Source organism: Dendrobium catenatum, unplaced genomic scaffold (assembly GCF_001605985.2).
Source record: "Dendrobium catenatum unplaced genomic scaffold, ASM160598v2 fragScaff_scaffold_1344, whole genome shotgun sequence".
Taxonomy (NCBI): Eukaryota; Viridiplantae; Streptophyta; class Magnoliopsida; order Asparagales; family Orchidaceae; genus Dendrobium; species Dendrobium catenatum.
This window is the reverse complement of record NW_021319806.1, coordinates 1004489-1067378: the sequence shown is the minus strand read 5'-3', so window position 1 is coordinate 1067378 and position 62890 is coordinate 1004489. Positions and strand designations below refer to the sequence as shown.

General features: G+C 34.6%; 1 protein-coding gene and 1 long non-coding RNA gene across 3 annotated transcripts; one reads left to right on the top strand and one right to left on the bottom strand.

Annotated features, from left to right (window-relative positions):
* Nucleotides 1-13238: 13238 nt before the first annotated feature.
* On the bottom strand, nt 13239-45185 carry LOC110095490 (ribosomal RNA small subunit methyltransferase I). Of its 2 annotated transcripts, none has more exons than XM_028699591.1 (7): nt 44936-45185; nt 29472-29539; nt 25428-25524; nt 25193-25321; nt 17213-17321; nt 16971-17115; nt 13239-13349 (listed from the first exon to the last, which is right to left on the bottom strand). In XM_028699591.1, the coding sequence occupies exons 1-7, from the start codon at nt 45128-45130 to the stop codon at nt 13298-13300; spliced, it is 795 nt and encodes a 264-aa protein (XP_028555424.1). In that variant the 5' UTR covers nt 45131-45185; the 3' UTR covers nt 13239-13297. The 2 variants fall into 2 exon arrangements, with proteins under 2 accessions (XP_028555424.1, XP_028555425.1); XM_028699592.1 differs by lacking the exon at nt 44936-45185 and adding an exon at nt 37307-37443.
* A 7563-nt stretch (nt 45186-52748) lies between these two features.
* Nucleotides 52749-57079, top strand: LOC114580847. Its single transcript, XR_003702445.1, has 3 exons — nt 52749-53238; nt 56287-56398; nt 56493-57079. It is a non-coding gene; the product is annotated as an uncharacterized LOC114580847 (long non-coding RNA).
* Nucleotides 57080-62890: the final 5811 nt, after the last annotated feature.

The window sequence follows — 62890 nt, the reverse complement described above, 5'->3', positions numbered from 1 at the left end:
CTGAGGTATATACGATGGACGGCGAAAGAAGGGCGGACGGCTGGACACCTGGACGCCTGGACCGGCTGGACGGAGAATGCGGGCAGCGGGCTAGCGGCATATTTCGTGTGTACATGCTCCGCTGCTCGAGTCTCGACTGCTCATCCTATTTGGAAGATTTGAGGAATCAAAAGGTATTTGATTCTGCTCCTCCACGCCTCCACTGCTTCTTATTATTTCTTTGGAAGATTTGAGGAATCAAAATGATGCAGGACTACTTACGTGACATGCTTATGACTTCATTTTAGGCATTTCACAACTCTTAGATTAGAATACATCCAGGAAACAATTACTTAGCAATTCTCAACGAAGATTTCAAACCAATAAGGAAATGATTTGCTTAAGTGAGATTACATGCTCTGAACTTTGAAACTTTCAAAATAAATAAGAAAATCACACAACGCAAACAGTAGGCTTCAAATTAAATCCCTAATCTAACAACGAGACGTAGGATGCATAGAAGATTATACTCAATTCCTACAAATGACTAAGCTTAGCAAGAGCAATTTGAAGGAGCTTTCGTGATTACAATCTAACCAATTGAGAATTTAGATTTAGAAGAAGTTGAAGCAAGTGATAAGGAGAACCTTTGCTAAGGAAACGCGTAGATCTTCCACTCGATGCCTTCAACGTCTTCGTCCATGACTTCCGTCGAATCAATAGGATACGTCTCTTGAATAGTCACGAAGTGAAAGAAGTTTCTCTTGAATATGGGTTGGGGGATCTACTTCCAGGTGTAGATCTCAAAACCTAAAATTGTACTCATATTTTTTTCTCCAGAAATCTGAGAAAATTCTCAGATTTTTGATGCAAGAGCAGGTGCTTGGAAGAGGAGAACTCAAGGCATCCGATGTCTTGGTCTAAGGAGAGGAAAAGAGCTGTTTGGTGAGAGGGGATTTGAGAGGGAGGGGAGATACGGGTGACAGAGGGGAAGGCCGGCGGGATTGAGGAGTTGGGTTTTTGATTTCCTAAAACCAAGCTCTAGTTTTAGGAAAGAAATTAGGGACTAGTTATTAGGGAGGTTACGGCTAAGAGGGGATTGAGGATTTGGAAATTATTTCCTAAAGTTAGAATGGAGTTTAGGAAATAATTTGAAAAGGGTTTAATGAGGGAGAGCTATGGGGCCGGCGACATGCATGGTGAGGGATGGAGTAATGAGAGTAATTAAGGATTCCTAATTTAAATTCATAAGATTGGAAAGAGTTAATTCTATCCTTTCTCAATTAAAATTTAATTAGTCATGATTTCGAAAAGTTTCCTAAAATAGAATTAGTGAATTAGGAAAGTTTTTGAAATTCAAATTAATTAAATTTGAATTTTTATTTCTTCCCAAATTTGACCAATCATGAATTAGGAAATTTCAAAGGGAGTATGGAGGGAGGTGGCCGACGGGTTTTGGAGTGGTGGCTGGCGGTTGTGTGGGGGGAAAAGGTTTGGTAGAGGGGATGGAGAAATTGGTGGAGGTTGGATGTGATGGAAACGAATAAAGGAGGGTGGTGAGGGAAGATGAAAACACAAAGATAAAATCACGAACCCGGCCGTCTCCAAGGTTGGTGGGTGATACGACTTCCCTTTCCTAGGGATTTCTCCAAAGTTCTCCAAGAACTCTCAAGGCTCTCAAAACACAAGTGTAGGAAGAAATCTCAATAATAATTCATTAACCATAATAGAATAAAGTGGGGCTTTAAATAGCCTCCTACAACATGACTCGAAATAAAAGACACAAACGCCCTTTGGGCTTACATACGACAACTCCCATAAGAGGGGTACTACGGGAAAGAAAACACATAAGCAACTAAATAAAATAAAAAAATACAACGACTCTAAATGCCACATAGGCAAATAACAAGCTACATGAAAATAAAATACATCAACGACTCAAAAATATAAAGACTCGATCGTGGCCGTAGATCGTCGGCCGCGTCTCTGATAAACTCTCCATGATGATCTGATGTCCCCATCACAAAAAGTATTTGATTCTGATTATTTCATAATCAAACCTTCAAACGAGATCTCCTTTACTGCATTACAAGCAGTTTCTGATTGAGGGTGAACTTGATTGTTTCTTATTTTTAACTCGTCCATTTGAATGTTCTTCGAGTTCCATTTATCATTAAAATATAAGTTGTAATATGCTGATAAAGCACTTTTTTCCTTTAGCTGATTTTATATCATCAATGATTTTTGTTGTAGATTTTTTCGTTTCCTTATAGTATTTTTTATATCACTCTAGGCTGAGCTGAAAATGCTGCGTGAAGCTGCACAGTGACGACGTTTGCAAGGTTAGGTACTTATTGCTTTATATTAAATATAAGGAATATCCTTTCTTCGTTACCCGCCCTGTTTTTAATATTTTTTAAAAGAAAATTGATTAGTATTTTTAATGAAATTAGTATCTTAAAGTGGTAGATAAGGCAGTGTTAAGTATGGATTTACTGTAAGTCTGTAACAATTGTGTTATGAGGTTTTGGTTGTTCGGATGTTTGAGGTTCTAAAGAGAAAGCTTGAGCTAGATTTGATTCCACATATCAATCTTCAAAAAGAAATGATGAGCGCAATTTCAAGAGAGCCAATTTGAGATATTTAGGATGAGTCAGACTGTTTGATGATACTTCATTGATTTTTACTATGTTGATTTAGAGAGGTTACAACTTACAAGTCTTACAACTCAATTTCTTTCTAATGCTTTAACTTGTGATGGAAACTGATTTTAAAAAAAAATTTGCATTCAGGAACTCTTCTAAAATTTTTAAACCATCATTGCCGGTCCCAAGCCGGTATGAAAAAGGTTGAGGTTTTTTTTTTTACATCAATAATTTGTGCCCCCACATGAAAAAAATCCTGGCTCCGCCCATGGGCCTATGGGCCCATAGAGTGACGACTCTATAGAAAATCAATGGATTCCTTGGGTTGGTGCTTAGCTTCCCGATGATGGGTATTTGACAAACTGACAATAATTACATACATATGAATGTTTAGTCATATAATTTGACATGAATTGAAATTAGGAAATGATTGATAAGCTATTTTGAGGCATGATAATACCTGCTCAATTTGCATTTATAAGCATTGAAATGATTTGACATTAAAAATAGTTTGACATATATACTTATAGAACTATTATATTAGAATTTGTTGTAGGAAACACGGCAAGTGTCTTTGTTATTTTGATATAGTGACTATATGTTGTTACTCCCACCTTTTGGTTTTTCATACTGCATGCCCAATTCCTTTACGTTTATGCTTTGATAGATAGGAGTTGTTGAGTTTGATTTATCAAATCCACCCATTGTCTCTTTTTATAGCAAGTACTATCGGCGTATTTAGCAGGCCGTAATTTTACGAGCAAATTTATTAACAATAGTCTATATTTAGTATTTTATATTTTATAGCATATTATTATATTTTTTTTTTGTGGGTTGGGTAATTTTTTTCTTGATATTTATTCTATTTATATTTCTTTTGCTTGTATCAGTACTATATTTTGGTGTACTGTTATTTGAATTCCTATTAATAAAATGAATATTTAGTATTCTTTTTCATTATTTACTCAGATATAATTGATTATATTATTGGGTTATGCACTTTTATCATTTTGTGAGTACAAAATAGATATTCTATCCTTCATTGAGTCTCTTGTTGGCGAGGTGTGCCACCTTCCAAACCCGGGGTGTTACACAATCAATCATCACTCATTTCAATAATAAATTGCTTAATGAGTCTGAAATACTAAACTAGATTGAGAGGCCACATATCGCTTGAATTGTCACAAAGGGAGAAGGCATAAACTTACCACATATGAGGCAAAAAATCCGTTGATGAGTACGCACACACATAAAACCTTTATAAATAACAATAATAAAAAAAGGAAATTAAAAGTTTATTATTATTATTATTATTATTATTATTATGGAAAATAAAATTAATTAATTAATTATACATATATTTTAAAAAGCCCATACCTTCCCTCCTCTTCATCTTTCTTTTCTCCCTCATTATTGAATCTCACATGAATGCTCCCCATCGATCGTTCCTCCTATTGATTCAAATATATAGATAAAATAAAATTTCATATATTAAAACTTAATTCCACTCCTTATCATCTTTCTTTTCTCACTTTGAATACACACATGAACACTCCCACACCGCAGATGTGATCGCAATCGAAGCTCGGAATGGAGGTCGCAACCTGGTCGCTGTCAGGTAAGCCGTGGGAGGCACGTTCGGGCAAGAGGTGTCACAAACAAGCGTCGGAGTGCGGTTCAAACAGGATCACGGGTCGTTTGCATGCACAAGATCGAACCGACGAGTTGTTCAAGGCTTCGTTCGAGTATATAAGAGCGGAAAGAGGAGAGCCAACAACTCAATCGCAAGACAAACCAAAGCGAGCATAAGAAAGCATAACTTCATTTATTTCGTTTTCTTATTATTTATATGAACTGCATAAACAGTTGCTTCGACTATGATGTGAACGACGTGGGCAACGTGGTTCAGTTATCCTTTTGTTTTCTCTTTTTTTTTTTAATTCGAACATTAGGAACAAGTTGTATAAAAGTGCATAGAAGTGTTAGATGACTTCATAAGAAGACCATAGTTATTTGTTTTGCTATTGTCAACCACCTCCAAAACGATGAATCCATGCTAGAGTTACTCTGACCTAATTTTAGTGGCCTCATGGTCAACCACACCATCATCATTTTAGTGAGATATTCGAGCATGCCTAAATCAATGCATGTCGAGATCTCTCTATGGCCATTCCCTCTCTTGACCAATCCTCTTCCCAACTGCTTGCCCTCAACTCCACCCTTCACTGAACCATCCTTTGTTGGCGTAAAATCTTTGAAATTTCTATCCCAACTATGTATCATTCGACATCACTAGTCGCATTGCACACCACATTATCACCTCCAATTCCAAGTTGTGGAGAAATTATTGGGAAAAAAAATGTTCGGAAAAATATAAAAAAAGCCTCATTTGTTTTTTTTTCAAAGCAACAATCAAATAACAAAAAAATTGAGTTTAAAAACCTATTTTGCTATCATTCTAAATATATAAAAAATATCACAAAATAGTGCATTAAAAATACTAACAATGACATATAACTCATTAAAAAAAGAGAGATGATACAAAAATTAAAGACATACAAATCATATAATTATGAAATATGACAAGCCTATATAGACGGAAAACTACTTTAAAGAAAATTATTTCAAATTATTAAAAATGTAAGTTTTGATGAATCATGCACTTTTAAAATTGACCAGATAAAATGAGTCTTGTATAGTACTTTCCTAAATGTCTAAAGCTATGTATAAAATCTCATGCAATATTTTTGGTAAATTGCAGCTTAGTTCATCTATAATTTCTCGCTTAAGACCTTTATAATGTTAGCTAAGAAAGAGTAAACCTTGCATGGTGTGGGCTCCAAATATTCAAACTTGACTCTTTTAAGAATTTGGGTTGCATATACAATATTACCAGAGATTTCATTATCTATTTGTGAAGACTTTAAGATCTTGTTTGATGTTTCTCATATATGCAAACCACTATGGTTATTAACCCCTCTCAATGATAATAAGATGGTTTTCAAGTTGGGTCACTAGGTGCTTAAGCACGAGGTCACCTACGAACTTGGACGTGGGATTTGTCAATGATAGTTGCAAAAGAGGGCTTTATGTCACCAACAAGCGAAAGAACAGAGAGGAAAAATGAGAGAGGGTGTTGGGAGGGAGAAAAGTGAAAGTGTTCTGATGACACTACAAAGTTTGTTAGGGATGTTAAGCCTTTATGAACTAGTCCCAAGGCTAACCAAGAGGAGGGGTGAATTGGATATTAAAACTTCTTTAACTAAAAACACAATCACATCCAAAACCAAGATTCACCACAGAAATCAAAGTGGAGAAATTAAATGCGGAAGCAATAAAAGAAAGAACACACCAGATTTATAGTGGTTCGGTCAAACCTTGACCTACGTCCACTCCTCTAGAAGAACGAAGCTTCAATAGCTGCCAAAGACACATACTAAGTGTCTTGTCAAAGTTTAAATAGAAGAGCTCTAAACAAGCTCATTAATTGCAACTTGCCGACTTTATCGTCCAGGACGATCTGAATATCGTCTTATACGATCAGTGCAAAATAAGCTCAATCAGCCAGGACGATTTTGGACGATCAAAAGGTTTTTGTTCATATCGTCCAGGACGATAGTATATCGTCCGTAGCACATATCATGCAGAGCATCGCCCTGAATAGAAGCTGTCTGATATGTGATCGTTCAGGAACAACTAAGGTTTTTGAACTGATCGTCCCGACCGATCCTGTGATCATCCAGGATAATGTGATCGTATCAATCAAGCCTTGATTGCTTTCCTTAATTATCAAATTAATTTAGGCATAATTGTATTGTATCGTCCAGGACGATGTCCTGGATGATATCCAAAAATAAATAATAACTAAATAGATATGGCGGCTGACTCTTTCTAAATTGAGCCTACATCCTGGCCGATATAAAGATCATCCAGGTCGATGTGCTTAAAGAAGGCTGTCTTAACCAGGATGCCCTAATTAGGGTTTCAGCTGATCGTCTAGGCTGATTAATGGATCGTCCCAGAGGATGTGACAAAAAAAACAGAGAACTCTAAACTAAAAATAAGTGAGCAATGTTACAAGCAAGCATACACCCTTACAGAACAAAAAATACAATAATGAAAATTACAAATAGAACATGTTCTGCCAAAACTTGAGCCTTGTAAGGTGGATTGTAATCCTGAAATGTTAGTAAACACAAATACATTGCAAATACATGTAGACAACAGAAAGTGAGCCATAATATTTGTTATCATCAAAAACATAAACTCATAAGCTCGAGTTGCAACAATCACCCCATTTTAATTGATGACAAATATTACTTGTTGAATTTGCAAAATTGAAAACATTTTCTCCTAATCTGCCTCTCACTAGAATAAAAATTTAAAAATAGGGGAAGACAAAAAAATTTATTGTTTTTATTTATTTATTTTTTAAAAAAGTTACAATAAGATACAAATACAACAGTAAGTTCTCCCACTTTGACATTATCAAAAAAAGAAGAGGCACAAATAAATAAAATGAACCCTGATAAAAAAGACTTTAAAAATGAGAAAATTACCTCTTGATTTCATTCAAAAACTTAGTAAAGAATGGATTGACAACACATAATCCAGAAAAGGTTAGAAATTCAGAAATCGTTAATCCAAGCTCAAGTTCTTTAAAGGCTAAAAAACTTTTTAATCCAATATCTAAATCAATGAACAAATTAGAAAAAGAAACACTAATTTTTTCAAAACTCATTTCATAAAACATATCAAATAGAAGATTAATGCAAAAATTGGTAAATCAGGAATCATAATTTTCAAGCTCTAGCATCGAAAATATTATGAATTTTCTTAAGCTTTAAGAAGTACAAAAAAGGTAAGCATTATTTTTTGTGGGCTCATTTTATACCTCTTGTTAGGTTTTTGGAGCACTTTGCGCATCTTTTAATTTTTGATACACTTTGTGTATATTTTTCAATTTTTGCGTCATTGCTCATCTTTTGATTTGGCATCATTGACCACTTTTTTTTTAATATACTGCCTTTCTGAAATTTTAAAAATAAAAGTAAAATCATTCTATTGATAAAATGAACTACTTGATTAAAAAAATTATGAGGTAGATTCAACAACTTACAAAATACCCCTATGCGATAAAAAAAATGTATGGAGATGAAAAAGATCAGTTTCAAAATCTAATTTATAATATGATAAAGATTTTGAATCAAAAGTAAAATAACATCTTTAAGAAAAGATATAGAGAGACAAATTCATGAGTTTCCTTTCTTTAACTGTTTTTAGAGAAGTTGATCACAACTTACATAAGAATTCAAGCAAAACAGGAGGTAAGTTTTTTATTTTTAAAAAAGTGAACGTGCGTGTTGATCAGAGAGAACTTCACAAAAAGTAAAAACAAATTAAAAATTTACCGAAAAAAAAAGAAAGAAAAAAATAATGAAAAATAAATCCAAAGAAAAAATACAGAAAATACACAAAAACGAACAAAACATGCATACATAGAAAAATAAACACACATTAATGGTTTAAACATCATCTTGCTTCTAGTATGATGATTCAGAAGCTAGGTCTGCACAGGAGATTTTTTACTTTTTATTATTTGTCATTTTTACAATTTGCTTAGCTTTACCCTTTTCTTTGCAGGAAGAGTTCTCAAATTAGGGTACTGATTTTTTCTATATGTTCAGATTTTCTACATCCAAAACAATAACGTCAGAAGTAATCTTAACATTCTTATCATTTTTATATTTATTCCACTTTTGTTTATGCTTATGTTTTAGTGAGATTTCCAATTTTCTTGATAAGTCATCGCTTTTGTCATCAACTAAGCCACTTTTCTCCGAGTCTTCAACGTTTAGTACTATCATTTCACCTACATCCAAAAGTCTTTGACCCAAACTTTGCTTGTAGGCAATGAGTGAGCCAATCAAATTATCAATAGAATATTCATTCAAATTTTTTTATTCATAAATAGAAACAACTTTGGCATCAAATTTGTCAAGTAAACAACGTAGAATTTTATTGACTTCTTCAAAGTTTGAAAATCTTTACCTAAAACATGTAATGATGTCACAATTTGAAAAAATCTTATATACATGTCTAAGATCGTCTCATAAAGTTTAATGCAAAAAAAATCATAATCATAAATTAAAATATTTAATCTTGATTACTTGACTTCACTAGTGCCTTCGTATATAATAGTGTATAATTTATCCCAAATTTCTTTGCCAGTAGAGCACTTTGATACAAATATAAAATCATCAGAATTTAAAGCACAAAAAAACAGTTTAATGATTTAGCCAAATACATTGCAAATACAGGTAGACAATAGAAAATGAGCCATAATATTTGTTATCATCATAAACATAAATTTTGTTGACTTAAAAATATTTAGAACAAAAAAAATCAAAGCAGCAACCGCCTTTGCCGGTCCCACTTCGCCAAAAAACGCACCTCTTCGGAGACACCGACAATTCAAAACAATAAAAGGATGAAATTCAGAGAAAAAAAAACTTACGCTTATTTCATTCGACTTCGTTGCTTCACATAGGCGTCTAGGGTTCGCAGTTCATCTTCCCTCTTTGTCGTTGTTGTTCGGCTTCAGTTCGCAGGAGGGGAAGGATCACATGAGCCGATCCTTTGACTCCTTATTGTCGTTCGACTTCACCCACATCCAACGCCACCGAGCCTGACGACCCAACCTCCGCCCGTCTCCGCCTCCCACGCCCGACCCGCCTCTGACGCTGTCGATCCCTTCGCCGTTCAACTTCACCCCTTTGACACCTTGTCGGTGTGAAATGTAAATGACCTTTTTTAAGCAAATGTCGAAGACCCCGGCCATCGTACCTTAGGTCCGACTGTGATGGTTTGAAATCGAAGACCTGCGCCGTTGATTTTTATTCCGGGCAGATGGTTTTGAATCTGAAGACCTCGTGTCGTCGACCTTAGGTCCGACCGAGATGGTTTTTAAATTTGAAGACCCTACGCAGTCGATCTTAGATCCTGGTGGGATTGTTTAAATTCGAAGGTCATACGTCGTTGACCTTAGGTCTGGGTAGGAAGAAATTCCGGCAAAGGCCGTCCCGATTTCTCCCTCGATGGGGAGGAGACACCGGGAGGCTGCCAAAATTTTCTCAAAAATTTTGGACTTAGCAAACTTTGGAAAACACGATCTATAAAAAATTTTAAAATTGAAGAGCAATTAAATTTTGAATATTAATTAATCAGTTGATTAATAAAAAATTTATTAATTGACTCATATTAATTAATCAAAATTATTCAAAATTAATTAAAATTAATTGATTAATTAAATTATATAAAATGCAAGAGTTATTTAAAATATAAAATTATTTCAAATTTGAGAGTAATTTAAAATTTTTATTAAAATTCAGGAGCGTTTTAATTGACTAATTAGAATAACTATAAAATAAAAAAAAATACATTGAATAAAATGGAGAAGGGGGGGAAGAATGTTGTCCACTGTTTGACATTTACGGGCTCTCAAACTCTCCAAAATCCTTTCCAAATAATAACTCTCAATCAAATTGTACAACCTCTCCAAACAACTCAGAAATCTTCAAACTCCTTTGCATGTTCTTCAAAGCTCCCCTGTACAAGTTCCTACAACTATCTTGTCGGCTCTATCTTCTATAATTGTAAAACCCAATCCCCAAACAAAAAATTAAAACTAAAATCAACATCTAACCACCTCAGTCTACTCGGGATCCCTGAGAGGAGGCAACCCATGGCTGCTAACCAGATTCCCTGGACACTACAGTCAATGATTATTAGTGTTTGTAGATTGAAACTATGGTATACCCGGGACGACGGAACCATGGGATCTTGATCGGGTTTACCTCCATTTCACCCACAATTGAGACTAAAATTACCTAAAATTTATTCATCAATAATCGAGAATTCTCTCTTACATAGTGAGAGGGGTAATTAACTATGAGTGCTTGCATTCATAGGAAGTAAGGACCCCAGATCTTTAAACCCTGACATTACCCTCAGGGGAAATCTGGTTAACTTCAATCTGATTTAAGGGAAATGAAATCCTACAGCTATAAAGCAGGATTCATGCATTCGTGTCATTTTTCTTGAGCCCACAAACTTAAAAGCTCGAGTTGCAACAAAAAGGGGGTCACTGCATAAGATTAGTAAATCAACGATGGCAAGTGGGAAAAGGGTGAGGGGGGGAGAGAGAAGAATTCGAGAGAAGGGGCAGCATGCATTTTTTTTTTTTCTTTTTTTGGCTTAGAAGAAGGGGGTCACAACATGTGGCACAAACAAATAGGGAGAATGGGAGACAAGCAAAGGTTTTCGTGTGGGTATGCAAGAGTAGAGACAAACAATTGATGGCTGAGAGAGATGAGTTTGGAACCTTATGCAATGTCGCATGTAAAGGATGTTGGATTTTAGAGAAGTTGTGACTTTATTTATTATATTAAAATTTAAAAGAGTAAAATCAAAATGTGTGTTGATATTCTCATACATCTCAAATTTTGTGTTGTAGCTTCACACATGGGTAAATTTTCAAAACTTTTTTTTTGTGACAAATCAGATAATATAAATGATAAAATCAGATAATATAAGTATCATTTCTAAGAAATTTTGACATTTTAGATGTATCGATGAATTTTGCTTTGCAAAACCGGCAATGGTTAGATGCTTTTGCTTGCGGTTGAAGCATCTCAAACCAAATTTACATGATGCCGTGTTCATTCACCATTTTCATTATGTTCAATCAAATCGACCAATGGAATATATATGAAGTCAACACATATACTCATATACCTTATATATCTTATTTATAATGATCATATTGATCATACAGTTGATTCTCATATTACCAAATGATTAGAACTATTGCTCTTTAGGCTTAATTTTCGTATCAACTCATAATGATTTAGTAGCAACAATTTTCCAATATAATTGAGCATGTTTTATTAGTTTTTATATTGCACATTCAACCATTTGAGAATCAAACAAAAAACTATCCTTCTAAGGAAACCTTCCAAATTATCAATATAATTTAGATTTTATTTTAATAACATGTTTCTCATCCAATGTAGGAATACAATTAGGAATACAATTTTGAACTCATGATAATTATGTAGTAATTGGCTCAACCCATAACCTACTCGGTTCCATTTTAATTGCATCATTACATAAATCTCGTTTATTGGCCCAATTAATTTTTATAGTGTTTAGTTGGCATGATGCAACCATAAGTTCATATTTCAATTTGATTTGGGATGATAAGGGTTACTATTTCCTAATACAACTATTTATATATAACGCATGGGACATTAGGCTTTAATAATCAAAGCCCACTAAAAATGAAAAAACTAGCTTTCTCTAGACGCAAACCAATAAATAAGAGAATTATAATCAAAATGATAAAACAATGATTGAATACATCTGATGAAATCAATGAGAAATTTAAACTACGTAAAATTGACGAACAATTGTAATTTCTTGACCGCAATTAGAATCCTAGTTACATCAAATTTTGAACAAAATTGAAACATTAGCAGGTGATAACAAGATAAATAGACGAATTCAAATAAATGTAAAGAATTCACCAAATTATAAAAATACACGGGCACAAGGAGATGGCTTTCCATGCATTTAGGCAATCACATTTATATGACGCTCAAAGGGATCACAAATCTAATTTTTATATGCAAGATTGTAACTAGAATAAAAAATTTGTATTGAATCAAAGCACTTTATTTGCATGCCTAATACTATCTATTTATTGATTCCTCATCCCAAGAATAGTCAATATGGTTGGCACATGATCAGCCAAATTTTACTTCAAATAACCTTAAAACTTCAATTTTGATTTTTGGATGCAAGAAAATTTATAACAGCCAACAATAATAAGCCTGTAATTTCATCAATCGGCAAAAGCCTACCCGCTATTAGCCTTAGGAACTTATCCCGTGAAATGAAGTACATAACCCAAACATACCCGAGAAATCAAGTGCATAACCCAAACCACACGATGCAATGCTATAGTAAATGAAGATCTAAATTGTGTTTAAACAGAAAACCTGCCTTAGCATAACTGGAATCCTATGAAGCAACTGCATGTAAACCAATAGCTACAGTCCTGCATTAATGGCCCTTGATTATACTTATCAATTGTAGTTGACAAATATTCACATGGCAGTCCATAAGTATATCCTAGCAATTTCAACATTTCATCTTCTTACAAAAACTCCAGCAGTTTTTCTTCCTGCTGTGAAATGACGGATGGAGATGCAATATTGTATTAACCAAAAACAGTCCAGCAACAAATCATCGCATATTGTGCTAGCAAGAAATAAAAATAAAAAAGAAAGAAAGAAGAAAATGTAAGAATTGGAACAACTGCTCTATGAAATGCACTTACGATCTATGAATTGAAGCCAAAAAAAATGAATCTCAATGTCAACTAAACATTGAGTCAGAACTAGTTACTATAAGTTCATTTCAATCACATGCATACCAACAATAAAGTATCAATGCTGCTGCAGGTAAAGATAGAACATCATAAGTTATAATTAATGTTGCAAAAACAGATAAATTCCAACTACAATTAAATATAACCGTATAAAGCACCATGGCAAAGCCAAAAATGACAAAAAAAACACCCACAAAATCTAATATTAAGTGCAATTATGTTATATTACCTCTTCATGGAGCTTTGTCATCTCCCTAGCAATGACACATGACCTGAAAAATATTCAGAAAATGGAAACTATAGTCAGTAACTATACAAGCATTTCTCTATCAAATTAAGCTTCGATGCATCAGATTCATGGAAGAATTACAAAACAAAACAAATTGATGCAGTTGGAGGGAGGGTATGCTACCCATATATGAACAATGAAATATAGCACAAGGTAAAGAGAAAATGATAATATTTCTAATAACAATGACGCAAAAAGATATACATATAATACTTCTAGGAAACTCCCAAAAAGCCTCTAATAGGAGGAAGCCACCAAATTTCAAATTTCGTTGCATACAAGAAAATCCTTACAACTTCAACCCAACATCAATTTCTAAAACAACTAACTCCTTATTTATAAACACTAAAATATACATTACTACAATGTTTCAAGGAAGTGAAAGGAAGGTCCAAATTTTTCATGTTTTGATTGTATAAATTGATTGATACATTACTTAACTCAAAAGAACCATGACTGTAAAGAATCAAAAACTGCCTTCCTAGCATTTGAGCTTTAATGAGGGGGAGATAGATAGGAATATGTAAAATTAGGCAATATTAATATCAAAAGAGAGTGGCTCTATAATATTGCTTCCATGATGATTAATTTCTTCCACAATTGTAATTACAGAAAATGATAACACATTCTTTTCATAAGAAAAACATTTCTTTTTATATTTACATAACAAAATTGAAACAGAATTCTTGCTAAATTCAAATGATGATCATGATAATAATCAACTTCTATGTAGTTAGAATGCACAAGTATAGCCGAACTTCATGGTGATGGTGGTCTCATTAGATCGACTTGTACCTGCGCAAGCGGAAATTAATGTGGTCGCTCACCGTTATTCCGACATGTTTTCACGAGGAAGGCATTCAAGGCGAGCTAGAAGCGCAGCATTGCAGGCGCTACCACCTACTTGGTCATTGGGGCCTCTTGAAAAGCCAATGCCTCCTACTCTTTGGTAGTTTCCACATTAGTTTTGAAATTCGTTGCCAGCTCTCCCGCTATTGCAAGCTTGGTGGCAAGAGCCTTTGTCATCACAGGGGGGAGAGCCCTTGCGGTTAATAATGAAGCATCAACAACAAAGAAGTCCTTATTCAAAAAACTTAAATTAACTTCAAGAAGCTCGTTGTGGAGGATCATGATCTTAGTATACAAGCCAGGTTCCCACTGTGTCTACACCAATGCCTCAAACTCTCTCTTAGCATGACAAAGTAACTTGCTCGAGGAGAGGCACACTATGGGCTCATTAATGGAGCTTGACCACACAAAAAAAAAATTTCTTGTCAAAGGATTGCAAGTAGTTCTTCTTACCTTCCTTTCAGATAGTAATTAACTCAGCCCCAGCAGAGGTTGTCGGGAGCTCAGTTACCTCCTCAGTTGTTGTCGCCTCAACTGGTCACCAAAGAGGAATTCACCACACCCTCCTCAATGTCAAGGAGACATCTTAAGAACTCAACAAGAGTACTGCTCTCCTCGGATTTGCTCCTGCATCATCATTAATGGTGGATTCTGAGGGGTCCATAGCTTTGGTCGGCAACAATGGGTCGCCTTCACAGCACGCTGCTCTAACTTTACCTTCTTCGACTGGGGAGACCCCTAGACTGTTTGGGGACCCGCCTTAACATTCTTCGCCTTACTCGTCAAAGGGACTGGAGGCTTATCAGCCCTTTCTCCATTGGAAATGCTTCCCTATATCAATATGCGATCTCATTATCTAATAATATACAAATATAAAAATTTATATTTAAATTAATATTTATAATTTTGACTTTATATCTAACATTTCATTAAATTACTTTTTATTAGTCTTTTTATTTATATATTAATTTTCAAATATTAAAACTAGCTCATATAATCCTCTAATGTAGATGTTTTTAATACTTCATCCCTACTCCAATGTCGATATATTTAATCCAGATATATAAAGACCTTACTATCAAAATTTTGAATGATGAATTGTTCGAAATTTCTCTAACTCAATATTTGATCTTCTCGTGTACAGCTGAAATTTGAGTTTAAAAATCTGAAATTTCATATTTCAATTGTCTGATCTTTCCTCCAACACTTCTATCTTTTTTTACTGCCATAGGTACCCAGATCTAAGCTCCAACTAGCAAAAAATAGCAATTTGATGTGAATTTGGCCCTCAAATAGCAAAAATCAACAAGAACAGAGAAAAAAAATGCAGCCGAAATCAGCGAGGAAAACCTTTATTACTGCCCAAGAAATCAATCTGATGCCAATTTGATAGGAAATGGATGCAAATTTTGAGAAAACCGTGGCTGAAATTCAATTTCAGCAACCAAAAAATTTGCAAAAAAGAGATAAACACACCAACGACCTTTTTATTGAAATAGCTATGAAAGAAAGATGGGATACAATCTATGATACACTGACAATTTCCCTCAAAGAGCCATGCAATATCCAACACGTATCTGATATGACACGCATCTGACACGCCTCCGACACACATGTCAATCACCCCAAACATGCGTCCGATTAAAAAAAAATATTAAACACAAATTGAACACACGTATCTGACATGCATGTATTAAATATTTTATGAAATTTTTTTATAAATAATTTCTTGTATTTAATTTTTTAATTTATTTAAAATATAAACTAAATTTCTTATTTCATATCCACAACACTAGATCAATCGTCCGCACTCAAACCAAAGTCGGGCATCAACTTTGCTTTCACAACAATGTCTAATGTCATCTCAACATCGACATTTAACGTTGTTACAGCATCGACATATCTCAATATCAAAGTCTGACACTGTCTTGACATTGATGCTCGACGCTAGCAATTTCTACACCCACAACTTGATAGCTCGTATTTGTCCGACGTCAACTTAACATTGACGATCAACGCCCTCTCAACATCGAAGAAAAACGAACACTTGATATTGATGCCCGATACTTAATGCATAGCATCGACGTCCGACTCTCAACAGCATTGTCGTCTCCTCTCACGATGCTTGATATACGACATCGACACCCGACTCTCAAGATCCTAATAGTAGTCATTTAAGCACAAATTCTAATTAAATGACTTATTATTTCTAAATTACTTTTAACATTATACTTATTCAATTTTTATATACTATTTTTTTAAAAATAAAAATTATAATGTTCTGTCCAGCCCATTTATGTGTCCTATTTTTTTAATAGATGGCATGTCTCATGTTTGTGTCGTGTCATGTCCGTGTCGCCATGTTTGTGTCTGTGCATCATAGGATACAATTAGATCTTTAATTGGAGAGGAAGATCCGGCTCTCCCAAATTCCTAGCTGTTGGCTAGAGCCATCTCAACCTAAGAAACTCTTAATTCAGCCAAAACAACACATATAAACTGAACCCTAGAGTTAAACAATCTACTTAAAGCATACAAAACATAGCAAATCTCATAACAACCCTCTCAATTTGAATATCCCTCCTAGCCGGAAGGGACCAGTCCAACACTTTATTCTACAGACTACTTTCGCTGCTAAAGAAGGCTTTAAAATTCTGGTAACCAGATTCTATAAACAGAATAAAAACATCAACCATACTACACTGAATATGTAAGAAAACAGTCCAAGAAATCATGATTCAAATACTATAGATACCTTGATTCACCAAAGATCAAAGAAGTTTCAGTGAGGAATTGCAAAAGCTTGTGAGGAGGAACAAAAAATATTTGTGTGACCGCTTGATTGGCAGCATTCAGAAGTCTTGATCTTCTTGATCCAGCGTGCTTAGGTAGAAATCCAACTATCCGATGTGAACAATGCAAACTATGATTATTACAAAAAGTCCTCCAGAAAATTGTATGGGTTCTTATTTAATCAAAACAATCAAACTGAGTTACCAAATGTGAATTCGTTAGTTGGAAGTCCACAAGTAGAAAGAGCAGTAACCAGTGCTGATGGCCCAGGTATAGGAATAACAGCAATGTTCTCACGAGTGCATAACTTTACCTTTAAGAAAATACAAGCATTGTTAAGCAGATGCAACATATCTGGCAACGCATGCATGTACTACTAGGTACATGACATTGAGAAAACATAAAGCAGGAACCCGATGAAGTTGAATAATACATCTGTTTCCGTCTGTCAACTTTGATGAGCCAAGATGATCAAGTCTGCTAAATGATTAGGTAGAAAACAAGCGCATATCAATTAGTCTCATGGATGGCGGAAGAGTCAGTTAATGAGGCTTTAGAACTAAGCAGCTCAGGTTTCAGAAGAGTCCAAAGATAAGGTTCTATTGGCATAGTTCATCTTCTCAGTGAATAGAGCCTTCATCTTCTCCTATTTTAGTTCAGTATAAAATAGAAAAACGAGATATATTTCATACTCTAATAGAACAACCTCTAAAGCCCATGGAAAGCTCGAGAGAAATAGCCCCAAGAATGTAAGAAAACCAACCTTTCTTCCCATATTGATCTATGATCATTTTATACAATCCAGTTAAAAACCTTATAAACCAAGATTTGAAATTTCCGCAACAAACCAGTTACTCTACCAATCAGATCTAGTAAAAAGGAACAGAACATTAAAAAGATCTACCCAGATTCCTGGTATCCTGGAAACTATTCATCATACCCATTCCAATTGTTCATGCTCATGATATTTTACTCTTCTTCTGAAAACCCATGTTAACTATTGGAATCTTATTGGTAATTCAGTATTTATTTGGTTGCTACCAGGATCGGAGGATATTAAATATTTATATGGGAAAAGTCAGAGAATGTTAAAGCCCAAGCAGAACTACAATTAACCTCAACCGAGACAAAATTCAAATCCTAGTGCCGCAAAAGAGAAGAGGGAGAGAAATCTCCCCCTCAACTCAATATTCATCGCATAATCACCATATTGTTTTGATTTTGGAAACAACCAAATAAAACCAAAATGTAACAATTATTACCCAGAAATTTTGGACTCACAACCTGAATTTAATTTTAATTGCAAGTAACATATTCTTTGTCTTTACTGTAAGGTGTCAAAACGGATTTTCGGTTCAGGTTCGGGTCGAACCCGCCTTTTTTTTAACCAACTCAAACCCGACCCAATTAGTGTTTCGGTTGAATTTTCTTAACCTGAACCCGACCCGGTCGGATTTCGGGTCAACCCGAAATGACCCAACAACCCGATTTTTTTTTTTTATTGTTCTTAAAAAATGAATGGTTTTGTGCATAAAAAAATCCAAATTTAAGTAGAATTTACAATTTAAAAATAATATTAGAGAAAATTCAAAATTTAAATTTAACATTGATCAATTTTTCTTATCTCAAATTCAGCAATAGCAAACTTGTAAATTCTAAGAGTCTAAGACACAGATACTATTTTACAATGCAATAAAAAACAATTACAATGCCTCTAATCAACTTATACAATATGAATAGTAAAGAAGAATACATGAGCACATGAATAACAGCATAAAGAAAAGTAGGAAACAACTAACAAGCTGGCAACAAGGAAAACAACCTTTTAAATAACCCTTACAAATACAAAATCCTAAAAATTCGAAAGAAAAATTGGGGAAAAAAAGATGCCCTAATAGCCTATCCTAACTGGCTAATTGCTTCAATACAAAAACCAAAATCAATAGATTCAACACAAGAATTACTTTGAGAGACAGCCAACAACAAATGAAAAAAAAGAAACCCTAAATGACAAAACTCACAAAAACCTAGCCGTGACTTACAAACACGGCAAGCCAGCAACGAATACGAATGAAGTAGAAATTAAGTAAGAGGAAGTGACGAACCGAGGTCCGTGGAGAGTTCCAGGATGGAGGTGGAGGAGAATAGAGAGTGAAGAGGAAACACTAAACAGACAAAGCTAGAGAGCGGAGACAGAGAAGCTAGACATGTAGAAATGAATACTAGTCGGCGGTGATATGCGTAGAAATGAATAGAGGCTAAACCTAAATCCCGTAAATTAGACCGCTCATGCATAAACTGCATCGCGCCACGGGTCAAAACCGAGTTTTCGGGTTGACCCGAACTTGACCCATAATTTGAAACAAATCAAAATTAAATACCCGAAACCGAAAAACTTGAGTAGAATTTTCATATCATGTCCTACTCTATTGGTGTTTACCTAAGAAAAAAAATAAAGGTTGCACATTCACAGGAACCGTTGAGCCAACACTGAAAAGCCCAATCAAAATGCCAAAGAAGTCACACCCCAAAGCCTCTTGAACTGCATGTGATGCCTTCCTGAAGCTTCGTTCACATCAACAAGATCATAACCGTCAATACACTCGTCCTTGAAAGCAAACAAACACGTTGCATCCAAAATCACACCTCATTAATGCCCGCAATGCCACTCCTATTACTAATGAAGATCATATCCACTCCATACATCATATGCACTCCCTCATGAACAACAACATCGTCAAAACATAAGGGGTCTTTACCCTCTTTGGATCTCTCATGCTTACTAACTCTCTTGATCTCTCTCCCCATCACACATCTCATGTATGTCGTTGATTTCTCCTTAATCTAATGCACTCACAACCCAGTGCACAATACCATAGACGCATCTCCTGCCAAACTCTCACCAATCGACCTATCTCTCCCACTTGGCTTAACTTCCGGCTGCCATCAATCTCTCTCCCTTTATGTACTGAAATACAGAGCTCATGGTCTCCAATGAACTCATGCTTGCTCACATATCCCCCATCTATGCTCGACCCTCAAACTCTCCAACATGCATGAGCCTCACCACTTACGCCATCCCTCACCCGCCTCTCACAAGCCCTACTCTTAATGATCTCGAACTCACTCATTGACTTTGCCGCTATACCTTGTTGCTTTACATCAATCTCATTCTCCCACTTCTCCATCTTATGTATGACATTATCCTAAACTCACTCGATATACTTATAGTTTCAGCCTATAACTCAAGCACAATCCATTTCCCTCACACAACGCTAGCTTTATTGATAACAATAAGTATGATCTTATTTCTCTCTCACACCTCAATGGCATAAATAGTGTCTCATCCCATAATGGAAACTATTGAGATAATCCTTGTAGAATTTCAAAAAATATAAATTATGTTGTATACCACAATAGCATCAATTGCTCACAAACTTATAAACAACAAAAACAACAACATCAAGCCTTTGTCCCACTATGTGGGGTCAGCTATATGAATCCTTTTTCTCCATTGTATCATGTTAAAAGTCAAATTCTTATTTAAATCTAATAAAGAAATATCATTTCTAATATTTTCTTACCAAGTCTTTTTTGATCTACCTCTACCTTTCTTAACATAAGTCAAATATAATACATCTAGTTTCTTAACCAGGTCATCGGGAGGTCGTCATTTTATGTGACCAAACCATCTAAGGCGACTCTCACTAATCTTATCTTCCACTGGAGCTACTCCAACCTTTTCACGTATATGCTCATTTTGTATCCTATCTCTAAGGGTAAAGCCACTCATCCATCTGAGCATCCTAATCTCTACAACACTTAACTTAGTATTATGCTTCTCTTTTAATGGACAACATTCGGCACCATAAAGCATTGCAGGTTTCACCATCATCTTATAGAATTTTCGTTTAAGTTTAAGGGGTACTTTTCGATCACACAACAAGCCCGATGCATTCCTCCATTTCAACCATCCAACTTGAATTCTACTGCTAATATCCCTATCTATTTCACCATCAATTTTTTAAAGGATTCATGTCATGATTATTCAACAAGTTTTACGCTAACTGTCGACTACCTAGTGCAACCCTCCACTTTTCTCACAACCTTATTGGCAAAAAAATCCAAAAGTTAGATGTCCATTTTTTTATCTCACCATTCCAGCCATCTCCCATGCTTTACAACATTTCCACAACAAAAAGTTCAAAAATATACTCAATTATAATTTCATTAATATTGACGACAAGAAGCTTGTGTTGAACTTCATGAAACATTAATAAATGTACTTCTACTGGCATAAAAAGAGATGCTACCTTGGAAAAAAAAGCATAAATGAGAGTTCAATATCTTCATCTACTCAATTAAGGTATGTTGATTTATTCTTGCCATTAAATTTTGAAGATGAAATTTTATAAGGAGAGATTGTAATAACAGGTTTAATCTGGCCGGTTCAATTTAACCGGCCAACCCTAACTTCTAAACTACGCGAGTAGGAGAGGAACCGAGATCAGCACGCGGAAGCTGAGCGGACTGCACCCAAGCTCAGCGGCTTTGACCAGGCTCGGTTCGCTGTTCTGAGTAAAGGAACGTGTAGGAGGACGAAAGTAAACGAATCCTCTCTAAGTATAACTCCATACTCTTCACTCATTACCGCAAAATAAGCTAAGTCGAGAGAAACCACTAAGAGGAAGAAAAAGGAAGGTATGCTATTTTTTCAATTTCGTTCACTTTACATGCAATTTCTTCGTGATTTAACCTTAAGAAATGATGCATATCTCTTTTAAAGGTAAAGGAATAGAACTTGAGAGAGAAAGAAGAAGGATTTGGTGTTGAAAAATTTTCCTTTGTAAGTGATTTCAATCATATTTATTTATTGTTCGAATTTTGAAGAATAAAAATCATAAAATATATTTTAATACAATAATAGTATATGATTTCAGACAGAAAAAAATTCTGACAAAGAATATTTGGATTTTGAAAAAATTCTTTCATAAGAAAGTATAAGTAAATTCCCTTTCTTATTCTTTTATTTCCTGTTCAAACTGAGAAAGAAAATTTTATAATTCTCTTAATTGAAGAGACATTATTGTTGTAGGAAGGATTGAATTACAGCAAGCTTAAATCCGACAATGGAAGAAGTAGATTTGTAAAGAATAAAGTAAAATTTTGATGAGGTAACTATTTCAATATAATAGAAATTTTGGGATGAATTAGAGTCATTTAATGTTTTATGATTAATGATGTTCAATTAGGTAAAAGTTACTTTTAGAATTGTTTGAAATAATTTATGTTATCGTAAGGATAGTAGAAATACTTGATATTACTTTGAAGATATAATTGAGTACTCCAAGTTGAAATTTTATATTAATTAATATCTCATTCATGTTATTTGAACAATAGAAGATCTTCATAATTGAGCTGAAACGAGTGTTGAAAAATCCTAGTAAAGCTTGACGTTTGGAAGGAATTTGATCATTCAAAATATTCAAAGTGGGTAATTACAATTGTGTATAGAAATTTAATTATTTCATGTTTATTTCAATTCTAAAAGATATGTTTTATATAATTGTTTATTTATATTGAATGTCATTAAATGAAAATTGATGTTCATTTAAATGTACATATGAATGATGAATATTTAGCTTTAAATTATTATGACAGTAAGGATGTTTATCAATTATCCTGTTAATATGAATATATATGAAAATGTGAAAAATATATAGATCGATATAAAATACAAGTAATGGAAAGACAAAGTGGATATGGACGTTTATATGTTTGAAAATGTATATATAATGTAAAATATATAAAAATATATGAAAGATTCATAATATGTAAATGAATGCATAAATGAAAAAGGGAAAAGGTATATGCATGCAAATTACAGGAATTCAACCTCGTATGATAATGGTTGGGGAAACAACGTACCCGTGCACGTAAAATGGAAATGATTGTACATTTATTAGTACATTTAGACAGTGCTCCTGTACTAATTAAATTGGAAAAGGAATAAATATTAAATTGCTATGAAATGTATATGAAAGATCTAAAGGAATGAATGAATGAAATGAAAAATGATATGAAAGATATATGTATACTAAATATTATATAAATATACATATATTAAATGTTATATAAGTTTTAATATTGTATAAGAAATGAGAAAAAGAACATACATTGAATTTTATGAATGTTTAAATGTTATATATATAAAGATTACCCACTGAGTTTACAATATAAACTCAACCCATTAAACTAACATTTTCAGATAAGTCTCCAAAGAAATAGAAATGGCTGAAGGAGTACACCTTTAGAAGACGACGCAAAAATGAAAACAGGTAATATATGATTGATGTAAATATTTAGATTGAAAAATTGTATCAGTAGTGTTATAGAATTTTTTTGTGATGGTAGCTCTTTAGTTTTACACTTTTACTGAGAAGTTGAATGTTAAATTGTTTATAAAATTGAATGAAATTTTACACCCGTCCGACTTTATGAAATTAAAAAACATCTTCTTCAATATTCTCTCCCAAGCTTATTTTTGGATTGACAACTGCTGAGCAAAATGGCACTTTTTATTATCAAGAAAAGAATAAACAGTAATCTTCAAGATAAACCATTAGATTTCTTCTATGCTATTATTTGACTCAATTGTATTTTAATTGCATTGTGGATCTTTCTTAAATGTGTGTGTGTGTAGAGAGAGAGAGAGAGTGAGTAATGCGGACATCCAACCGTCCATGGCTATCCGAGGAGCTGAAGATCAACGGCTGTCATCGTCCCACGTTATCTTATATTTTATTTGTAATTTTTAAACTTTTATTATAAATTTTTCGTTTTTACCCTCACTTAAGAGGGTCGTCCTATGTAAGCCATAGGGGCATATTGTCTAATTTTAGTTTCTTATGCCTATATATAGAGGCCCTTTCTTGTGTAATGGGATGATGAATTGTTAATGAAATTTTATTCTACTTGTTTGATCTCTTAGTGAGTTCATGAGAGGAGAAGGATCTCTTTGATTTCGACGACACCGTTGAAGAATACATCGACCGTATCCATTCCACCTTAGTGGACGTGATCATCCTCCGCCACTCCGGCCACCTATCCAAGAACGACGATCCTAGGTTCCTTCTTCCTCGGAGTGACCTCGATTCTAATGTGGAGACTCTTCTTCCGCTAAAGCCTAGACTTTTGAATGTATGGGCTCCAAAGGTGAAAGTTTTCATTATTAAATCGTGGATTCTTGTTTATCGTCGTAGCTTTACAATTACTCTTTGTGTTTTCTGGAATTGTTTGGTTAATCGACTTCGCTCTTCTTTGCCTAAGCAAGTTAAAGACTATGAATTCCGAGGATCAATCCTTGTTATAAGTAATAACTTTATTTTGGGATTATTTTTTTAATTTGCTCTCTTTAATTTCTTAAGTAACTCCTGTTGTTTCACATCATCTTGAAGGATCTCTTTGTGAGTTCCGAGATTTCCAAGATCTCTTTGTGAGTTCTTGAGGAAGTGGCGCTTGTATATCTCTTTGTGAGTTCTATTGGAGGTGTTGCTCGAGGTGTGTAGCTCCGGATTTTCTTTTTCCTAAACCTAATTTATTTCTTCTCTACCTAACCAAACTCTCTTCCTCCCAAATTCTCTTCCACCGGCCCCCATAAGTCCACCGCCGGCCACTCTCTCCTATCTCATTAATAGCCCCCCTCATTAAGCCTCCCTAATTACCTCTCACAATTCCCTCTCATCCAATTTAATTCTCCCCATTAAATTTGAATTTAAATTCAAATTCATCCTGCCAATTCCACTTAATCTGAAATTTAATTTCAGATTTCCATTCTCTCTCCCCAAATTGATTTGGGATTTAATTAATCTTGCCACCTAGGCAAGTAAATGGCATTTACGTTTTACATCAGTGAGAGAAAGAGTGAAAGTAAAGAGCCCTAGCTCAAACAGTATGCTATCTAGTCCCTAGGATAGATCATAAGTTTGAGCCCAACTTATAACCTTTAAATTAACCACTCACAAGCTCCCTGCATAGAGTTCAATATACAACTAGCCTTATGCCCTCCTTATCCAGAACCAACCTCATACCTTTTTATCTATAAAGGGGGTGGGCAAGTATAGCACTCAATAATAAAAAAGAAATATATGCTTCTGAAATTAAAAACAAACAAAAAAAACCTACAAGTTCCAAGCCAGGATCACTGATAACTGGAGTCCCAGCATCACTAATTAATGCAACGGCTTGTCCATCCCGGAGTCTGCTTAAAGTTGTCATTTCACGTTGAGATTCATTGAATTTGTGGTAACTTAACTGCAATAAGTTAAACAAGGAGAGTAACTTAATGATTATTCTTTGCAAAAATTTGTGGCTAAGAAATTTCAACTAGACTAAGGATTGCACACAGAGGACGACTAACAAGAGGAGTATCAATATTGTAGTGCTGAAGTAACTTCCAAGAGTGTCTTGTATCTTCGGAGAGTATCACATCTGCAGATTTAAGGATGCGCAATGCACTGCATAATATTAACTAAGCAAAGCTGATCATATCGCAAAAGTATGAACAACATAAAAAGAGACTGAGTTCAATCAAAATATAAAGTAATGAAAATCAACGAGATTTGCCAGAAAGATACAGTTTAGAAATAATCTCTCATAACATGCATTGTGGTTTTACATAGTAGAGATAGGGAATTATTCTATAATACCCAAAATTGTTCAAAAACGGTAAGCATAAATTTACCCCAAAATTTTATCCCATTTTATCATACGTCCATAAAACATCAAACTTATTTTTATTAAATTCTATTTTTTATTTCGATCATTTTGATACATATTAGTGCATATAAAAAAATAAGCCTAATGAATATATAAAAATTAATTTATTTAGGAAATCAAAACTTAGAAAAATATTTACTGTTCGTTAATCAAACGTATTATGGCAGAGTTAATTTACAGTTACAAAGCATAAATTCCCGCTTATTATCGCATGCAATTGCTAATGGGGTTAGTGCAGCAATCAAGCGGCTGAATTTAATTCTCTGATAAAGTATTAGTTATACAATAAGTTATATAAGTATACTTTAACCCTTTTAATTCCTTCCTCCTCCCGTAACTTCTCTCTAGAGTCGGAAGAAGACTTCTGCCGAGCGCAAGCCGTTGAACTATAGAGGAAGCAGGGAAGAATATAACTCTATAAGGGCTACTATAGCTAAGTATATGAGATCGGGGGAGGAAGACAAGCAAGGAAATAAGAGAATAAGAGGAAGGAGGCTAGGGTGAGGTGAGGAAATTGTTTTGAATAAGGAGAAGTTTAGTTGAGGGAAAATTCTTTTTTTTTTTTTATTATTATTACTTGATTTCAAAAACAATGAAAGTTAGAATGCATTTATGAATGGCAAATTCTTTATTCTTTAGATTGTCTATAAAAAAAAAACAAAGAAGTCGGAGTATTCTAGTAGATCAAATCCATTCTAATACCCTAGAAAAGCATGTGAGATATCCAATCTTTAGTATAAATAAAATAAATGGTAGAAATTTTAATATAACTTTGGTGGTATTATTTCTCAGATTAACCATATTATCAATTTATGTGCATTTTTTAGTTTATGATCACTTGTTCAATTGAGTTTATTTGATATATTGAGTTTATTTTGATATAACATGTTTTGCATGTTGTAATATCATAATATGGATGTATGTTATGCTAGTCTAAAGGTTAAAGGAGAAAAGTCATAGTATAAGAGCAAGGCTCGTACAAGGCGAAAGACCTGACAAGATAAGCCTTAGAAGTGACCATACAGGAGGTACCCAGCTCTCTCTCTTTTCTAAAAAGTTAGAGATTTAGATCCAACCTTGAAGGGAGGAGCCGTAAGTGTAATAAAGTCTATAGTCATCATATGATTATGGAGGTCAATCTTAGAGTCTAAAGATTTTCGCTTGAGTAGATCTAAAACAGAATATATGGAGTGTAATTTTAGTAGTAATAGACCTGGGGAGGGGTTTGTGACTTTGGGTGATCAAATCATTAATAAGAGTACACGTTTTAGATATCTTGGATCTATTGTTCAGAGTGATGGTGAAATAGATATGGATATTATCAGCAGAATTCAAATTCGATGGTTGAAGTGGAGGAATGCAGCGGGCTTATTGTGTGATAAAAAAGTACCCCTTAAACTTAAGGGAAAATTCTATAAGATGGTGGTGAGGCCTGCAATGCTTTATGGTGCCGAATGTTGTCCATTAAAAGAGAAGCATAATACTAAGTTAAGTGTGATAGAGATGAGGATGCTCAGGTGGATGAGTGGTTTTACCCTTAGAGCTAGGATACGAAATGAGCATATACGTGAAAAGGTTGGAGTAGCTCCAATAGAAGATAAGATTAGAGAGAGTCGCCTTAGATGGTTTGGTCACATAAAATGGCGGCCTTCCGATGACTCGATTAGAAAATTAAATGTATTAGATTTGACTTATGTTAAGAAAGGTAGAGGCAGACCTAAAAAGACTTGGTTAGAATATATTAGAAATGATCTTTCTCTATTAGATTTAAATGAGAATTTGACTTTTAATAGGACACAATGAAGAAAAAGGATTCATGTAGCCGACCCCACGTAGTGGGATAAAGACTTCTTGTTGTTGTTGTTGTACTGTAATATTCATTCAAATATTGGTCATTAAAAGAGAAGCATAACATTAAGTTAAGTGTTGCAGAGATGAGGATGCTCAAGTGAATGAGTAGCTTTACACTTGGAGGACCTTTCACCTTTGCAAAATGAGTATATATGTGAAAAGATTGAAGTAGCTCCAATGGCAGATCAGATTAAAGAGAGTTGTCTTATATGGTTTGGTAACATGAAAAGTCAACCTTCTGATGACCCAGTTAGGAGGGTAGATATATTAGATATGACATATATTAAGAAAGGTAGAGGTAGACCTAAAAAGACAGTATTAAAAATGACTTTTTTTATTAGATAAATGAGAATTAGGACAATGAAAAAAAATGATTTAGGTAGTCAACCCCACGAAGTGTGATAACGGCTTGATGTTGCTATAGTATAATATGCATTTCTCAAAGCATTTCGCATTACAAAAACTCTTAATTCTTTGAGCCATATAGTTCCCGACACTGACATTCACGAGCTAAGAAGATAATTCAACTCAAATGCTCTTATCAAACTGTTTATATATCTAGCCCAAAAAATAGCTGGTTTCCCTTCAAATTTTGGTCTATTTTAAAACTTACAAGATGCTTGCATTATCAAGTTTATTATGGTCTTGCAAAAGATTAAAAATGATCTTTCACATCAAGAGGGAGTATTTTTCTCAATCCAATTTGATTGATAAATTGGCCTAATTAAGATCTATTAATTTATACGGTGTACAGATTCCACAGCCCTAAGGTGAAGTATGTCAGCTTTGTTAAAATTTGCAATTGTCACTCATCAGTTCCCTATTGAAGAAGGTTTCAAAGAGGCTGTGCAGTCACAATTCAACATCAAAATCAACATAATATTAAATCCCTTTGTCAGAATTTTAAAAAGCACTTAATCTCCAATTTCCATCTATAACCACCAGAAGTTGGTGTTCAGTGAAAAATTGATATTGATAGAATCAAGTAGTCAAATGTTAAACCTGATCATACGCTCTAAACTTCATGTTTTAACTTTTTCGAGCAATGTCCAACCAAATGGTGAGGCAAAAAGAAGTCAGGAAAAATACTACAAGAGATCTTCTCACATCCACAATGCTATATAAATTACATCTATCTTCAAATAAATCTATTATATAACCGCTTCATTTTATAGTTTATTTATTACTTTATAATAAAAAGACTATTTCATCGATAAATTTATGCATCATTATAATTTTTAATGTTTAAGGGTTTTCTTCTATTTCCATGCTCATTTTGTCTTCTCAAACTAATAGTACCTTTTAGATGATTAGCTAGAATTTGAAGTTGATGATGATGAATGATAATAATTTAAGAATATAATGACCTCAAATTTGATGATTTCTCTAATATGATATCAAATAGGATTTTTTATGAAAAATGAGAATCTTTGAAGTTCAATTCAATTTCATAAGAAAACATTAACTTAAAGTTTCCTTGAAAACAAATGTGATTTAGGTTTAACGATAGACGAGAAATAAACTATTAGCTAATAGGATATAAGTTTAACTCAATGTTATATTGGAATCTCATTTACATATACAAAGCTAATATCCATTTGCTGAAATTAAATGCTAAAAAAAAATTATTGAATATGCACAAAATTAGTGCATGTAGATATTAAACTTGTTTATTAAAACCAGCAGCAAAGAGCAATTAGAATTTATTAAAACCAACAGAAGAAATAAATCAAGATTATATTAATGTTGTAAATAAAAGATTAGGGTTTATTTTTACTTAAATGGCAGATGAACTGCTTAAGTACGATCACAACTGCTGAACAACACTACACACCGTAATGTGATATCCTCAAGATTACCAATAGGTGTTGCCACTAGATATAATCCAGATTTCAAGGATCCCTGATAAACGATCAAGGAAACAATAAGTTTCAGAATAATAAAAATTATAAAATACAAAAAAATACAATAATCAAATGGAATGAAAAGCTAAAACCTCAAACTTACAGGAGCAGCAGATGATCAGAATAAAGAGCATGTAACACAAAAAAAATGCAAAGAATTGTCTCACAAATGGATTCAACCGCTTTCCAAAAAAAAGGGTACCACAGGAACACGAGTTAATAGTGCAATTAAAAAAAGAGATATACTTGGAAGCAAATGTACAACATTCTATGCAATCGCTGCTTCTTTGATTTGCCTATTTACTTCAAGGTTCGACGTTCCTATGCTCTCTTTTGATTAACGACAGATGGTTACAATAAATTGAGGATTAAAAAAAACATCATCAAAGAAAACTTTTGCACCAGATTATGTGATTTAGATTTACGGTCAAAACCCTGAAATTGATATGCAGGCTGACATACCAATTATAGGACCCAAAGAAACAAAATACTAGATCAGGGTAAAAGAGAAATCTATAAAGACCCAAGGAGAAAATAAAGAAGAATTCCTGATTGTGGGCTCCGAAAATTCGGCCCCGGCCTCCGCTCGCTCTTCTTTTTATTCGGCGAGGGAGTTTTAACGGAATTAAGTTCCGGGGTAAATTTTGGAAGGCAGATGAGTTTGTAGATAAGACACTACCCAGAGATTTCGAAGTGGTGCCATTTGGCGGCAAAACCACTCGGTTCAGAGGGCCCCGGGTCATAACCGTTTACCTGCAGTGCCATTTGGCGGCGAAACTGCCGGTTAGAGGACACGTACCACGTCCTTACTGGCAGGAGATTTTTTGAGAATGGATCCTAGTGATATTTTCGACTAGGCATTTAGCTCAATGTGAGCTGAAGTAGTTTTTAACTTGTCCACCCTGACAAATTGTTGCGAATGGTGGATGGATTTTGCCTTAAGTGTTTTGATGATTGGTTTCAAATTCAAATATCTTAGAGCTTGATGATTTTTTGAATTTTTGTGGAATTTGAATTTTGTAGAAATTTTAGGACATTTTGAAATATCTGAGAGATTAACCCCTCCGGTTGAGATTCACATTCAACGCGGCCATCATCGGGGTGTGGGGTTATTTCTCTTATGAACTAAACCTTGTCAACTCAGCCAACCTATTGACTAAGGATCGGGTTCCTCGTAGGCTTTGTATTTTTGTTGGTGAATTTTCTTTGTTGAAAGCCTTGAAATCCTGATATGAATGTGTGAAATAAATATTCCGATCAAATTCGTAACCGCATATTTATCCAATGGTTCAAACCCTGTCCACTCCTATTTAGCTTGCTGAGGAGGGTCGGGTTTCGTAGGCTTTTTGTCTTTATTAGAGAATTCTCTTGATTATAGGCCTTGAAGGCCTAATATGAATGTATTAAAACAAATACACCGGTCCCTACAACTGTGTATTTGTTTGAAGATTCGAACCCTGTCAACTCCTATTGATCTTGATCCATATAGAAGGATCGGGTTCAAACTTGAATTCACTTATCAACCCGCGCAGCATCCCTAGACGTCACGTGTGTACCAATAACACGCTCGTCAGGGCCCATGCGGATGTTGATTGTATACCCTCTTTTAGTGTACCTAAGTGTGTAGAAACTACAGTGTATGTGCGAGGGTATTTTGGAATATTCGTGAAACACCTTCTGTTCGCTTGTATAGAAGCTGCGGGTCCGGTGGCGTTTTGTAGCAGCTTCTGAATTGACTTGTTCGCTGTTTTATACAGGTAAACTGTTGTGCACTATTTACTTTCTGTAGGTGGATCGTAATGCACTAACTAATCTCCTGTCTTTTGTCTCGTAGGAGCTTGCCCTTGTTGAAGGTCTTCTTTATTTGTTTGAGGGTAGCACTCTGAGGACATGACAGGTTCCTTAAGACAGTTCGTAGTATTTGCATTCGCCGTAGTTATTTGACATTTTGCATGTGGTCAATACATTGGATGTATGACGGGTCTTCCTCAGCAGATCGTAAGTGCTCACATTCGTTGTACTTATATAAAATCGTGTGCGTAGATGACATTTTGCATACATGACGGGTCTCCTACAACCCCGCAAAAATTTGCACTTATTGCTTGTTGTATCTTTGTATGCTTGAATTCATCACATGTCACCTATCAAATTCTTCAGCTTGTAGGCGACACTCTTTTCAATGGTTTTGTGTGATGTGCCTACTTTGATTAGGAGTCGTACAACCCGTGACACATAAGAGTGCGCTATTTTGTCTCTTTTTTAAAGACATGTTCACGAGATGTACGAGCCGCCTAACTTTAACAGCTGACATGCACGCTACTTAGAGCACCCGTGACTTACAATGTGACGAACATTTTTTATCTTCTCACAAAGGTGTTCAATCAGAAAATTATCGGGGATGTGCGGGGATTCCTACGTGTCTACGATGATCACAAAAACATCTCGTATGAAAGGTTTTTTTTTTTTTACATTTACTTTTACCCCCTCCCTTTTTTTAACATAATTACCAACCGTATTCACTTGTATTTAAACTCGTATTTACTTTCGTATTTACGTTCGTATTTCACCTGCTAATGAATACTCTAGGAATCCAATGCCAGAGCCTCGAAATGGCATCTTAGGATCCTAAGTAGATGGGGCCCGCAGGTGTACCTTCTCCATCCTTTAGCAAAGGATCCTAGGCTGGTGGGGCCCACAGGTATACCTTCTTTGTCTTGTAGCAAAGGGATCCTAGGCTAGTGGGGCCCACGAATAATTCAAACTCAATGTTATAAATAGGAGGGGGTTTCAACTCATTTCTTCCCATCCCATTTTTGTAAGGAGCTTTTGGTGATGGACTTAGGTGTGCAAATCATAAGTTAGGAGTAAGGGGCTTGATTCCTACCTATTGGCGAACAACTAATTCCCTTAAAGACTCACCGTATGTTGCATTTCACATTGATTTATATTTCTTTTGTATTTGTTTTCCAGTGTCGGGAGCCTAGGGTGTCGTATATTTTTTTTTTTTGTTAACTTAAAACTTTTAAGTTGATTTTAAATCTTTTTTTTTTTAATTTTCTAAGTTATAGGTTTTGCTAAAAATTTTGGCAGCATTCCGACGTCGTCCCCGCATAGGGGGCTGCATCGGAGTGTGTAAGGCCTTCCCGCCTGCCAAGAAAGGCAGTCACGGTAGGTGTCGGGTGACACCGTGGCCGCAGTTCGAATCTCCGCTCGCTAACAAAAGCGGTCACGGGGTCTTTCAGCACATATTTAAAGTATAGCATTTTACCCGCCTAAAAGCAGTGACGGGTACTTAATTAAATAATTTTTCTACGAATAACAAATTTCCCCGCCCGCTAAAAAAAGCGGTCACGGGTACTTAAGTTTCATGCATACGAATTTTCCCGCTCACTCAGAGCGTCACGGGTACTTAAATTTACTCGCCCGCTAAAAAAAGCGATCACGAGTACTTATTTCATGCATAGAAATATAAAATACTTGTGTCGAGCTTTTTACCTTTGGTGTGCAGTAATCGAACGGCGACGACGGATGGCGGCGACGGTGAGAAACCTTGGAGAAGCTTGGAGAGAGGAGGTCGGCGGTTGGGGAGCTTGGAATCGCAAGAGAGCTTGAGGGGGGTGGCCTTTGGCGTGGGAATGTTGTGAAATGAGGATGAGGGTTCGGTCATTAGAGTGTGAGGGAGTGAGGAGGGGTATTTTAGGCATTTTTGGGTTTTTTATTTAAAGAAAAATTCTCTTTTATTTAAAATCTCTCTTTCTCTCCCTCTCTTTCTAAATTTTTTTTAATTATATTGCACAAAAATAACACACAAGAAAATAGCGAGAAATTGCGAGAAAACTGAGAGAAAACTCAAGGGAAAGCTTGTATTTCACTAGTAGATGAATAAAAACAACAAGATACAATTGATCCTCAATTCGAGAGGAGGATCAATCTCTCCCAAATCTCTAGACGCCGCTAGAGCCCAAAGAAAACCTAAATCTAAGAGATCTCAAATTTCAGCCAAATTCAAGATGCCCAAACCCTAGGAAAAACATCTATTTAATGCATACAATTCAAAAGGAATTCCCTAAACGATCCCTGCAATCAATTTCCCTCCTAAACTTCCTTAATTTTCCTTCCCGAAACTGTCCCGCAAGGCGTGCGTCACGCGCGGCTTCCGCCCAGGCGGAAGAAATCTCCGCCTATTTGCGATTTTTGCCCGTGAACCGGTCCCGCCTGGACCGGCTGGACCGGTCTAACACACTAGTATTAGGGTCAACACCGATAAAAAGATTGAGTTGTTGATTTTACTTGATATTCAAGTGCTTTAATTCATTAGCCCCTATTTATAGCTATTATATGGCCCTTAATCAAAATTACATAGAACAAAACATATCACTTGTGTAAAGCATGTAAAAAGAAATTGTTAGAAAACCTATTTTCTTTGATGCTAATGATCAAAAAGTAATAATAAAAGAAGTTGATGTACTAAGCATATATGCAACTAGATACTGCATGCCAAACGGTTGAGGAACACCTCGTAGCCTCTGGAAGAGAGGGTAGGATCCCATATGGATCTTGTGATGAGCTAGACAGGAGAGGAAACTAAATCACACCTCTGTTATAAATCTCAAATAACGTCCAGGCTAAATAATAATGAAAAAAACCAAACACACACCAAAAAACTGCAAGCCAAAGTTTGAGTTTTGAACAAAACAGAATTTTCTAAAGTCGTCTATACAAGATATGTTCACATCATATGACCGAGGCTCCATTTGATGAACCTAAACCGTTATCCAAGATTAGTCTCAATGCTTTGGTCAAATAATTGAAGTCACATTCATTAGGACTTAAGGAAAGATCAATCATCATCATGCTCCCGTATAGATTGATAAAGATAGTACTCAAAATTTCATTCACAAAATGTATGGGGCTTGTGATCTCTCCTATAAAGAAAATTAGGGTAGATATCAATAGCAATGATTATTTGATTTGTGAAAAAAAAATGCTCAAAAGTGCATCATCTCTTGCAAGGTGGTTTGCTTATACTCAAATTATTCATCCTTGCTCTCAAAAGCGTCCATATAGTTCTTGGGATGGGTTGGCTACAAACATTAGGACCAAACTTGCATGATTATAAAGAACATAAAATGCAATCTTCTTGGAATAATGAATCAATACAACTGCATAGACAACAATAATTATGTCTTGAACAAGCAACTGCTGGTCAATTACAAGCCTTGTGGCGTAATACTTTAATTGATTTTTTTCCAATTACAAGCAACAAATGAATAGCTAAAAGAATCATTTGCATAGCAAAAACTTGACTCCATGCTTACAAATATGAAATCACAGCCACCTACTTCCATTTCAACTAGTTTACAATGGTTCAAAGAAGAGTTTGCAAATCCAAAAAGTCTATCACATAACCAAGGCATTGATCAGCATAATCCCTTAGAAGCTGAAGCTAAATCAATTGATGTCAGATTGTATAGATATCCACATTTTTAGAAATATGCCATAAAAAATTTGTGGGAGAAATGAGTGATAAGGGTATAATTCGAGCAAGCCAAAGCCATTATCTAGTCCACTTCTTCTAGTAAAAAAAAACAATATGGTAGTTGGCATTTTTTGTGTGAACTATCGTGCTTTGAATGGCATAATTATTAAAGACAAGTTTTTTATTCCTACAATTGATGAGCTCCTTAATGAGTTGCAAGGTTCTACTCTCTTGTCTAAATTAGATCTATGGTTGAGATGACATCAAGATAATATGCAAAATAAAGATATTCAAAGATCTATATCTCAAACTCATGACGTGTACTCTGAAATTGTGGTAAGGCCTTTTGGTTGATTCAGGTGCCTTCAACCTTTCAGTCCTCAAAAAATCGAGTTTTAGAGCTTATAAGAGAAAGCTTGGTGTTTGTTTGTTTGTTTTTTGTTTTTTAAATGATATCATGGACTATACCACAAAAATAACCAACCATGTCAAACACTTAAGACACATTTAGCAATGCTTACAATGCAACCAGTATTTTGTCAAGTTGAGCAAATGTCAATTTTGTCAATATGAGGTAGAATATCTTCGACGAATTGTACAAGCCAATGGAATATAGCATATCCAAATAAAAATTCATGCCAAGCTTAAAACGCAACCAGTACTTTGTCAAGTTGAGTAAATATCAATTTTCTCAATATAAGCAGAACATCTTCGACGCCGCGTACAAGCCAATGGTATGTAGTAATATCCAAATAAAATTTTATTATTATCGCTTCAATTGCATCTAAATTATAATATTTATTAAAGAACAATACATTCCTATCCTAACTTCCAAGCCATATGCAAAAGCCAATATGGCAAAAGGATTACCTGCCCTGACTTCCAAGTCAGATATTGAAAACAGCTAGTTTTATGAAGTTGATTGGGTAGTTGAACCAAGGGGGTAATCACCACCCCTAGACTCCCCCCATCCCCCTAATATTATATAGTTCAACTGAAATTTTGCCCTTCCCCCAAACTTAAATATATATCTATAATTTAATATCAATTATATGTGCATACACATGTATGTACGTATGTGTATATATATTATAGATATACTATCATTATATTAATTAATTCAAATATATAACTTCTATATTTAATTTATTATATTAATTTAGGAAATCATTAAAATTTATAAATATATATTAGAACTCATAACTTAGAATTTCCCTCAAATTTTCAAAACCATCAAAATTCCCGTGTCTCGAAACCCACTTTGCTAGAATCTCAACTTTGCCTCTTCACATTCCCTTTTTGGCACTTCGCATAACCTCCTTTAAAAAAGTTACAACTTTGCCTTCTAAAGTTTTTGACTTCCCGCTTCATAGCTTTTGCCTCTTTGGAAGAAAGTGAAATTGATGATAAATGCTCCTTTATAATGCATGAAGGCAAATAACCAAATTCCTTACCAAAAAAAATTGTAAAAATTTGTCACACTATGATAAATTCATTATAGCTCACTGATAAGGATTTAGAAAAGAAAGCTCCTCAACAAGTAGCAAGAAATCCACTTCAACTCAAAATTTCTATTGATGTTACAATGTGGCTTGTATTTCAAGGTTGTTCTCTAAGAGGCCATAATGAAAACAAAGATTCAAATAATTGGGGTAATTTTATTGAGTTGATTAAGATGACTTCGAATGTAATTGCAAATAAGTTTTATCCTCAATACGTCACAAATAAAAAAAGCTACACTTTAAAATTCAATTAAAACATTTCGAAATGACTCTATAAAATCAAAATTTCATAATCTCGAAACAATTTTTTATCTACATCAAATGTTGGCAAAGACTAAAAATCGATCATATATCCTCTTATTGATTGATCGATTGATTAGACAAATCTCAACTCTACTTGTTTCAACTGCAACAATTAAAAGTGCACTTCATAAGATATGGTTTTGAAGTAAGATGGAAAATATTTTTTTATGTGCTCACTGATAATATAAACATTGAGAATGATATTTAAAAAAATTGAGATGATTTTCCAGTTTAAATCCTGGTTTTACCACTGACTAAATAGTTAGGAAATGTTGTATGAAGGCTTAGAAACATATGCATTTCTTGTCCTTTTTGTTTAGATTACAGTTCCTGGGAAAGATGTTGGGTAGTTTAGCAGTCACAAACTAAGTGTAAATGCATTGTTGAGGTGCCGACCCAAAGAAACTTATAAAGTTATAAGTATTCATATCCCAGAGTAATGAAGATACTAAGAAAGGTTATTCTTTGCCCATTTTCTTACCATGTTTTCTTGGAAAAATTATTCTGTGTGGAATCCGGACACAGATCTATGTTCGGTTGCCAATAAAATCATTATGCGTGACGTGCTTACGTGGAAAGTTAGAATATTCATTTAACTTATTACCCGACCCGTTTGTCTTTTCGGACTGACTGCAGATGAAGAAACACCCGCCCGCCCACCATTAAAGGTAAAAAGATGAATAAAGCGAAAAATTTTCACATTTCAAGCGCCTATACAGTTTCCGCCATTCACTCCAGTTCTCCGAGGTTCCTGCAAAAAATTCTTCTCAAAAACATTCAGCAATCTCTTCTGCTCAAATGGATGAGGGAAAGGATTCACCTGCAAAGAAAAATGTACGTTAATGCTTACATTGTCATAAAATGTACTCTATATTTCTTTAATATTCACTAAGTATTTACTGAAAAAATCAAAAAATAAAAATAAAAACATTCCGATAATCATAAAATATTATATTTATCTCACATTTTACGTTCTTTCTGCATATATTCTTTGTATATTATGTGTATATTCTGCGTATATTTTGCTTATTTTTTATGTATATTTTGAATACTCAAACCCTAACAATTTATAATAAATCATTTGGATCTTAAATCATAAAAAAAATCCAATAAAGAAAAATGATTAGTGTAAATAATTCTTGATTTATGTTAATATTTTTCGTATTATTTGCGTGTCGTATGCGTATGTTATGCATATACTTTGCGCATTTAAAGCATATAATATGCGTATTTATTGTGTTTTCTATGCGTAATTAATGCGAATCACCTACTTATCTAAATTAATTTTATTTTCTTAATTTACGCATATTTGCGTCCGTCCTATATCTTATCACTGTTATGTTTCCATACTTAGAATAATCTGTGATACTTTTTCCGAGATAATTCCTCTTAAAATTGAAGAAAAATTGAAGAACCTAAATGTCTATCAATTTCTTTAATTTTTTGGATTCGAGAAAAACGCCCCACTGATTTACCAGCTGATGACAATGTGGAATATACGAAAATAAAAATTTATTATAGAGGGTCATGTTATACCTTTCACAGCTGATGAAGTTGTCATCCTTACTGGTCTTCCAAACAAAAGTGAAGAGATTACCTAGCTTATCTTGCCCACTGCAGCCATCACTTCAAAGGATATAAAGTCTGAAATGCTATAGTTGACTAGAGAAAGCCCCCCAGAGACTATGTTGAAAACATTTATTATGTATTTATGTTCAAATTTATTTTTCCAACAAAGCAACTTTAAAATTCATAGGTTGTTAAAAATAATATCAAATAATGTTAATAATTTTTCATCAATTAATTGGGCATGGTCGATTTGGAAATGCCTAGTTGAAGAGTTTATTAATATATCTATGAAGATCTCAAAGAACAAGCCAGCGTATTACGTCAATGATTTTGTACATCTGCTAATTGTGAGTGCTAAAACAATTCTAATTTAATATTTAATTTGACTGATTGATTTGTTAAAATTTACTTCTATTTTATACATATTTAGTTCCTATAGCACACTTCCATTCATTACCCTAAGTACCCTGAGAAAAGACCCTGTTTCCTTCGATGGGCTGATGACATTGTATATAATACTGAGAAGACAGTTAAATTATTTATTAATTTAAAGATAAGACAGGTATATATTGTGAATATATTGCTTATTTATTGTTTATGTCTTGCGTATGTATTGCATAGGTATTGCATATTGATTGCGTATATAATGCATATATATTGCTTATAAATAGCGTATATAATGCGTATAAATATGCAATAATAAAACTATTTGATGACAAATTTGCTAACAAATTAATTTTTCACAGATTTTTGTTGACCTCTAGAGAGTTACCTCTAAATAAACTAATCTGCTGGGCATCCAGAAATATCCATCAAGCTCTCATTCTCCCATTCAAACCAACACACCTGAACATCATCTCCCCCTCCCCAATCTCCCCAACAACCCAAACCCAAATCTACCCTGCAACCCCAACCCCAATCACCTAAGCATCCACACTTTTCATATTCACCTCAATCATTCGATGTTCTAGAAGAGAAAATAATGAAAATAGTTCATGATACCTGCAAAAACCTCTTCCAAAAATTTGAAGCTAGATTGAGCAGGAATTTTAAGCAAATTATGAAAAAAATGGATTTAATTGATAACAAGCTCCAAATTTGCATTGTTCAAGGCAATCTTAATCCTAATCAGCAATCTGATCCTTCCTCATCATCATGCAATCACCACCCAATGAAGAATATTGTGATATCTTCTGAATAGGGCTGTCAATTTTTGACAAGACCCGAAACCCGACCCGGAAAAATCCGGGTTCGGTCGACCCGGTTAGCAAACGGGTCGGATTCGGGTTCAAAAAACTGACACGATTAGCGTTACGGGTCGTGTTCGGGTTGACCCGGAAATGAGCTTGCCCGTTTCTGTTGCCCGGCGTGCCGCCCTACCTGCGAATCAACTCGAAGCGTCGAGTCGAGTCCTAATCGCGTCACTGGCGACTGACGCGGTCTCGGCTCTGCTGCTCTGGCGACTGGCGCTGCGTCGTCGCGTCGAGTCACAGTCCCAATCGAGTCTCGACGTTCGCGACTTCGCGTGATGTCGCTGCTGCTGCAATGCCGCGCATCCGGGACCGAGTCGACCGACTGGTGTTGCCGTTGTGCCGCTGCGCCTCGCGCAGCGCCGCTGTGCCGCTGCTTTCGAGTCGTGTCCGGGTCTAGTCAGATACAGACGGGTCAAATTCGGGTCTGACCCGAACACGACCCGCCGACACGAATTGACAGCCCTACTTCTGAACACACAAAGACCAAAGCCCCAGAGAAGTCCAATGTTCCCGAGAAGTCCAATGTCCCAGAGAAAATCAATATCCAAGATATAATCATGGCTGATGACTTAGAAGAGGATGTCAGTTTATTAAAAATTAAAAGGGTGTACAAAAGGCAGAAATTAGATTTGCCCTCTCAAATAGAACCTGCCAAAAAAAACATCCCAAAAAGTTTCATCCCCTAAAGCACCTCCCAAAAAGAACCATCCTAACAAGTTTCATCCCCAAAAGAACCTCCCCAAAAAGAATCATCTCAAATTTTTTCATCCCCAAAAGAACCTCCCCAAAAAGAACCATCCCAAAAAGTTTCATTCATAAATAAACCTCCCCAAAAAGAACCATCCCAAAAAGTTCCATCCACAAAAGAACTAATCAACGTTGATAATGTTATAGTAAAACCTAAACCTGCAAGTCCTACAGTGAACTGCATTTACTTGGAGATGTTGAGTCCTGAGAAGAAACTTTTTATTAGGGAAAACATAAAGAAGTATTTTAACATGTATTTTATATGCGTAACTTCTGCGTCTATTATGCGTAATTTGGTATGCGTAACTTGTGCGTATTGGTTGCATAACTACTGTGTTTTAATGCGTATGAAATGCGTCTTGTGGATTTCATACGCAGGCAAGTTACGCATAAGTTACGCAAAAGTTATGCATGAAAGACGCACAAGTTACGCATATAGAATACCGGTCAAAATACTTCTTTATGTTTTCCCTAATAAAAAGTTCCTTCTCATGACTCAACATCTCCGAGCCAATGTAGTTCACTATAGGACTTGCATGTTTAGGTTTTACTATAACATTATCAACGTGATGCAATCAAAAATTTGGGAAAGGGAGGGACCCAAATTTTTTATCACAAAAAAGAAATACTTTTCTAAGAAAGAAATAAAGACATATAATAGACAAATAAACTAAAAACAACAACTTTACTTCATAATATAAAAACTATTACAACTTAGACAAGACTTACAAACGACTCTTGCAAGACACTTACAATTTGGACGCTTCAAACTTTGACACAAACAAAATAACACCCTAAAATTGCTTACTTTGAGAAGAAGGATACAATGGAATGGATACTATGGAGAGAAGAAAGAGATTAGAAGCCAAGAAGAATGGTGGAAAGAGCCCGCAGGATTTCCATAGAAGAAGAAGACGAAATGGAACAAAGCTCTCAAGCTTTTTCCAAGAAAACCTCTCAGGTTTTGTCTCCAAAAATCACTCACATTACCTTTTAAAAACAGCCACAAACATCAATATTTATAGTCACAAAAAGGGCAGCCAAACAGCCCAAATATTAGGGAATATGGAAGGTTAAAAGACACCTAGAAGAAGATTAAAAGACACAAAAAACTGCAGTAGAAAAACTGCATAGAAAACAGAAAAAAAACTCCTGGAATTCCTCCCAAAACAGTCCCCAAAAACTGAAGAAAAGGAAAGCCAAAATCCATAAGTTTTTTCTTGCTGAAATCCCAAGAGACACAGCCAAAATCCAATGAATAAAGCCATGGAACCAGCCAGCACAAGCCACGGTTTCAACACAGGAAACCAGGAGGCAAATCAGGGAATTAATTCACGGTCAAAAAGAGATGCCAAAGCGGTAAAGAAGACAGCACCCGAAGAGGCACATCACACCCGAAGCAGCAGCAGACTGTGAGAGAAATTTCCAGAGAAGAAAAAAACTGCAGCAACTCAATTTCAAGAAGAATGTGAAAGATCAAGTTCACCCACCAAATCTTGCTCCCAACCTTAATTTTATAACTAGACATCAGCTCATAATGAGCTACTTCTCCACTAGATATTAATGAGCTTGCACAACTAATGTTTCAACTACTTAAGCTCAAACCGAAACAGCTAATGCCCTCATGAAATCAGCAAACATCCAAAAGACAAAAAGGAGAGGGGAAATATGAAAAGATACCAGGCAAGAAATTACAAAAAAAACTCAACTTGAGTTGACCCCCCCTTTGTCTACATCACAACGTTAATTAGTTCTTTTGTGAATGGAACTTTTTGTGATGATTCTTTTTTTGGATGTTCATTTGGGGATGAAACTTTTTAGGATGTTTCTTTTTGGGAGGTTCTTTTGGGGATGGAACAATTTGGGATGATTCTTTTTTGGGAGGTTCTTTTAGGGATGAAACTTATTAGGATGGTTCTTTTTTGGGAGGTGTTTTGGGGGATAAAACTTTTTTGGGATAGTTCTTTTTTGGCATGTTTTATTTGGGAGGGTAAATCTAATTTTTGCTTCTTGTACACCCTTTCAATTTTTAATAAACAGACATCCTCTTCTAAGTCATTAGCCTTGGTCATATCTGAGATATTGATTTTCTCTGGGACATTGGACTTCTCCGGGACATTGGACTTCTCTAGGGCTTGGGTCTTTACGTGTTCAGAAGATATCCCAATATTCTTCATTGGGTAATGATTGCATGATGATGAGAATGGAGCATGTTACTGATCAGGATTAAAATTGTCTTGAACAATGTAATTTTGAAACTTGTTATCAATTAAATTCACTCTTTTCACAATTTGCTCAAAATTCTTATTCAGCCTAACTTCAAATTCTTAGAAGAGATTTTTGCAGGTATCCTGAACTATTTTTATTATTTTCTCTTTTAGAACATCAAATGATTGAGGTGAATATGGAAAGTGTGGATGCTTAGGTGATTGGGGTTGGGGTTGCAGGGTAGATTTGGGTTCGGGTTGTTGGGGAGATTGGGGGGAGATGAAGTTCGAGTGTGTTGGTTTAAATGGGAGAATGAGGTCTTGATGGATATTTCTGGATGTCCAGAAGATTAGCTTCTTCAGGGGTAACTCCCTGGAGGTCGACAAAAATCTGTGAAAAATTAATTTGTTAGTAAATTTGTTATCAAATAATTTTATTGTTGCGTATATATACACACTATATACGTCATTTATAAGCAATATATACGCAATAAATATGCAATCAATACTCAATACATACACAAGATATAGCAATAAATAAGAAATATATTCACAATATATATCTATCTTCTTTTTAAATTAACAAATAATTTAGTTGTCTTCTCAGTATTATATACAATGTCATCAGCCCATCGAATAAAACGGAGTCTTTTCTCGGAGTACTAAGGATAATGAATTGAAGTGTGCTCCAGGAATCAAACCTGCATAAAATAAAAGTAAATTTTAGCAAATAAATCAGTCAAATTAAATGTTAAATTAGAATTATTTTAGCACTCCTAATTAGCAGAGGCACAAAACTATTGGCATAACCTGCTGGCTTGTTCTTTGAGATCTTCATAGATACATTATTAAACTCTTCAATCATGCATTCCCAAATCGATCATGCCTAGTTAATTAATGAGAAATCATCAACATTATTTGATATTATTTTTAACAACCTATGAATTTTGAAATTGTTTTATTACAAAAATAAATTTGAATATAAATACATAATAAATGTTTTCAACATATTCTTTGGGAGCTTTCTCCAGTCAACTCTAGTATTTTAGATTTTATATTCTTTGAAGTGATGGTTGCAGTGGACAAGGTAAGTCAAGTAATCTCTTTACCTTTGTTTGAAAGACCAGTAAGGAAGGCAACTTCATCAGCTGTGAAAGGTATAACATAACTCTTTATAATAAAACTTTGTTTTCGTATATTCTACATTATCATCAGCTGGTAAATCATTGAGGCGTTTTGCTCGAATACATGAAATTGAAGAAATTTGTAAATATTTATATTCTTCAATTTTTCTTCAATTTCAAGAGGAATTATCTCGGCAAAAGTATCACAAATTGTTCTAAATATGAAAACATATCAGCGATAAGATATAGGACGGACGTAAATCTGAATAAATTAAGAAAATAAAATTAATTTAGATAAGCAGGTGATACGCATTAATTACGCATAGAAAATGTAATATATACGCATTAAATGCGCATAATATACACATACTGTACGCAAAGAATACGAAAAATATCAGCATAAATCAAGAATTATTTACACTAATCGTTTTTCTTTATTAGATTTTTTTTATGATTTAAGATCCAAAGAATTTATTATAAAATGTTAGGGTTTGAGTCTTCAACATATACATAGAAAATAAGCAAAATATATGCAGAATATACACATAATATACAAAGAATATACGCAAAAAGAACGTAAAATGTGAAATAAATATAATTTTTTAACGTTATCGAAAATTTCTTTTTTCTTCAGCAAATACGTAGTGAATACCGAAGAAATACGAAGTATATTTTATGACAATGTAAGCATTAACATACATTTTTCTTTACAGATGAATCATTTTCTTCCTCCATTTGAGTAGAAGATATTGTTGAATGTTTTTTAGAAGAATTTTTTGCAGGAACCTCTGAAAATTGGAGCGAATGGCAGAAATTGTATACGCTCTTGAAATGTGAAAATTTTCCGCCTTTTTCATCTTTTTACCTTTAATGTTGGGCGGGCGGATGTCTCTTCGTCTGCAGTCGGTCCGAAAAGACAAATGGGTCGGATAAGAAGTCAAATGAATATTCTAACTTTCCACGTAAGCACGCCATACGTAATGATTTTATTGGCAACCGAAAACAGCTCTGTGACCTGATTCCACACAATAATTTCTCGAGCATTTGTATTTCAGATTGGATATACGTATCAGTTGCGGCTCAACAAGGCAACAACATCTATTTCTACATCAGAACATATTAAAATGAATGATGACTTTTTCGATATGATTTTCCAGCTAAAAAATATACAACGCTGAGGAATATGCACAAATAGGGCAATGGGACTGACCTTTTTCGAGGAGTTTGCATGGTCGGCGGACTCGGTGGCGGGGGCGGCGTCCCCTTCTGAGCTCGAAGAAGCACAACGAGAAGTGGTAGAGGTGGAAAAGGACTGCGCGAAAGATCGGTGCAGGAGTGGAGAAATGGAGGAGGCTGCTAGCTTTGATATGGCGGGGATTTGAAAGGGCCGGGTAAGTGGGAGCATTCTTCCGCGTGAATCCTGATACGGACGCTTTGGCTGAAATGATATATTGAGTGCCCGCGGGCCCGCTGGACCGCGACAGCACCATGCAGGTGAGCCATATTAGGGTCAAGGGGGAGCCGGTTTTTTTAACACTACATAAATTATTGAATTTAAATATATCTTCAATTTTTTATCCAGGTTTAAAATCGACAATAACGGTTTTAAAAAAAATTAGTCCTCCTTATAAAAATATAAAATATTTGATAAAGACAAAAATTACAACTACAAATGTTAGCTCTTGATATATTATTTCATATTACTTATAATTTATTCCTATGAGTCTTCATATTTTAAAAGTTATTGGACTATCATTTTATTATCAATATTATTAAGTATATTTTTTAATAAAAGTAAATGGAGAATCATTCATCCAAGAGTTTCACATATGATTATGTAAATGTTTCCTTATAATGTTCATTACAAGAAATGCTTATTGGACTGTAGTTATAAACTTATAGTAATTGGCGATATCAAAGCAAACATTATAAGTAGAAATACTAAATGATAAATATCATTTGTTTTAGTCTCAATTAATTTCTAAGCAATTTCTCTAATTCATTTTTAAATCATGAATGCTTTAGTCGATCTTATACCAATAATAAAATTTTCAAATGGTTGTCTAATATGATGAGATTTATTTCTGAAAAAATTTGACATATAAAATTATGTCTGTCGTATCAATCTTTCTTAATCAAAAATTGAAAATGAATAAGATGTACTCAAACATGCAATACACATAAGTAACTTTGTAGTTATTTCATCAAGCATGTTATTAAGCTTTTGAAGTTGCTTATCAATCACGCTATAAAATAATTTGAGTTAATAATAAGGACCATTTGTAATAGTTTGAGCATGGTGTATTGATCTTCCTCACATTAAAAATATATTAGTCATACTTAGAGTAATTATGATATTCTTCTCACAAAATAGTCCAACTTATTTAAACAAAGTGTATCACTCATCATCGTTCATAGTTTGAAGTCTTTATTTTAATATATTTATCAAAGTAATGGTATTTATAATATATTGATTCTTTCTTTGCAACACTTCTGATAACTCATTTATAATTCCTAATATAATCTTCTTCATATGCAAGTTGAAAGCAAGCTCAAAACTTTGTATGTAATCAAGTATGGCATATGCTTCACTTTTTTGCTAATTACGAGATATGTCTTGTATTACTATATCAAAAATCTCAATTATAGAATAAAATATAAGAATTAAACTGGTTAGTGAATCTTAGTGTAAACCCCCAACAAGCATCTCCAGACCTTTGAAAAACAATTTCTTGGTTCAAACTTTTACCTTTGATAATTCCTACCTTTCTAGTTGATCACTAATTTTGATGTAATGTTTTCTTCCAAAATCGTTTGCATTAACTATCAATAATATTTATCAAATTAGCAATTGTATTAAAAAATAAAGCAATTTCAGCATTATTTTTTGTGACCATAACTAATGCTAATTGAAGTTGATGAGCAACACAATGCACGCAATATGTTGAACAATCTTCTTTCTTGATCAATATTATTGTCCATTAAACTCCCCAACTACGTTCCTCTTGATCATCCTCGTTCGACTACGATCTTTTTGACCTTTATCGTCTGGTTATGATCCTTTTGACTATCGTGGCCTAACTAGGTCCTTCCTTCTTACATCGCTCACTGATTATGATCCTACTGACCAAACAAATATGTTAGCACTGATTCTTCCAACTCCTACTATGTAATACAGTATGTATGATATATATATTACATAAAGCCAAGCCTCCCCCCCCCCCCAGGAAGGGCCTCTTTTGTAATCGACTGCAAACACTATTGGATTCGTTTAAACTGGGCCACGCCTCATGGTTTTCCCCCCATTTTAAGGGTTTTCACCTAAAAAGTATGGTGTCTCTTATGAATGTCACACCCATTTCTTTGATCTATTTATATGCTAGATCTTCGTACAAAGCTAGGATGCTAAATTTTATATTTCTTTATCGCCATGAATATTTTAGGACGCATCAGTTTGTCATCATCTCTGATAACGTCGTTCCTGACTGGGGGGGCAACTTTTGCTCCAAAATTGAAAGATCATTCATGTCAATGTCCTAACATCAGTGATTGTTGCATCAATTCATGTGAATCAGATGTGGACTTAAGGGGATACTTTAACTCCAATCGTGGCCAAGAAAATTCCTCTAACGCTATCAAAATCCAAGATAATAACTTGGGAAACTTTTTTTTTTATAAAGCTTATAGCAAATGCAAGCATTATTCCAATAAATTACAAGCTTTATACAATTCCTGGTTGGATTTCTATGGCTTGGACAAAGACTTAATCTTGACTTTAAAAAGACAACAACGGTTTAAAGATAGATCGTTCTTTAACTTTAATTCAGTATACAATCAACATTCACCCATTCCCAATCAAGGTATAATTGATCATAGGGGGATTCGATTCGACCTCTTCCTTACAAGTTAACGATATTAAACAATGCTCTAACAAACAAACACGGATAGCTCATACATCATTGGTGAAATCTCTCGACCTTTTCCACATAAGTTCATATCATTGAGCAACTCTCTACCAAACGATCTTGGATATGTCATACATCATTGGTTAAATCTCTCGACCTCTTCTACATAAGTTAACATCACCAAGCAATGATTTGACAAATAATCTTAATATATCATACATCCTTGGTGGAGTCTCTCGGTCTCTTCCCCATAAGGTAACATCATCGAGTAATGCTCTGATAAAAAATCTTAGATAAGTTATACATCCTTAGTGTGTTTTCTCACTTTTTTGTACATAGGTTAACATCTGATAGGTCAAACATCTATTGTGGATTTTCTCAACCATTTAAATATAAGGCTATGCTTTAATAAACAACCTCAAGAAGGCCCACCTATGAGGTAGCCTCAAAGTGAAGCTAGTAGTGGACATGGTCATCACTATAAAGGCTCCATGAGAGTAAGTGGTTGATAGGGTCATCACTCATTCAAATATCTTAGAAGGATAAAAGCCATAAAAGGTACATGTATACAAAAGACCTTAACATGCTAAAAAATATTAGAAGTCACAAAAACACAGAAGGCCTTATAAGGCTAAAAGCCTCAAAAGGCACATGAACATAAAAAGATCATAGAATGATAAAAGCTTCAAATGACACATGTATATGAAAGATCTTGGAAGGCTAAAAACCACAAAAGGCACATGCACAATAAAATCTTAAGAGGCTAAAAGCCTCATAAGATATATATTACTTTAATTATTTAAAAATTTTAGAAGATTAAAAGTTATAAAAAGAATATAATTCCTCTAATTTAATTGCTCTAACAGGAGGGCAAATTCATAATTCAAAGTTATTCATTATTTCAAGTAAACATCAATATCATATAACTCTTTAAGGTAAATAAAAATAGATAATCAGGTAGATAACAATGCTACAAAAATTAAAACTTTGTTATTATTATTTGAAAATGCTTTTTCAGCTCCCTGTCATTTCTACCATCACCTAAAATCGAGGACAATATTTAGATGTCTGGCTAGTAGTTAGCCCATCATTTATAATCTTAATATGTACGTTGTATTGGTCGATCTATTTTAAAGAAGCCACAAGCAAAGCCTTCATCAAGACTTTAAAGTATTACAAAATTTATCATGAACTGCTTTGATATGATTGTGGATTTCCTGATGATAAGCTGAAGACCACTTGAACACTTTTATAGCCTTCAACGATATGGTCTCCATCTTGAAATCAATCTTCTCTCTTGAAATGGAGGAGTATGCATGTCCCTATTAGATAATTATGAAGCAATAATCAACATATAATAAAGTTGCTTGCAAACCATCATTATAGTATCATGCCTCCACTTAATTGGCACCAAGAATATGTTACAAAATCAACATGAATGCCTACTATCTCCAGCAAAATGCAACTCGATCATCGACATCATTGGTCATTTTCATGGTGGCTGTCATCGATCTTTATCCTCATATAAACCTTCTTCGACTCATCACATAACTACGAATAGCAGCACACCCTCTAATTATTACCTTCAGCTCAACACCCGACCTTCGATCATCGCCAGACTTTCACTTGATCATTGGTCACCATCAAACTTTTAACCAACCGTCATACTTTCAGTGGACTTCCACCCGATTGTTGAACACCGCCAAACTTCTGCTAGATTATTGTTAGACTTTCGCTTAATCATCGTCAAAATACTGTTTGTTAGCTGAAAATCACAGATTCTCCTCTTAGACGCGATCACTGCAGATCATTTAAAATCACTCTCTCATGTAGAAGGTGGTCGATCTTCTTCTGTTATGGATTCTAAATGGGAAAAATGATCTCTAATCAAACCCCTTCTATAAAAAGAGAGGAACTGAAGCTTGATGGGGGATGCCACCTATCTCAGACATACAAGGGCTACTCCTCCTAAAAAAAAAAGGGCATTGAAGTTTGATAGTGAATTATACTTATCCAAAACTAGTGGAATGTATTTAATATGAAAAAGAAGTCTGATATAAAAGAAGATGTAAGGAGAGGAAATTATCTTCTACACATAGAGGGGCACTACAGTTTGATAACGGATGTCGTCTATCCAAAAGTAGTGGAAAGCCTTTAATATATGAAGGAGTTTCTGAGAGAAGGTTCTTTCCGCACAAAGAGGGCCACTGAACTTGATAGGGGATGCCACATATTCAAGACAATGGAATTTCTCAATTTTAAGAAGGTTGGAGGAATAAAGGAGAAGGAAAAAAGGTGTAACCTTCTCCTACAACCTAGGGGGGATATTTGTAGGTGAAATGAGAGAAGAAAAATATTATGCGAGAATGATAGTATTCTCAAAGAATACAAATATTTTGATAATAATTTGAAAATATTCATGGGGAATAAAAATAATCTTGGAGAAATATTCTATAAGAATATTAATATTATAAAAGAATAAGAATATTCTAAAAGATTATTTTGCAAGAATAAGAGTATTCTCAGAGGAATATTATAATAAAAGAGAATATTCAAAAAAATATCCAAAGAATAAGAATAATTTAATATGCATATATAAAGAATATTAAAAAAGTATATATAATATTATTTTTTTTTTGAAAAAAGAGAGCCTCTTGTAATCTATGTTGAAACCACACGCCAGAAGGTGCCCACTGTTTCGCACACGAGCGCCCATGCTAGCTCGCTAGAGGAGGGCTATGGCCAACCGGTTCGCCTACCAGTTCGTGACCGGGTCTGATTTTTGGCTTAAATAGCTCAATTCAAACATTTTGGGATCACTGAGATCATTTTTTGACGTTTAGACTCAATTTTGATATTTTTGGAGCTAAACGAAAATTTTATAGAAGATTTTGAGCAAATTCAATAATTTTGTAGCATAAATTTTAAACAATTTTCATATTTATCAACATGCTGACCTCAGAATAATCTAAAATTATAAATGATTATGTTTTACTTGGCTCCTATCCGTGAGGGGAGGTCCACATTGACATTCAGGGAGTAGTCTCGCCTTGAAATTATCCATAAATTATAATTTTGCATTAGATTGATTTGAAGAACCCCGACATATATTTTCAAACTTTGTAGACTTTGACGTTTGAAAATAGGAATGCAACTGATGTATCTTCAAATAATATTTATGACAGGGCACGAATCTTAAGGCAAATTTGAATTGGAAACTTTTGAAATTAAACCTAGGACCATTTGAAGTTTGATTTGAACACTTATAGTCAAACTAAATATCTCAAAAAGATAAACCCAACAACATCAAATTTGACCCAAGCCGAGCCCAAATAGGTCTAAATCAAGGGACCGAAGTATATTTAGAAGGTTCAAAATATAATTTAGATGATTAAATGATATCCAAATATAACATGCTTAAAGTAAAATCGAGTGGATTGATGATACAAATCAATGAGCCCAATATCACCAAATGCTAACATCATTAAGGCACTCAAACACTTGATAAATGGTACATGATAAAGGGAACTGATATTGACATCCATTCGAACAACTTCCAATGTGCCCTTGATTTTCTCTCTATTTACTAGCTATAAAACTTTTAAAAAGTTTTAAATAGACCAATCATTCTTCATTGTAGGGAGAGAGAAATGAAGGGAACAAAGAGAGGAGAGGAAGAGAAATATGAGATCTCTAGATCTATTGCCACCAAGCTCCTCCTCAACCACCGCTCATCCACTGATCATTGTCGGACATTCGTTAGACTTCCGCGTGGCCACAATCTGATGTAGGACTTTCACCTGATCAATGATTGTTTATGAACTAAGGTCATTCAAATCACTATCACCCGACTATATCCTTTATGGCATTTATTACTCCCCAACTACTGTCCTCCTGACCACTATCACCTGATTACGATCTTTTTGACCTTCGCCTCCTAACTATGGTTTTTTTGGCCACCGTCGCACAACTACGATCTTTCCAACCTACATCACCCACTAACTATGATCATGCTGATCAAACAAACATGTCAACATTGATTCTTCCAACTCCCGCCATGTAATGCACTCTATATGATGTATATTTTTTACATCAAGACAATACCTTTTCCACAAGGAATGACCTCATTTTGTAATCAACTGCGAACACTAATGAATTTATTCAAATTGAGCTATGTCCGGTGATTTTTCCCATTTTTAGTGATTTTCACGTTAAAAATCCGATGTTTCTTATGAATGTTACATCCATCACTTTCATTTGTTTGCGTGCATAATCTACATACAAAATTAGGACACTAAACTTTTCATTTTTCTACCGCCGTGAATATTCTAGGATGCAACAATTCTTTATAAATCAAATGAGTCATTATGAGTGACTAATATATTTTTTGGAATAAATTTATTTTATTTTATTTTTTTAGATCACAATCATAATTTTTATTTTGCAATTAATTTTTCATTACTTTTAAAAAATTACATAGAAAATATTTTTTACAACAATTTTAAAAAATATATTATTTTTAAAGTAATTTTATAATCAACAATCATCTCTCGAAAGAGAGATTATTACATGCGGATTTCGAACTCTTTCGAAAATGAATGAAAAGGTGCCACATCATATAATACACTCTACATTAAATGATATGGTACCTTCTCATTTACCTTCGAATGCATTCGACATCCGACCAAATAAATTTTCATAAAAAACGACGCTAAATTATGTCGTATACCTTTCAAATTTTGAATTCCTGTATGGTTACACCCAAGAGACCGAGGGCAAATTATTGGGTCAGGTGACTGGACGCAGAGATAGGTCAGGATATTAATAAAATATTATTTTAAATTAAGCGCAGGTAAAGCGCAAGTAAAGCACAGGTAAAGCGCAACTAAAGCGCAAGTAAAACGCAACTAAAACGCTAGTAAAAAAGCGCAAGTAAAGCACAACTAAAGCACAACTAAAGTGCAAGTCAAAAGCGCAAGGTGACGCGGCAATTTTTTATTGGATGTCCGAACTTATTTTTCGCCTCCGATCATCTGACCCAATAATTTGCCGAGACCGCGGGGTACATAACCGAGGTGATGTGGTCTGAAGTCTGAACCGGAAAATTTCGGTCTGAAATGATATCGAATAGGCCGGCCTTGCACTCGCGGCGAATCTGTCAGATTGTTATTAAAACTCTGGGAGTCGAGAGAGAGAGCGTCGCAGGAGATCCACCGGAAACAGTACTCCCATCCCTTCCTTGGCTGCGAACAGATCGACCGCCTACCCCACCGGAAACCCTAGGAAATAGCACCTGCAATCGATCCCGACTATTGTTCGTTCAGATTTCTCGTGCGCGTTTGATTCAGCAATCATAAACCCTTCTCTATCAACTCTCCTGCGGGAGGTCCTGCGAGCGAAGTCTCTTAAAGATGCGATCTTCGGTCCCGTTTTCCGCAATCCAGGATTTTATTTGTATAGCATGAAGGAGACGACGCGCTGTGTTTTGGACACGGTTGAAGTGCTCTCTGCGGATCGCCACGGGTTTCAGGGTTCTGATGGCGTCTTCGCCCGTCAAGTTTCTCTTCGCATTTCTTTTCGTTTCTTCCGTTGGATGGATTATCTTCACGTAAGAACCACCTACCATTTTCCCTCTCGATTCGCTTCAGTTAAAGTTTTTTGGCACCTATTTATCTTACACGCGACTTGTTTATGATTACTACTATATATAATTTTATCCTCATATTGACCCGCAAAACTCGGTACGCCAATCCCTTGATGGTTTCTCATAAGTAGGAATTTCCATTAGCCCCGAGTTAGAGTGACATCCATTGAGAATTGAACTTCTTGATCTGTTTAGTCACTGCCAGTGACATGAAGGACGTTTCTGATGCTTGAATTAACTCTCAGCTGAAGTTTTAGGATATCTTGATCTGGATGTTGATATGAACATTGTTTTCTCAAGAGAAGAATTGTTCCGATCAAAGCTATCATGAAATTTAAAACAATCCAGGGTGTTATTGCTATATCGGTGCTTGCTTTTAGTTTAACTTCTTCATGCCACCCAGTAATTTTCAACTGAAACTTTTTACATCAAACTCTTTAAAATTCATTGACTGGACAGTTTTAGATCCAAGATTTTGATGATGCCATCAAAGTGGATGTGGAAAACGCTCTAGCTATAGGAGAGGGCTGCATGTTGATTTACACTTGCTTAAATCATCACCATTATAACCTACTTATTTGGTTTGAACCTTATGACTTTGCTTTCCCATACATTTCATTGACAAAAGCAGGAATGATGACATAGATTGCAATTAAAAAAATAAATAAGCTTCAGTATAGAGCCAAAGACATTCCTAGATTCAGAAGATATGAATTCTTGGTGCGCAATCTAGAGTTTCATGGTAGACAACCTAAGAGAGAAGGAGCTATCTAACTTAAAGTTAATGGAAAAATTGCTGAAATTTTTTGTGAACTCATTAATTAATCTATAATAATTACATTTCAATGGGCATGATTTACAAAATTTGATATTTTTTCTGGGTGACTTCTATTTGAAGATGATTAGAGAAATACTATATTAATCATACTTAAAAGAAAATGACACATGGGTCCATAATAATTGGCATAAAATTAACTAGAGATAGATCATGAATGCTATATAAAATAAAACATCACACAAAATTGACTCTATGACCATGACATATGATTAATGACTTAGTACCTTCGAAATCCTATTGTTGATACAAAATCAATTATTCTCAGGTGCGAAGAACTATTATGTAGAGTTGAAATGCTTATGGAGAAAAAAAAAATAGCGTCTTTAACAATCAGAAAAAGAAATATTAGGCATTTTTAAAGGGAACATTAGAATCAACATATTTCTAATTAAAAAATATTTTTGAAATTCTTTTTTCTTCTTCTTCTTTTGGTAGGCTCATATTTAGCTAGAGTTTATTTTTATTTTTTGCTTATATTGATTTGTTTTTGGCTTGGATAGGTTGTTTTTGGTTGAAATCTATTTTGTTTGTTGATTGAATGGTTTGGAACTCATTGTGCTAGGTAGGGCTGGTTGAATGAACTGATTGTTCTCAATTAGGATTTGAGAACCCAAATTGATTGTATTAGATGTTGATGAGACTAATTGTATATATATATATATATATAGATGCTCACAATTTACCTTGTGATGTACATAAAAAAAAATCATTGGCGATACTGCCATAACTACTATTTATGGGAGAAGGGAATTGGCTTATTAATACTAGATTAGGATTCAAATCTTTGAATTTTGAATGAAAATGGAAGCTTGCTAGAGTATAGATTTGAAAGTGAAGAATTTTAGAAACGGGCTTAAAGGTTGTTTTGGAGTTTATAATTCGAAGTTGTGGAGGATTTAGGCATATAAAAGGGCTAATTTGGAACAATTATAGTCATGGTTTCAAAAAGTTATAAAGTCAATCCAAAAGATATATGTTAAGTCATACATGAAAAATTCTCGCAGAGCCATTTGTAAAGCTGAAAGTTTAGTTCTCATGTAAGTACCTCAAATTGATAAAATTTTATAGTGGGAGTGTAGAGGTTGATCCCCCTGCTTTAAATAACAGAAATCCAAAAGTACAATGTTCAACTTGTAGAATTTACTACTCAAAAATGGTCTGAGAATGAGAGGGACTACTTCCGTAAAGTGGTTTACCTGATCAATTTTTTTCTTTTAAAAAATCTGAGCGAGTTTTGCAAGTGATTAATGATACATGTTTGATCAATTTGCAAATACATTTAGTTCTCACTTGGGTTTTCACATTTATTTTTGAATAGATGTTAGTCAGAATATAATAAATAATGTTATTACTTCACCCATGAAGTTCTTACAAGTATGGTGAAAGGTAATTTGATATCTAAGAGGCTTTTTTTACATTAAATTACTATTTCTTTCAAGCTTATTAAGATGAGGTACTTTTTTCAGAAATGTTGGTTTCGTCTACTGTTAATTAGTTTATTTTTACATTTCTTGATTCAGTGATCCGCCACTCTTATCCATTTGGACTGGTATTGTGTGAGTTACTGATTATAAAATGAGGACCTTGGTTCTTTTAATGAGTTGACCCACTACGGCTAGTTGACCTACTTATTAATGTTGCTTTTAAAGCTCGGATTCACCATATTAAGACTTGCTTCCATAGGTAGAAATGAGAATGTTATTAGCTGTTATTACAGGCACATATAATATGTCAAATGGTCATATACATTACATCAGTTCTAGTATTAAATTTGTTAGTTTGGTTTGGGTTTGTAAAAAGCACTGGGTTTGTTAAAAGCTTGAACCCAACTCTTCATTTCAGTTATAAAGCCAACTCTAGCAGTCCATGCATATTTTATTTCTGCGACCTGAATGCTTTGAGGATTCTACAGCTATAAACCTGTAGTGATTCTTGTTTTGCAGTAATTTTAAGACCTTAAATTTTCTCTCTTATGTATGCATCTGCTCTCTAGAATTTTTACATTTTGAGTTCATTATAATATTGTATAAACTAGCATACCTGTTGTTGTCTTATTGAGTTTAATAAATCATATGTAAATTTAGAATTATTTTGATTAGCATCTTAATTGTTCATTTGATTTCATTTTTAATTTCTTAACACTTGCTGACTTTTTTTCCACCCCTTTGTTTTAGATTTGCTTCAAGATTATTGGCTTGGTTCTTGAGCCGCATATTGGGAGCATCTGTTGGGTTTAGGGTTGCTGGCTGCAATTGTTTAAGAGATGTTAGTTTGAAGTTCAATAAGGTCACTTCCTTACACTGTATACAACTTTTGCATGGGATTATTCTTTGGAATTTTGTAAATGCTTATCATTTCAATATCATTCTATTGTACACAGGCATATAAGCTTGTTTAAGAAAAGAAAAAAAGATTCCTGATATGTCAGAAAGCTGCATGGGTCCAGAACGGTTACCCACTTCATCCTTGCCTTTTAAATACCTCTCCGACATGTTCAAAAGTAGAGGTCTTTAATTGTTGGGGATTGAAAGTGTGATGTAAATTTTACTAACAAGTTTGCTAGTTATTGATGTAGAACGGAAGGGAAGAAGATGCGAAGCTCCGGTGTAGTCGTTGGATTGTTTGAGATGGAGTGGACAGCAACCCGAACTTCCTAGCTGCCTTTGGGCAACAACCGACCTCTTTCCGGCTGGTTGGACAACACAACTTTTTGCTGGAATGTTCTGGACAGCAAGCCTTGGCCCTAGGAACCCTGGACAGCAGCTCTCAAGGCTATGGAATATCTGGACAGCACCCACAATTTTGTCCGGAAGTCTGGACAACAGTTTGGCGGGGAAAATTTCACCGTTCCAGATCTCTGGATGCAGGAAACTAAAGGAATGTTGTAGAGGAATATGTGAACAACAATGAGAGTAATCTTGGGATTAATTTACTTGCTTAGGTGACAAGTTTAATTAAATCCCAAATCAATTGGAGATAGAGGGTGATAGGAGAAAGGGGGCGGCGGGTAGAGGAGGGGGGGACATTGTGTCCACATTCAATGAATGCGGACCATGATATTAATTGTAATTGGAAATTAAATCTAATTTTAATATCAGATTTGAGAGATTTGGAGGGTTTCCTAAAAGAGATTTAATAATTAGGAAAATTAATTGAAGTCAAATCCAATTAGAAATTTAATTTGATATAATTTAAGCAACTTTCTTAAAATATGAATCCTAATTTAAGAAATAAATTTAAATTCAAATTAATTTGAATTTTGAATTCAAATTTGTTACTAAATTAAGGGGGCTAGAATAGGAAAGGCTTTGAATGCAAGATGGAATTTGTGGAGCCAAGGGAAGAGGGAGGAAGTGTGGATTTCGGTGGGGAAGGGGAGGGTTGTGGGGAAGGGGACCGGCGCTTAATGGAGGGGATGGGGTTGCCGGCTAGGAGGTGGTGGTGGAGTGGTTGACGGATGGAGGAGGGGAAGAGGGTGGCTTGGCCGGCGGCTATGGAGGGTTTGGCCGGCTGTCAAGGGAGAAAGAGAATCGGCTAGGGGAGGAGGGGGTAGAATGGCGATTAGAAGAAAGAAGAAGGGGAATTAGAGAAGAAAGGAAGTGTAGGGAAAGAAAGATAAACCATGAGCCCGAACACATCTTGCGGCTGATGGGTGTTGCGCTGCCCTCACCTAGAGACTTCAAACCACGAGCCCGATCACATCCTGTGGCTGGTTAATACTACGCTTCTCTCACATAGGGATCTCACCTAAGTTTTTCCCAAAGAACAATAGTGCAGAGTTTTTTTTATTAATAATCCATTGTACATTCGTACCAATACAGTAGCAAGAGCCTCTATATATAGGTCTCAAAATAAAAGAAACTAAAAAGACAAACATGCCCTTAGGGCTTACAAAGGACAACTCCCTCAAAAGAGGGTAAAAACGGAAAATGCATAAATAAAACAAAAAAATACAATTAGTAAATTAAGATAAAGTGGAATGATCTTGACCGTTGACCTTCGTCTCTTCCTCAAATAACCATTCACTATTGGATGTCCGCATCGGTTATATGAAAGCGGTTCTGCATGTTAGTGAAACTTTATACTTGTGTTCATTTCAATCAAACACAAGAAAATGATATCCTGAATTCCAATTTTCAACTACACTGTATTTAGAATAATTCTGAAATCTAAATACTTGTAACAAATAACTCCTTAATATCTTAACAAATATTTGAATTATCGATAACCATCCTTGCAAATAGAAAATCCATTTAATTTTCTCCATAAAAGGTGGCCGACTGCTTGAAATATGGAGAGTTTTGTGATGTAATTTTGGGATAATTTTCTTGCTTTTTTTCCATTTAAATCTCCTCCTATCCTTTTTTTTGGCACCCCCTTATCCTTTTGAAATTGAAATTGCAATTTTTGCAATATTAGCTCTTCAATTTTTATTTGTAAAATTTTCCTTTTAAGTTTAAACTTGCAATATTTCATGAGAGCATCTAATTCAATCTAACCCCTTTGATTCATGTCAATGGCTTTAAAATTTTCTACTCTTTTTGGTGCTTGAATTGATATTTTCTTTTGGATATTTAGATAGAAGTGTTGTTGCCTACTTTGCTGAACTTTTAGATGTCATCGCCAATCTCATTGTTCTCTTCTAATGTACATGGTTGATTTAGCTGGCTAATAAAGAGCTTCGCTTGTGCTATTTTTCCTTGTACGTTGTCCTACTTTTTTGTGTCTATGCTTGGAAGCAACACAATGCCTTTAGGTTCAAACGATTTAGTTGAATGTTGATGCCCTCATCTCAGTGCTAATGAGGTTTGAAATTTGTTATTTGTCTTCGAAAGAGTTGATTTGCTGATATTTTACCAGGAGTTTGATTCTCATATTTAAATATAACATAGTTTTGGAAATTCTTGTAAAATTATACAAATGGACAATTTTTTCTTGTTGCTCGTGTTGACGTTTTTTGTGTTGACTCGAGTCAGATCGAGTCGAATTGGACCCGATCGGGTTTGATTTGACCAGATCCACTGAATCGAGCATCGTTGAAACGAAATTGACCCAAATTAGACATACATTAAGTCCAATTAAACTCAATTTAATCCAATTAAAATCAAATCGATCGTGAGCGATCCAAACCTATCCAAATTAGCCTTGATGAACCAAATTCGACGGCGATTCGAGTTTAATTTCGCAAAATTGAATCGATTTGTCCCGATCAGACTCAAATCGATTCAAATTGAGACCGATTTGGGATCGAATTCAGCCCAATTGGTTCGATTTCGATTACATGATTTGGAAAGTCAAATGAATCTAAATTGGACCAATTGGGCCGAAATTGAGCCCAAATCGGACCTGATTTGGACCAGTTGAGCTGAAACGAGCTCGAATCAGACTCAATTTGAATCAATTTGCGTCGATTTGAGTCCGATCGAGTTAATTTTGCAAAATTGAACTTGAATATGGGTTCGATTTGGACTTGATCCGACTCGAGTCGACACAAAAAAATGTCAACACTTATTTACTTGTATTTTCCTTTTTCCTTTTTTTTCCATTATTCTTTTAGTAACAAAATTTCTAGCTTGAATGCTATTTTTAGCATTAGAGGATGCTTATTTGAGTAGTTTGATTTTTTTTTGTTTTGCCTGAACAAATTTTATATACACATTCCTATCTATTCTATTAGAATACGTTGGACTATATAATAAGCAGCCGAAAAAGTGAGACCTTCAATAACATCGAGGACCTATGATCTTCAGCCATTTATAAATCTTCTGCCTAAACTAAGTTTCCAAAAATCTTCTAGAAACATGTTTATCAAATATCGACTGTGTTAAACTTCATCCTTCCAAACATAAAATACCACATGTCCCCATTTGTGATTTAAAAAATATTCAAAATTTAATTTAAATGTTTAAAATTAAAGAATAAAATTTGAGATACTTTATTAAGTAATTTGAATTATTAACTATGATTTTATGAATAAAGTGTATCTAATAGAAGAATGTGACTATATAATTAGGGAGCTTTGGAAACACTAAGGCCAATCCTATTCTTTTTGGTACTAAATGTATTTATTCCTAGCATTTTCTTAAGTATCTTAATACTATTGTCAGATATTGCTTAATTTAATGGGAAATTCATGACTTGTTTTCTTGGAAGATACATATTCTGTCGTCTCAGTTAACTTTATTCCACTATGTGGGGTCGGTTACATGAATCCTTTTTCTTCATTGTGAGAGTCGAATTTTCATCTAAATCTAATAAAGAAAGGTCATTTCTAATATTTTCTAACTAAGTCTTTTTAGGGTTACCTCTACTTTTCTTAACATAAGTCAAATCTAATACATCTACTTTCCAAACCGCGTCATCGGAAGGTTGTCATTTTATGTGACCAAATCATCTAACGCGACTCTCTCTAATCTCATCTTCCATTGGAGCTACTCCAACATTTTCACGTATATGTTCATTGCGTATTTTGTCTCTAAGAGTAAAGCCACTCATCCACCTGAGCATCCTCATCTATGCAACGCTCAACTTAATATTATGCTTCTCTTTTAATGGCTAACATTCTGCACCATAAAGCATTGCAGGTCTCACTATCATCTTATAGAAATTTCTTTTAAGTTTGAGATGGACTCTTCTATCACACAATAAGCCCGATGTATTCCTCCATTTCAACCATCCAACTTGAATTCTACTAATAGTATCCCCATCTTTTTCACCATCACTCTGAACAATAGACCCAAGATATGTAAAACATGTACTCTTATTAATGACTTGATTGCCCAAAGTCACAATCCCCTCACTAGATGTATTATTATTAAAATTATACTCCATATATTCAGCTTTAGATATACACAAACAAAAGCCTTTAGACTCTAAGGTTAACCTCCATAATTCAAGTTTACCTTCAACTCCCTCTCTAGTCTTATCAACAAGAAGAATATCATCAACAAAAAGCATACACCAAGTTACAACCTCTTGCAAATGTCTAGTGAGAACATCCATGACTAAAGAAAAAAGATATGGGCTTCAGGCTGATCCTTGATGTAATCCAACTGAAATAGGAAAATACTTGATCAAACTACCTTGTGTTTGAACACAAGTAATAGCTCATGCATACATATCTTTAATGACTTGAATATAAGCATTATTAACCCCTTTCTTATGTAGAACTCTTCATAGCACTTCTCTTGGAACTTTATCATATGCTCTCTAAATCAATAAAAATTATATATAGATCCTCCTTATTCACTCTATACTTTTCCATCAAACATCTCAATAAATGTATAGCTTCCATAGTAGACTTACCTGGCATTAATCCAAATTAATTTTGAGAAACATTAGTGTTACCCCGCATTTTATGCTCTAGTTAAAAAAAGTAGAGGTAGTGATGTAATACATGCTTGGAGTTACAAAAGATTAACAAGAGAATTTAGTAGAAGTCACCTTTATAAAGTTATGCGTCAATTCAAAGTAAGTTAGAAGAATTCGCAATCTTCCACTTGCTTAGGCAAAGAAATGCGTGAAGAATAACCAAGACACTCTCAATCAAATTAATGTAGACAAAGGGGGGGTCAACACAAGTCCAAAATAATTCAAATTTTTTGCTTCCCTTGAGTCTACTAGCTCAACAAAAATTGAGCTAGAATTTTAGCTCATTTATGAGCTTGTCTTTAGTTCATTTATTAAACTAGGGGTTAACTCATTATTAGCTAACATTTTAGTTCATTTATTATCTTACTTTTTATTTAATGCATTTTTATTATAGTTTTAATGTCTTAAAGTTGTCTCTTGGGTTTCCAAAAAGGGCTTTTGGAATCCCAAGAAGTTGTTTGCTTTTCCCATGGTGGCTCCTTGGTTTCCACCATTGTTTTTAATTTTTTTAAGTGCTTTTGCCCCTTGGGATTCCGGCCGGCTGCTGGTCTTCCGAGCCCGGGGTGTTTCCCGTGGCCGTGGCTCCTCGGTTCCGCTCGGCCTCCTTGTTTCCCGCGGTGGCTGCTTCGGTTCTTGGATTGGGCTGATTTCCGTGAGCATGGGGGGAAGATTCCTATGCTTTTTAATGCTTAGTTTTATATGTTATATTTATGTAAGGTGTCTTTTCATATTCTCTTCTCATACCTATATATATGAGATGATTTGTAATGTTTGAAGTTAGTGAAGTTGAATGAAATGTTATTTTTGGAAAAGTGTTAACCTGCGGGTTTGCTTTTGCTTGGAAATCCTGCGGGCTCTTTCCACCCTTCTTTCTCATCCCCTCCGGAAATCCTGCAGGCTGAAATGTTATTTTTGGAAAAGTGTTAACCTGCGGGTTTGCTTTTGCTTAGAAATTCTGCGGGCTCTTTCCACCCTTTCTTCTCGGGCTTCTAATCTCCTTCGTCTCTCCGCAAGTGCCACTCCACCTGTATCCCTCTTCTCAAGTGAAGCAATTTTAGGGTGTCTTGTAAGAGTCGTTTGAGTCAAAGTTTGTAAGTCTTTCATTTTATAATATTAAAGTTTGTTTTATCTATTTGTGTTGTTTTGTGTCTTTCCTAGTTATTTAGGAAAGCAATTATTTTGTCAAGCAAAAAATATAGGGCCCCCTATATTTTTGCTTACATCACAAATACAAGGCAAAGTAATGTAAAAGCTTGTAACACAAATCCAAAAGTTAATAATGAGATGTTCACCTTGATGATCTACTCTCTCTCTACGGATCTAGGTTGAGCGGAGGAAGATCTTCCACACTAGAAATGAAGTGGCCACTAGGAAGGACGAGCCGAGGAACGTAGTTGTTGGGTAGGT

What these genes read in the sequence shown, in the direction of transcription:
- LOC110095490 (XM_028699591.1), bottom strand. Translation starts at nt 45,130, where the DNA reads ATGCTCCCACTTACCCGGCCCTTTCAAATCCCCGCCATATCAAAGCTA. An exon ending in CTTGAGGATATCACATTACG is followed by an intron (nt 25,525 to 29,471) that starts GTGTGTAGTGTT and finishes AATATTATGCAG; the next exon opens with TGCATTGCGCATCCTTAAAT. An exon ending in GTGATCCTGGCTTGGAACTT is followed by an intron (nt 17,322 to 25,192) that starts GTAGGTTTTTTT and finishes ATTTTCTTAAAG; the next exon opens with GTAAAGTTATGCACTCGTGA.